The 72,089-nt window shown below is 45.3% G+C and overlaps 1 protein-coding gene across 2 annotated transcripts; it reads left to right on the top strand.

Annotated features, from left to right (window-relative positions):
* The first annotated feature begins 35,266 nt into the window (after positions 1 to 35,266).
* SALL2 (spalt like transcription factor 2) lies at positions 35,267 to 60,620 on the top strand. Of its 2 annotated transcripts, none has more exons than XM_066603937.1 (3): positions 35,267 to 35,376; positions 54,460 to 57,005; positions 57,975 to 60,620. In XM_066603937.1, the coding sequence occupies exons 1-3, from the start codon at positions 35,304 to 35,306 to the stop codon at positions 58,350 to 58,352; spliced, it is 2,997 nt and encodes a 998-aa protein (XP_066460034.1). In that variant the 5' UTR covers positions 35,267 to 35,303; the 3' UTR covers positions 58,353 to 60,620. The 2 variants fall into 2 exon arrangements, with proteins under 2 accessions (XP_066460034.1, XP_066460033.1); XM_066603936.1 differs by having other exon boundaries at positions 54,460 to 57,341.
* Positions 60,621 to 72,089: the final 11,469 nt, after the last annotated feature.

Below are 72,089 nucleotides of genomic sequence, written 5' to 3'. Positions count from 1 at the left end.
CCTAAACCAACCAGGGAAAATATTTTGAACTGCCTCCCACCACACATACCGGCTCAGGAGACCCTTTTTTCTGACAACACGCCCCCTGCCTCAAACCAACCAGCTCGGGAGACCCACACTCACCAAATGACCTCTAGTCGCCTATCTCACGACACCGAGGCCCACTAGCCCTACACGGGCTAGCCACTCCACCCATCTTAGCAGGGCACCGCCCTGTCAAAACCCGATCCACCAACTAACTCTTACAACGTACTGGGGGAGGAAGGTAGCTCTCAAGCCCCTACCTTCATCCCCCCAACCCAATATGCTGGCTCCCCAGCACCCCCCCTTTTAACGCCACAGCTAGCAGTGCTCGACTGCCTCAAGTCTGCGCCTCACCCCACAGAACCAGGGCACGCTTTATCCCCTCCTGAATGCCTTCTAACCATAGGTCTGTACCAATGGCATTCAAGTGCACCCCATCTGGCCTCCAATAGTTACCCTCACCAGACTCCAAATCCCTCTGCCTCCCACCGCCACCCCACCATGTTTACCCACAAGACGAGAGACCTCTCTATTTAATTTAATTCTGGCCTTATCCAACCCTTTAACGTACTTGGCAAAGCACCACATTTTTCGTGGTATAATTTCGGACCATACGACTACTAGACACCGATATGACATTAACAACCATAAAATGTCGTATTGGATGTCTCTTGAGAGGTCCCTAAATGGCCTTCTACCTAAGTCATTACCCCCAACGTGCAACACTAATATGTCCGGCACCTTGTCCAGACTTACTAGCCGTTCCACCTCACCTAACACCCTACACCATAACATACCCCTCTCCCCTATCCAACAAATAACCACTGAACTCCTCCTAAAATGCAATTGTTTCCCATCCCTTCTCACACCTGCCCTTTCTGCCCCCCAGTACACAAAGAAATGGCCTAGTATCCAGGCCAATGCTAGTCTTCACTTTGTAAAGCAAACAAAACAAGAAATAAGTCCCCTTTTTACCAACTCCCAATCCAAAAAAACCCCGCCTCCTCTACAATAAATGTGGTCTAGCGTATGACCTGTAACGTTCTGACTCCCACCTTCCTATCCACTTTACAACCCCCTCCTTCATCCCCCGTACTACCGCCTCTGTGGCTGCCCTCACCCTGAACAAGTGTGTCCCAAAACTATCGCTATCCAACCCCACCTGTACCAAAGCCCTCTTGAATAAGCCATAAGAGCAATAAAAATGCATCATCAGCATGACGTAACAACGACCCAACCCCCACACCTGCCACCGCACTATATTTCTGCCAAACCGTTACTGGGCACATAATCACCCCTTGCACGACACCTAATACGACTGGTTGACCGCGGCCCCTCTGGTCATTCTTAGATCTCCTAATCCAGAATTCCAAATGACCCTCCACCACTCTAAAATCCTCCGACTGCAATCCCCCCCCCCTATCTTCTTGCTAAGCGACACCAATGCCCCCATTCTAAGTGCCACAAAAAAGGCCAGCGAGAAAGCGGCCTTAAACAACGACCCTTTAACTTCTCCAAGAGACCGAAAGAAATTGGCCTTTGCGAATCCTTACTACCTTTTTCCCTTCTAAAACCTTTCAATGCCTGTTTATCTAGAAACTTTTTTGTAATATCGGACTGCCCCTTAACCTACAACCAAACACCACTCCATAAAATGATTTACCAGCCCTAATGTAATTTTTTTCTGAGACCCTGCACCCAACCAACTCAATAATACTCCTACGCCGTCCTCTTCTAACGTTCCGACCCCAAAAAGCCTTTTCCACTCCTCCCATTCCTGCCAAACCACTAAATATGATATCCTAGTCCTCCGAGCCAGTGAAGCTCCAATCAAATGTCCCACTGCTCGTCTTCCCTTCCACTGAAAACGAGAAAACAATTGACTTATCGACCCCAGGTACATGAGACGCAACTACCCAGCTGTTTAAAGACAATGTTTTTAGAACTAGGTAATGCACTACCAGTGGTGAGGAAGCTGTCAGCGAGTTGATGACTTGGACTACACCCATGTTGTCACACAGGAACCTGACTTTCTTGTTCCTAAAACAGTCACCCCACAAAACTACTGCCATTACTATGGTAAACAGCTCCAACAAAACCAGATTCCGCACAAAACCGTTCTCCCTCCAAGATGTTAGCCAACGTCCCATGCACCAATGGCCCTGGAAATAGGCCCCAAAACCCGAACTGCCCGCTGCATCAGTAAACAGCTCAATGTCCACGTTTTCACATGTCTCCTCCATCGCCACTGAAAGCCCATTATATTGTTTTAAGAAAGCAGCCCAGACTGACAAATCGCCTTTATGGCTCCTTCCTAATAAAATGATGCGGCGCTCGCACTCTGGCCGTAGCTGCTGCCAAACTCCTACAGAAAACTCACCCCATCTGCATTATTCACCAAGCAAAGTTAAGCTTTCCCAATAATGACTGTAAATCACGAAGCGTGATTTCTGTTGACCCCCTGGCTTTCTCCATCTCCATCTGGAAATCCTTCAGCTTCTCCTCTGGTAGGCTGCATTCCATAGACACAGTGTCTATGGTAATGCCCAAAAAACGTAGACATGTTGTTGGGCCTTCTGTCTTTTCAGGTGCCGAAGGCACCTCAAATCGACAAGCAACCCACTGTAATGTCCCAAACAGGTCTGCACACATTGGTGACCCCTCTGGGCCAACACATATGAAGTCATCCAGGTAATGAATGACCGAATGGGATCCTGCCGTATCCCTGACTACCCATTCTAAAAAAGTGCTGAAAGCCTCAAAATATGCACATGAGATGGAGCATCCCATGGGCAAACAACGATCCGCAAGATAATCCCCTTTCCAAAAACACCCCAACAGCCGAATACTTTCTGGTGCCACTGGTAGCAAATGAAAGGCTGCCTCAATGTCAGCCTTCGCCATCAAAGCCCCAACCCCATACTTCCTCATCCACCTAACCGCAGCATCAAACGATGTACGAGTGAACAAAGCTCAGAGTCTATACCATCATTAATCGACGTCCCTTTCGGGTGTGATAGGTGACGTATTAAACGAAACTTATTCGGCTCTTTTTTGGGCACTACACCTAAAGGTGATACTACAAAATTCCACAGAGGAGGTTCCTTAAAAGGTCCCGACATACGCCCTAACTTAACCTCCTTTTCCAGTTTTTCTGATACCACAGCAGGGCACAACTGTGCCAACCGCAAATTCTTTTTTGAAAATGGGACTACGTGATCTGGGGGCCAGATTCTAAAAACATCCCGGAAACCCTTCATTAGCAGCTTTGCCTTTTTCCTATCTGGGTACCTATTTTGGTAGGGCACCATCCTTTCCAGCCTCACTGGGGTCATTTCTTTTTCCACTAAAACCCTGTCCGTTTCCTTTTCCCTTCCAAAAGCACTTGGCGGCCCCATTTGGCCCTGCATTACACAGGGAGCAGATATGCTTGAATCTGCATCCCGCTCCAAACCTACATTGGCCTTCGTTGAATTGCCAACAAAGGCCAAGCCGGTTCCCTCCACGTTGTCCCGACTGGTTTCCTCCCTGCGAACTGTTTGCCGAGCCTGACAACCCGGCCCCCACATGAAAGGGCTGCCCATATCTCATCAGGGCCATTAACCTCAACCACAACGCAATGTCCTTCTGATCCTATCGGATCGAAGGATGGACTGATTTACGCTGCCTAAACTGCTTGTCATAATGCAGCCAGATCTGCCCCCTCCCCCCATACACCTGATAGGCTTCCCCAATCAAGTCCAGGTAGCAAAAAAGCCTAGAACAATTTTCAAGCGCCTATTCCCCTATCACGCTCACCAGTAGGACAAACGCTTGGAGCCAGTTGTTGAAGGTCTGCGGAATTAAACGCCACCTCCGCTTCTCCTCCTTCTCCAACTTGTACTCCGTCCTTTTTCCTTTATCTAAATTAAACTTCTCTAGCGGGAGTAGAGAAAATATCTCCACATGCTCATCCCACCAGATTTTTTCCCTCACATCCTTTTTCAGGTGTGCCTCTAACGGCCCCTCAAAGCACACATACGTCTCACCCTTAGCCTTATCATCTAACCGCACACCATCCCCATCCTTCTCTGTCTGTACCGCAACTGCTACCCCCATCGACTGCTCCGTCCCAGTCACCCTAGCCGAGCTTCCCGCTTGGACGCTCTCACAGCTGGTAGACACCCTCGACGGCTTTGTCCATGCCGACACCGTGGATGGATCCCCACCCAACTCCCGTCTCTGACACATGTCCCACAGCTGTCTGATAAAATTCCTAAAGTCTCCACCCCTAATTATGCGCGTCACCAAACGCCAACGCACCACCCGTTTAACTCCCTACACCCCCCTCGCAGGCGCAAACTGCCCCGCTAAAGTCGACAAACCAGACACAACTGATAACTCACCCGCTGCGTAGGGGCTGTGGACCCACCAGCCACTGGTCCTTCTTCCAGATGCTCGGGCTCCTCTTCCTCCATCCTGTTCCTCAGCTCCCATCCCGGCTGCTCCAGCACCGCTGTTGCCACAGCCACCACTGTCTTTCCGGGGTCTCCCACTCTTCTCCTCTCTGGGCCAGCTGCCTGCTGCCCACCAATGGCCTCTCCTGCTTCACTTTCACTGGGGCACTCACCCCCTCGAGCAGTTCTTTGCCGCAGTCTAGCTCTGCTGCTGCAGGGCTGCTCCCCACTTGTGCCTCTCCTGAGTGAGCAGCCCCCACCTCTGCCCCCTGCCACATAGTGCTGTCTCCTGCTAGGCCCTGCCCCCCCTGGCGGCACAGAGCCTAGCAGCCGATGCGGGAGTTATCCTGGGCCTGTCCTCACCTCTACCGGGTATGGGCTCCCTCTGTGGCGTTGGTGCACCGGTATCTCCTCCGGACTCAAGCGCACAGGCACGCAAGCTCTCCTGGGCCTCCGCTCTCTCCCCGTACTGACAGCTGGCACTAGTTCCTCCTCCGCCAGCGCTGCTCCCAACATCGCGTCCAGTCACTGCATCCCATGTTCTTCTGCCGCAGCTCTAATCCTCTGAAGCAGGGCCTCCATGTTGGTAAGTCTTGAGAGTTACCTGCAGCAATCTTCTCTACGCTGCCTTCTGTCTTGGGACTTCTACCCTGCTTCTTCTTCTCACCCTCTGTCTTGGGACTTTACTACTCACCCCAAATCACTTTTATTCTCTCTTGGGACTTCAGACTTCACTCTTCACTTCTTCTCTATCTTCCTCTCGGTCTTCTTCCTAAGTAAAATGGCTCCCACTGCCAGGTCACGTGATCGCTTTTCAACCATCTCCACCCAGTCACTGCCCCTTTTTCCACCACTCCTTTTTTCCAGAAAGCTCTCTGCTTTTGTAATTAACCTTTTCACTCCCCATTAACCCCGTCATGCCTGCCTCCTCTTACTGCCTTCCCGGCTCCGGCATTACTAGTGTTTCTGCACTTATGCTGATTTGAAAGTGCCCTAATGGAATCTCATGTGTACAGCAAAACCTCTCTGAAATCACACAAAATTGCATTAAAAAGTGATCTTCTAGTGGTGGCAGCATTCTGAAAGATGATGTCCTATGTGTGAGTGACACTTGTGGATCATGTGTTCTACATGTAAATCCAAAAGAGGGGTAAAGATGGCAGCAATCTGGTGCAAGTAAAAATGCTTTATTCCTCCAAATGCAGAAACAACGTTTCGACTCTTGGTGAGTCTTTTTCAAGTATAAAATACACAGCAACATTCCACACTTTAATAGTACATACATTAATGGCTTAACCTATCACAATACATGTCATAACAATTGTTACCTCCCCCAAGAAACAGGTGAGTTACATCCATGGTTGGTGTCATCATGGCGATTTGTAACCTCATATGTGTGTCGGCGCGTCCGCTGAACTCTACTGCGCATGTCTGTATCCCACAATGCCCCGCGTGCAGGGGAACTCTCGCGTTAACACACTCATAGGTGCTCCATAGCGTACCGCACACCGCGCATGAGCGGAGGGCTCCGGGAGACCACATACCATCATTGATGAGCGTTCAAGATGTCACATACTCCGGTATCGTGAGATTCATCATGTGGATATCAAGCTATATTCATGTATCTCGTGAAAATCACATAGTATCATCATATGACCGTATTGAGTGAAATTTTCAATGGTTAGTAGACATAACATGGTGTTAGCCTAAACTGTTTGCGCACGCGCCAGACTTGGCGTGTTTTTGGGTTTGAGCATGAAAGGGAAGAAGAAAGGAGAGCAGAAATGTAGAAGAAAGAGAGAAGCTGAGAAACAGAGAGAAGTGGAGGCAGAGGAAGAGAGTTAGCTGTGACAGTGAGTAGAGGGGAGTCTGCTGTCGCAGGGAGAGTGAGCTGCGGAAGTAAGGAGAGGAGGAGATGTTGAGATGCAGAGGACAGGAGAGATGAAGAGAGGGAGATAAGGAGATGCAGATATAAAGAGGGATGGAGAAAAGAAATTCAGAGGAAAGTCCCAGTATATAAACGTGTTATACACAAGTATCTTCATTGTTGCACATTGTATATAATTCACTGGTAATTCGCTGGAGATATCATTTGTTACTCACTGTGTGTTGAAGAGTACTAGCTCCTCTCCCTGTCTGACTTAATAATAACACCGTGTTTACTACAAGTTAAGCAGAATATCTGGCTCCGTGTGTTATTCAGCACCTCACAACTACAAATCATGCCCAAGGGCACTAGTGTCTCGAACAAAAAAAAACAATCGTAATTAGCCACTAATTAGCCCACCATAAGTGATCAAGTACCTCCAACAGGTCATGTTTCTAGCATCTCTTCAGTATTGCTGAGGTGATGCAATTATTTTCAATGCCTTTCAAAATGGTCACAGGTGTTCTCCCAAACCATAACCTCTGGGGGCCATTTAGGACTGAAGTTGAGAAACATCAGTATAAGTGTCATTGACACCTCTACAGGCAATTTAGACTTAATAAAAGCCTCACTCATATTTCTATGCATGAAACTAAATGCAGCAGGGGTGTAACTACCGTCGTAGCAGTCATAGCCATAGGCCTATGTCTCAGTTGAGGCCTGAGTTCCAGGCTCGCCGGAGAATGGGGTTACTAGGTGGGAGAAGACTATAAAAAACAAACTATATACTGGTCTCTTTCACTCCCTCTGATGCTCCTCTCTGGTCCTTCCTCCTTCTGGTTAGTGTGATCACATGCTAAATGACACATGATTAGAGATGAGCAAACGTACTCGTCCGAACTTGATACTCGTTCGAGTATTAGCGTGTTCGAGATGCTCGTTACTCGTGACGAGTACCACGCGATGTTCGAGTTACTTTCACTTTCATCTCTGAGACGTTAGCGCGCTTTTCTGGCCAATAGAAAGACAGGGAAGGCATTACAACTTCCCCCTGCGACGTTCAAGCCCTATACCACCCCCCTGCAGTGAGTGGCTGGCGAGATCAGGTGTCACCCGAGTATAAAAATCGGCCCCCTCCCGCGGCTCGCCACAGATGCATTCTGACATAGAGGAGGGAAAGTGCTGTCTTGGTGGAGCTGCTATAGGGAGAGCGTTAGGAGTATTTTAGGCTTCAAGAGCCCCAACGGTCCTTCTTAGGGCCACATCTAACCGTGTGCAGTACTGTGGAGGCTGCTTTTTGCAGTGTTGCACTTTTTTTTTTTTTGGTATGTCGGCCGTGCAGAGCATTGCGCCCTGCAGTAATACTCCAGGGCCAGAAGTGGTGGTTAGGCAGGGACAGAAGACATATTGATTGAATATACGCAGTGGGCCTTTGCAAAAACATTTGGGGAAAAAAATCTATTTGGGCTGCCTGTGGCTGTGCTCAGTGTTCTGGGTCTCTGCTGGGTGTAGTAGTCCTCCAAATTCATACGCAGCCAGCTAAGTGTTACAGCAGGCTTGCGCAAAATTATTTCTTCACACTGTCTGGGCTGTTAAATCACCGCTGTATTGCAGTCCACAGTGCAACACTCTGCAGTTATTTGACATACTCCAGGGCCAGTAGCGGTGAGGCAGGGACAGAAGACATATTGATTGAATATAGGCAGTGGGCCTTTGCAAAAACATTTGGGGAAAAAAATCTATTTGGGCTGCCTGTGACTGTCCTCAGTGTTCTGGGTCTCTGCTGCGTGTAGTAGTCCTCCTAATTCATACGCAGCCAGCTAAGTGTTACAGCAGGCTTGCGCAAAATTATTTCCTGGCTCTGTCTGGGCTGTTAAATCACCGCTGTATTGCAGTTCACAGTGCAACACTCTGCAGTTATTTGACATACTCCAGGGCCAGAAGTGGTGGTTAGGCAGGGACAGAAGACATATTGATTGAATATAGGCAGTGGGCCTTTGCAAAAACATTTGGGGAAAAAAATCTATTTGGGCTGCCTGTGACTGTCCTCAGTGTTCTGGGTCTCTGCTGCGTGTAGTAGTCCTCCTAATTCATACGCAGCCAGCTAAGTGTTACAGCAGGCTTGCGCAAAATTATTTCCTGGCGTTCCGTAAGCGAAGTCAGCCTCCAACCACAGGCCAATAAGCGGCACATTTAATTACAGCGTTCTGTTTCTGCATTACTGGTAATACAGCATGCTGAGGGGTAGGGTAGGCCTAGAGGACGTGGACGCGGGTGAGGACGCCGAGGCCCAAGTCAGGGTGTGGGCACAGGCTGAGCTCCTGATCCAGGTGTATCGCAGTCGACTGCTGCGGGATTAGGAGAGAGGCATGTTTCTGGCGTCCCCACATTCATCGCACAATTAATGGGTCCACGCGGTAGACCTTTATTAGAAAATGAGCAGTGTGAGCAGGTCCTGTCGTGGATGGCAGAAAGTTCATCCAGCAATCTATCGTCCACCCAGAGTTCTGCGCTGTCCACTGCTGCAACTCAGAATCCTCTGGCTGCTGCTCCTCCTTCCTCCCAGCCTCCTCACTCCATTACAATGACACATTCTGAGGAGCGGGCAGACTCCCAGGAATTCTTCTCGGGCCCCTGCTCAGATTGGGCAGCAATGGTTCCTCTCCCACCAGAGGAGTTTATCTTGACTGATGCCCAACCTTTGGAAAGTTCCCAGGGTCCGGGGGATGAGGCTGGGGACTTCCGGCAACTGTCTCAAGACCTTTCAGTGGGTGAGGAGGCCGATGACGATGAGACACAGTTGTCTATCAGTGAGGTAGTAGTAAGGGCAGTAAGTCCGAGGGAGGAGCGCACAGAGGATTCGGAGGAAGAGCAGCAGGACAATGAGGTGACTGACCCCACCTGGTTTGCTACGCCTACTGAGGACAGGTCTTCAGAGGGGGAGGCAAGGGCAGCAGCAGGGCAGGTTGCAAGAGGCAGTGCGGTGTCCAGGGGTAGAGGCAGGGCCAGACCGAATAATCCACCAACTGTTTCCCAAAGCGCCCCCTCGCGCCATGCCACCCTGCAGAGGCCGAGGTGCTGAAAGGTCTGGCAGTTTTTCACTGAGAGTGCAGACGACCGACGAACAGTGGTGTGCAACCTTTGTCGCGCCAAGATCAGCCGGGGAGCCACCACCACCAGCCTCACCACCACCAGCATACGCAGACATATGATGGCCAAGCACCCCACAAGGTGGGACGAAGGCCGTTCACCGCCTCCGGTTTGCACCGCTGCCTCTTCCCCTGTGCCCCAACCTGCCACTGAGATCCAACCCCCCTCTCAGGGCACAGGCACTACCGTCTCCTGGCCTGCACCCACACCCTCACCTCCGCTGTCCTCGGCCCCATCCACCAATGTCTGTCAGCGCACCGTCCAGCCGTCGCTAGCGCAAGTGTTGGAGCGCAAGCGCAAGTACGCCGCCACGCACCCGCACACTCAAGCATTAAACGTGCACATAGCCAAATTTATCAGCCTGGAGATGCTGCCGTATAGGGTTGTGGAAATGGAGGCTTTCAAAAGTATGATGGCGGCGGCCCCGCGCTACTCAGTTCCCAGTCGCCACTACTTTTCCCGATGTGCTGTCCCAGCCCTGCACGACCACGTCTCCCGCAACATTGTACGCGCCCTCACCAACGCGGTTACTGCCAAGGTCCACTTAACAACGGACACATGGACAAGCACAGGCGGGCAGGGCCATTATATCTCCCTGACGGCACATTGGGTGAATTTAGTGGAGGCTGAGACAGAGTCAGAGCCTGGGACCGCTCACGTCCTACCCACCCCCAGAATTGCGGGCCCCAGCTCGGTGGTGGTATCTGCGGCGGTGTATGCGTCCTCCACTAAGGCACCCTCCTCCTCCTCCTCCTCCTCCAACGCAACCTCTGTCTCGCAATCAAGATGTGTCAGCAGCAGCACGTCGCCAGCAGTCGGTGTCGCGCGGCGTGGCAGCACAGCGGTGGGCAAGCGTCAGCAGGCCGTGCTGAAACTACTCAGCTTAGGAGATAAGAGGCACACGGCCCACAAACTGCTGCAGGGTCTGACAGAGCAGACCGACCGCTGGTTTGCGCCGCTGAGCCTCCAACCAGGCATGGTCGTGTGTGACAACGGCCGTAACCTGGTGGCGGCTCTGCAGCTCGGCAGCCTCACGCACGTGCCATGCCTGGCCCACGTCTTTAATTTGGTGGTTCAGCGCTTTCTGAAAAGCTACCCACGCTTGTCAGACCTGCTCGGAAAGGTGCGCCGGCTCTGCGCACATTTCCGCAAGTCCCACACGGACGATGCCACCCTGCGCACCCTGCAACATCGGTTTCATCTGCCAGTGCACCGACTGCTGTGCGACATGCCCACACGGTGGAACTCTACGCTCCACATGTTGGCCAGGCTCTATGAGCAGCGTAGAGCTATAGTGGAATACCAACTCCAACATGGGCGGCGCAGTGGGAGTCAGCCTCCTCAATTCTTTACAGAAGAGTGGGCCTGGTTGGCAGACATCTGCCAGGTCCTTGGAAACTTTGAGGAGTCTACCCAGATGGTGAGCGGCGATGCTGCAATCATTAGCGTCACCATTCCTCTGCTATGCCTCTTGAGAAGTTCCCTGCAAAGCATAAGGGCAGACGCTTTGCACTCGGAAACAGAGCCGGGGGAAGACAGTATGTCGCTGGATAGTCAGAGCACCCTCCTGTCTATATCTCAGCGCGTTGAGGAGGAGGAGCATGAGGAGGATGAGGAGGAGGGGGAAGAGACAGCTTGGCCCACTGCTGAGGGTACACATGCTGCTTGCCTGTCATCCTTTCAGCGTGTGTGGCCTGAGGAGGAGGAGGAGGATCCTGAAAGTGATCTTCCTAGTGAGGACAGCCATGTGTTGCGTACAGGTACCCTGGCACACATGGCTGACTTCATGTTAGGATGCCTTTCTCGTGACCCTCGCGTTACACGCATTCTGGCCACTACGGATTACTGGGTGTACACACTGCTCGACCCACGGTATAAGGAGAACCTTTCCACTCTCATACCTGAAGAGGAAAGGGGTTCGAGAGTGATGCTATACCACAGGACCCTGGCGGACAAACTGATGGTAAAATTCCCATCCGACAGCGCTAGTGGCCGAAGGCGCAGTTCCGAGGGCCAGGTAGCAGGGGAGGAGCAGAGATCAGGCAGCATGTACAGCGCAGGCAGGGGAACACTCTCTAAGGCCCTTGACAGCTTTATGGCTCCCCAGCAAGACTGTGTCACCGCTCCCCAGTCAAGGCTGAGTCGGCGGGAGCACTGTAAAAGGATGGTGAGGGAGTACATAGCCGATCGCACGACCGTCCTCCGTGACACCTCTGCCCCCTACAACTACTGGGTGTCGAAGCTGGACACGTGGCCTGAACTCGCGCTGTATGCCCTGGAGGTGCTTGCTTGTCCTGCGGCTAGCGTCTTGTCAGAGAGGGTGTTTAGTGCGGCTGGGGGAATCATCACAGATAAGCGCACCCGCCTGTCAACCGACAGTGCCAACAGGCTTACACTCATCAAGATGAACAAAGCCTGGATTTCCCCAGACTTCTCTTCTCCACCAGCGGACAGCAGCGATACCTAAACAATACGTACGCTGCACCCACGGATGGAAGCATTGTTCTCTATCACCATCGAAAACGTGGACCTTTTAGCTTCATCAATCTGTGTATAATATTTATCCTCCTCCTCCTGCTCCTCCTCCTGAAACCTCACATAATCACGCCGAACGGGCAATTTTTCTTAGGCCCACAAGGCTCAGTCATATAATTTTTGTAAACAATTTTTATACGTTTCAATTCTCATTAAAGCGTTGAAACTTTCACCTGAACCAATTTTTATTTTAACTGGGCTGCCTCCAGGCCTAGTTACCAATTAAGCCACATTAACCAAAGCGATTAATGGATTTCACCTGCCCTCTTGGTTGGGCATGGGCAATTTTTCTCAGGTACATTAGTACTGTTGGTACACCAATTTTTGGGGGCCCTCGCCTACAGTGTAATCAAATTAATTTTTAGCCCACCTGCATTACAGCTGACGTTACATCAGCTGTGTTGGGCACTGCAATGGGATATATTTATGTACCGCTGGTGGGTTCCAGGGAGCCACCCATGCCGTGGGTCCACAGGGAGTTGTAACTGCATGTGTCCACTTCTAAAGAACCCCAGTCTGACTGGGGCATGCAGTGTGGGCCGAAGCCCACCTGCATTAAGCACGACATTACCTCAGCTGTGTTGGGCACTGCAATGGGATATATTTATGTACCGCCGGTGGCTTCCTGGCACCCACCCATGCTGTCGGTCCACAGGGAGTTGTAACTGCATGTGTCCACTTCTAAAGAACCCCAGTCTGACTGGGGCATGCAGTGTGGGCCGAAGCCCACCTGCATTAAGCACGACATTACCTCAGCTGTGATGGGCAATGCAATGGGATACATTTATGTACCGCCGGTGGGTTCCAGGGAGCCACCCATGCTGTGGGTGTACACGGAATTCCCATTGCGGAGTTGTACCTGCCTGTGACTATTTATAAAAAACCGCGGTCTGACTGGGGCATGCAGACACCTTGACAGAATGAATAGTGTGTGGCACATAGGTTCCCCATTGCTATGCCCACGTGTGCAGCTCCAGATGGAGGTGGCACAGGATTGGATTTCTCATTGCTTCTGTACAGCATTGTGGACTATCGCCCCGCCCCTTTTAAAGAGGGTCGCTGCCTAGCCGTGCCAACCCTCTGCAGTGTGTGCCTGCTGTTCCTCTGGCAGACGCACTTATAAATAGACATGAGGGTGGTGTGGCATGAGGGCAGCTGAAGGCTGGGCAGGGACAGTTTGGTGTGCGCTGTGGACACTGGGTCGTGCAGGGGGGTTGGGCAGCATGTAACCCAGGAGAAGGGGCAGCGGAGTGTCATGCAGGCAGTGATTGTGCTTTGTTGGAGGTAGTGTGGTGCTTAGCTAAGGTATGCATTCTTTTCAGAAGTAAAAATTGTTGAGAGGGGGGGGCCCACTCTTGCCGCTATTGTGGCTTAATAGTGGGACCTGGGAACTTGAGATGCAGCCCAACATGTAGCCCCTCGCCTGCCCTATCCGTTGCTGTGTCGTTCCCATCACTTTCTTGAATTGCCACGATTTTCACAAATGAAAACCTTAGCGAGCATCGGCGATATACAAAAATGCTCGGGTCGCCCATTGACTTCAATGGGGTTCGTTACTCGAAACGAACCCTCGAGCATCGCGATAATTTCGTCCCGAGTAACGAGCACCCGAGCATTTTGGTGCTCGCTCATCTCTACACATGATCACTGCGGCTAATCCCTGAACTCGGTGTCTGAGGCCACAGTGGTCCTGTTTCTTGACCATGCTACCCAAAGGGAACGAAGGATTGTTGCACTAGTATGAGTGAAAGAGGTGAGTATATTGTTTTTTTACAGCGTAAAAAAGGGAATTTATATTAATTGGGCATAAGAACATATTATTACTGATGGGGCTGAAAAAGCGCCATTAATACTGTGTGGAGGCAGGACAAAGGGCATTATTTTTGTGTGGAGGCAGGACAGAGGGCATTATTATTGTGTGGAGGCAGGACAGGGGGCGTTATTATTGTGTAGCCTGCTACATTGCGAGAGTCTGTTCACATAGTGGATTTTACCGCAGATCTGCAACAAATTTCACCCTTTCAATTGAAGGAGTGAGGTCTGCTGCAGATGAGTCAAAATCCATGTCATAATCTGCACCAATGCCTATGACACTTTTTTTTTGTGGCTTTTGATGTGGATTTTCCACTGCAGAAAATCAGCACTGATTGCGCTATATGTAAATATACCCTCAGGGACCTTTCACGCGAGCTGGAATAGGCCCACAGGAAACAGCACGGATGCGGATTTGGTCAACTAGTGTGGATTTTGCTGCCCCATAGGGACAATATGGTGATGCAGAAATGTCTGTGCAGATTAATTCTATCTCATGTAAAATGACCCTCGGGGACCTTTCATACGTGACGGAATAGGCCCCATGACGCACCGCAAGCCGCAATAAATTTCATACCAAAACCCAGACTACCTGCAGATTTTGATGCGGAATTGACAATGGCTTAAAACCTGCCTGGAATTCAGCTTCAAAATCCGCAGTAAGACCTGGATTTGGCTGCGCTCTGCAGCGTAATTCTGTCTCATCTGAAAGGTCTCTTAAGCTAATTCTACACGGGCGATTGCGATTTTGCCACGAGAAAGTCATGGCAAAAATCACATCTTTATTCACTGCGATTTATGAGAATAATCTCGCACAGCATTGCTGCAGCCCATGATAAGATTGTGAGATTTTTAATCACAAAAGTCAATGGGACTTTGTGATGTTAAAATCGCATCGCATTGCAACGCGCATGTGCAGCATTGCAATATGATAAAAGTAGACTTCCATAGGAATACATGGAAGATTAAAAAAAAAAAAATCGCACATCGCAGAAAGATACAGCAAGCCAAAATTTTTTATCCTCTCAACATCACATCAGTGAAAACATCGCAGATGGGAAGAAAACCATTGTAAATTATTGGTTTTATATTTTGCTTTTTTACTGACTATCGCAGCAGGCGAAAATCACGTGATTTTCTTGCCCGTGTGGAGCCAGCCTTAGACAGTTTCATACATTTGTTCCATTGTGTACTGTTAGGGCTTCTGCAGATAAGCGTAGGTGTAGATATGCTCCTGATAGCATGATATATATGCACTGTGGAGCGTTATCGCGGGCTATCACGCACGTCTCTGCGCATTCTGTTCTTTTGTGTATATATTTATATATATATATACATATATATATATATATATATATATATACAGGAAATAATATTGTACTGTATTCCAATAATTCTATTTGCTCAGTCGTGTCCGTCTCTTGGATACTCTGTAGGCCAGTCCTCTCCATGCTTCTCTATTCTCTATGGAAGCTTTCAGTTTCCTGATGTCCGTTCCCATGTCCTTCTTGATGGTATCTGGCCAACATATCTTTTGTCTTCCCTGTTTCCTTTCACCGCTGACCATTCCAAGTACCGTGTTTCCCCGAAAAGAAGGCACCCCCCGATAGTAAGGCATAGTAAAGTGTGCTTGTATGTAAACATGCCCGCCAAACAGAACACCAGAGCATGCAGCTGTGATGCTTTTTAGCCCGCCGCCGCTGTCCCCTACCTTCACCGTCCGTTGCAGAGCAGCTGCATGCAGGACATGAAGACAGTCACCTGCCGCCAATCCCGATGTTCCCTTCCGCGGCCATCGCTTGTAAATGTGCAGGCATGTCAAGAGGCCCGTCCCCTGCTGCCATCCCCGTTGTCTCCTACTGCCAGATGTATCGGTAGATCTGCAGACAGTCTGCCGTTACCTCTTCTCCTGCCGCCGTTATCCTGTCCCTGCTGTGCTGTACGAGTGTGCTGTCGTGAGCTCCCCCTGCTGGCCGGAAAATGCCATATTGTACATTCTTTTCCTGCTGTACACGTCTGCTGTGATGAGCTCCCCCTGGTGGCCGGAAGCTACAATACCATCCCTGATTACAAGTGTTCATTTTTTTGTTAAATAATAAATGTGAATTCTTCTTCATTGAAAAATAAGACACCCCCTGAAAATAAGACGTAGCGCATATTTGGGAGCAAAAATTAATATAAGACACGTCTTATTTTCGGGGAAACAGTGTAGCATCTCTTTTTCCAGCAAATTCGCCCCTATCACTTGTTCAAAGTCCATCTCTGTCTGGTGATCTTGCCTTCCAGGGACACCTCTGGGTTGATACGGTCCAAGACACCTTTGTTGGTGACCCTAGCTGTTCCGGAGGAATGGTAGAAGTTTTCTCCAACATCACAGCTCGAAAGCTTCAATTTTTCCTCTGTCTGCTATCCTCAATGTCCACGTCTCATAGTCACATGACTATGAATGAAAGAGAGAAAAAAAGGACTTATGCTGGCAAGAATTTAGTACAGTTTAACAATAAGTGAAATTCTGAGAAGAGGACTTATTATTGGGGGGGGGGGGGGTCTTTCCTTGAGGCCCCCCTAGCAGTTTCAAAATCAGAAGGAGATTTTCCTAAGTCCACAAGCTTGGATCATGGAGTTATTCATTCAGATGACTCAAGTAATTAATACAGTAAGGCCCAATGACGATGGGCGGATTTCTTTTGGTGGAATCCCCTCAGAGGACCCTTGCGGAAGATCTGCAATTCAAGCCTCCCATGGGGAAGCATGGGCGTCCGCAACTGAATTAACCCCTTGAGTGGCACGCCCGGAAATTTTCCGGGACGAGCTCCACTGCCGATAGTGATATAGCCCGGAAGATTTCCGGGCTATGTATCACTATGGGAGCTGCAGAGCACAATGCCACAAGCTGTGACATTGTGCTCTGCCTGAACAGACCCACAGAGAACAAAGCAAGGGCTTTGAAAAACCAGCAGAAGATATTGCCGAACTGCCGGCAATCTCCTGCTTCTAAGTCTCCTGCTTTGTTTACAGGTTGCCATAGAGACCATCCGCTTGTCAGAAGCAAGCCGATGGTCTCCGTGGCAGGGAGAGCTGGTGCTTGGCTGTCAGAGAACAGCTAGGCACCAGCTCTTACAGCAGAGATCAGAGAAAACCTCCAATCTCTGCTGTGTTAACCCTTTACATGCTGCAGTCTATGTGACTGCAGCATATAAAGGGCTGTCACTGCAGCATGTAAAGGGCTGTCACCATCGGACCCCCCGGAATGTGATCAGGGGGTCCTGATGGGTCCCTGTGGAAGTCCCCTAAAGGGACAAAAGTAAAAAAAAAAACAAAAGTAAAAAAATTATAAAAAAATAATAAAAACACTTGTCTCCCTTTACTTGGTAAAAAATCAAAAATAAAATCACATATGTGGTATCCCTGCGTCGTAATGACCCAGAGAAGGAAGTTAGTACATTATTTAACCCCTTAATGACATGGCCCCTTTTTTTCTTTTCTTCCTCCCCCCTGTTTAAAAAATCACAACTTGTCCCGCAAAAAACAAGCCCTTATATGGCCGTGTCAATGGAAAAATGAAAAAGTTATGGCTCTTGAGACGCAGTTGCAAAATTAGTTGAAATTCAATGATTAGACCATTTAAAAACCTGCCCTGGTGGGTCTGACAGGGTGGTAGGAAACCCGCCACTCAAGGGGTTAAAGCATGCAGATTTGATTTGCGGATCTTTTGGTCCAGAAAACAAATCGAAGCATGCTCCATTTCAATGCTGTTCCCGCACGGTCGGCTTTGGGCCACGGATTCCGCAGGAAAGCGGGAGTTTAAAAAAAAATTATACTGCGCATGTGCAACGGCCGTCACTTCCGCAGTACAGAAAAAAAAGACCCGAACAGGTATGTGCGGTCGCTGGCCACAGCAGGGTCAGATTCCGCAGTGGGCTGCCACATGCAGAATCCAATCTGCCCGTGGAAATGAGGCCTTAACGCGGCAACGTATTTCGAGGCTGCATAAGGCCTCTTTATAAAGCATCAGGTGAGTCCTCATTTTGACCCTCACCATTTAATACAAATTTTCATGACTAGGTACAACGGAGTCGTCGCTGTGACCTCTTACCCCCCACCCCTTTTTAACCCCGGCTTATCTAAAATAAACACCGACAACTTCTTTTGGATTAAATTTGGCCACAGCAGCCAATTTATTATAAATATAACAATATATCATTAATAACACTTTTTAAACCCTGATCCTAACTACTATGGAGAGATCCTTGGAGTTCCCAACAAAAACTGTCTGTCGCCTCACCAACCAAGGAAAATAGGTGTCACTGTCTCCCGTCTCCTAAAAATCCTGACTCGGGAGACCCTATTTTCCAAACCACGCCTCCCGTCTCCAATCACCTGACTCAGGAGACTCGCCATTTTACCTCGAGTCACCAACCTCCCGACCCCGAGGCTATCTAGCCATACCCCGGCTATCAACAACCACAACTTTAGCAGGTAACCCCCTGCCAAAAACAAGAGGCGACAGACCCACCTACAATTTAAAACTAACCAGAGGGGGGAGGAGGTAACTCTACTAACCCCTGCCTCCCCCCTTACCCCCTCGTATATTGACTCCAAGGACCCCTCCCTAACGGCCACAGCCAGCACGGCTTGAAACCTCAAGCCTGCGCCGCCCTCCAAAACACCAAGGCGCGCTCCACTCCCTCCTGAACTGCCTCTAACCACAAATCCAAACCTATCTCATTTAAATGAACCCCATCCTGTCTCCAATAATTCCCCCTGCCCGATTCCAGATCTATATATCGCACCGCGACCCCCCCATTCCTTCCCACAAAGCGAGACACTTCTCTATTAAGTTTTATTCTCGCCTTGTCTAAGCCTCTTGCTGTCCGCACAAACTTCCATATCTGTCTTGGTACGATCTCCGACCACACCACCACCATCTTCTTATGCGCCGCTAACAATCTCAGGATATCATACCTGATATCCCTCGATAAGTCCCTAAAAGGCCTCTTCCCCAAATCATTCCCCCCTGCATGTATTACGACTATGTCCGGGGCCCTGTCTAAACCCACCATCCTCTCAAATTCCTGCAACACTTTGCACCAAGACATCCCTCTAATTCCCATCCATCTCAAGACCACCTCTGACCTAGGAAACCTCAACTGTCTCCCGTCCTGCCTCACGCTAACCCTCTCCGCCCCCCAATAAACATATGAGTGGCCCATAATCCAAACTAACGCCGATTGTGGACCTGAAACAAAAGGGAAAAAACAATATTGACCAACTCCCCTTTTTTATTATTCGCCCCCCTCCCCCCAACACTTTTACAGCAACTGGGGGCGAACATACAATTTATATCTCCCAGATTGCCACCTACCAATTTTCCTGATCGACTCGCCCGACAAACCTTGCACCTTTGCCTCTGTAGCCGCCCCCACCCTGAACGAGTGTGTCCCAAATTGTGACTCATCTAAGCCGAGCTCCCTCAGCGCCTTCTTAAAGATCGCTGTAAACTGGAAGCATGACAAAAACTGGCCCCCCTCGTGCTGCAGTAAAGGACCTAATCTCTTGCCCGCTACCCCAGTATAGTTGACCCATGCCGTCACGGGGCACATTATTGACCCGTGAACCCTACCCAACCTAACCAACTGTCCCCGCCCAGCCTGATCTGTTTTCGATCGGCGGATGACCAACTCTAAATGGTCATCAACTTTCCTTACATCCCCCTCCTGCAGACCTCCCCCAACTGATTTACTAGGGGAAACCAACTCCCCCACCCTAAATGCGCCGAAAAAGGCCAGTGAAAATGCTAGCCTGAATAACGTTCTTTCGAACAACACGTCGCAGAGGCCTTCCAGTACCCCCCCAATCCTCTCTAACAACTCAAACGAGACTGGCCTACGTAAATCAACCCTCCCTTTTCCTTTTTTAAGACCTTTCAACGCTTGTCTTACTAAAAAATTCTTCGTTATATCCCCCACCCCCCTTATCTTACACCCAAACGCTACCCCCGCCATAAACCGATTAACTCGCGACACTGAAACATTGTCCTGTTCTACCTTCCCCAACCAACTCAACAACGCCCCCACTCTATCTTCCTCCGCCTCTCCTACCCTAAGGTGTCCTACCCAACCTTCCCACTCCTGCCACGCTGCGATATAAGCAGCTCTGGTACCCTGAGCCAGTGACCTATCGATTAGGTGCCCCACTGCTCTCTTACCACACTCCAAAAATGAGACGGGCACGTCCTCCCTCGGTCCTCCGCCTGGGGGGCAAGGGTCCTGAATCGCTCCCACTGAAACCGAGAAAGAGCATCCGCGATTGAATTCTCAATCCCCGGTACATGCACCGCCACTATCCAAATGTTCAACTTCAATGTTTCCAATACAAGGTGGCGCAACAAATTCACCACCGGGGGTGAGGAGGCAGTCAAAGCATTGATCACCTGCACCACCCCCATATTGTCGCAATGGAACCTCACCTTCCTGTTCTGAAGGCGATCGCCCCAAAGCGCCACGGCCACCACTATTGGAAACAGTTCCAACAACACCAGATTCTTTGTCCAACCTTCCTCCCTCCATGTCTCCGGCCATTCCCCGACACACCATTGCCCTTGGCAATATGCCCCGAATCCTGCACTCCCTGCCGCGTCAGTGAATAGCTCATAGTCCACGTTCTCACTTACTTCCGAGATTATCATGGACCTCCCGTTGTATTTATTTAAAAAGGACGACCAGACTGCTAGGTCCCCTTTTAAACTCCTCCCCACTCTGATGTAGTGATGCGGGGCTTGAATCCCCGCCGTGGCCGACGCCATTCTACGACAAAAAATTCGCCCCATAGGCATTATTCTGCAAGCGAAATTCAACTTGCCCAATAATGACTGAAGCCCCTTCAGCGTAACTTTCTTCAAGCTCCGTGTCCTTTCCACCTCGCATTTTAGATCCCGCAACTTATCTTCCGGTAATTGACATACCATCGCCTCCGTATCAATCCAGATACCCAAAAACTGAAGGGAAGTTGCGGGGCCCTCTGTCTTATCAGGAGCCAAAGGCACCCCAAACCGGTCCGCTACCCACTGTAAAGTTCCCAGCAAAGTCGCACACATCGGCGACTCTGCTGGACCAATACACAAAAAGTCGTCAAGGTAGTGAATTACTGACTGCAGCTCTGCAGTGTCTTTCACTACCCATTCCAAAAATGTGCTGAAGGCTTCAAAGTATGCACATGAGATTGAGCATCCCATGGGCAAACACCTATCGGCGAAATACTTACCTCCCCAAAAACAACCCAGTAAGCGAATACTTTCCGGAGCAACCGGCAAAAGGCGAAATGCCGACTCAATGTCCGCTTTCGCTAACAGCGCCCCTCTCCCGTACCTCCTCACCCATCTCAGTGCTGCGTCGAACGATGTATAAACCACCGAACAGAGCTCAGGGTCTATACCATCGTTCACTGATGCCCCTTTCGGATAAGAAAGATGGTGTATTAACCGAAACTTATTCGGTTCCCTCTTGGGGACTACTCCGAGGGGAGACACCACAAAGTTCGGGAAGGGAGGCTCCTGAAAGGGGCCTGCCATCCTCCCTAAGCTAATTTCTTTTGCGAGTTTCTCCGAAACCACTTCCGGATTTCTCATGGCCGAGAGTAAATTCTTTGTCGAGAATGGAATTTCGTGCAACGGGGGAGGAATATGAAACCCTTCCCGAAAACCCTCTAATAACAATTTAGCCTTTTCCCTGTCAGGATACCTATTTAGGAACCTGACCATCTCTTCCAGCCTCACCGGCGTCCTCCCTTTTTCCACCCCCCCCCCCCCCCCCGGGCTTTTCCTTTTCCTTTCTTGAAGCATTTGGATGCTCCGTGCGACCCGGCATTACAGTGTGAGCAGATATGCTTAAATCTACAGCCTTGCCCAAATTTGCATTGGCCCTCGTTAAATTGCCAACACAAACCGACTCTGTTACCCCCCGACTGACCCCCCTGGTTTCCCCCCTGTGAGGTCGAGGCCAGGCCTGATGGCCCGGCTCCCCCATGAAAAGGCTGCCCAAATCGACTAGGTGCCATAACCCGAAGCCATAAACCAATATCCTTTTGGTCCCAACGGATTGACGGCCTCACCGCCTTACGTTGCCTAAATTGTTCATCATATCTTAACCAGGTTTGGCCCCCGTAAACCCGATACGCTTCGCCTATTGAATCTAAATAGCAGAAGAGGCCGGAACAGTTCTCCGGCGCCTTCTCCCCTATTACGCTAGCCAAGATAGCGAACGCCTGCAACCAATTATTAAATGTTTGAGGGATTAAACGCCATCTGCGTTTCTCTTCCTCCTCCTTCTTATACTCTGTTCTTTTGCCTTTGTCCAAATTAAATTTCTCCAAAGGCAAGAGGGAGAATATTTCTACAAATTCGTCACGCCATATCTTTTTCTTAGTTTCCTTCTTAAGGTGAACCCCTAGGGGGCCCTCGAAGCACACATATACTTCCACTTTTGCCCTATCGTCCAACCGCACCGCTTCCCCATCTTTTTCCGTTTGCACGGCAACAGTCACCCCTGACGCCGACCCCTCTGCCCCCCCTGAGCTGCCCCCCAGAGTACTTACCATACTGGAGGGGGTTGGCATTGAAGTACTCCAGGCCGCCACCGGCGATGGCCCCGTGCCTGGCCCTCCCGCTCCCCTTGCCTGCTCTCCCCCAGTCGCCCCGGCGGGGGCTCCCGTTAAGGAGCCCTCCCTACCAGACAATACACTACACGACGTGTTAAACGCCGAACCAGGCAAACCGACCGACCCCATTTCCTGCCTTCGCAAGAATTCCCACATACAACCTACCAGTGCCCTCAAATCCCTATCCCCCCCATGCGCACCGGCAAAACCAACCACAACACTACCTATTCCTATATTCCCCCCGGCGGGCACAGATCTAGCAATAACATTGAAAGTGTTTTGTATGGGTAACTCACCGGGCTGCGCAGGTGCTGTGGGCCCACCAGCCGCCGCTCCGTCTTCCTGGCGTCTCGTCCTGGAATCCATCCATGTTCCGCTCGGTCCATCCGATTCCTCCGCTGACTGCCGCCTCTCAGCTGCGCGCGCAGCCGCCCCGCTGGAACTCAAAAAACCGGCATTGGTGACATCCTCCGGACCAGCCTGATGCTGTCCCCCTCTTTCCACGATCACCTGCTCCGACCCCCCCCCCTGGTCCCCCGGCTAACCCCCCCACTGAGTCCACACTGCTCACCTCCAGCAGCTCTGGACCCTCTGCTCACTCTTACCCCGGATCCTCCCGACGAACTGGGACAAAGGTGCTCCTCTCTGCTACCCTCACCGCTGGAGCGCCCCCCCCCCCCCTCTAACTGCTCCTGGAGCCGACCGTGCAGCCACAGGTCCCGGCCCCCTTCCAGCCCGGGTGCCTGAGCTGCACGCTGCGCTACGCCGCCGGTTAGGATTCCTCCCAGCCCTGGCCCCCCCGCCTGCCGTTGCAGGGGCTAACCCGGCTGGAGGTTCCACGGATGGGCTCCCTGTGCGGCACCGGCGCACAGGCACGTGCTCGGGGCTAAGCCTCTCCGGCGCACGCACCCGACGCGGCCTCCTCTCCCTCTCCGGAACTGCCGCCTCTCCCTCACTTGCCAGTCTCTCGAGCCACCCGATTCCTCGCTCAGCTGCCGCTGCCCGGATCCGCTCCATCAGCGCTTCCATTCCGCTCCCCGCTACCGTCTTCTTCAGGCTCTTCTTAATCGCTGCAACCTCCGGTCTTCTCCTGGCTATCTTCTTCCTCCGGTCTTCTCCTGAACGATCTTCTTCCTCCGGTCTTCTCCAGAACGATCTTCTTCCTCCGGTCTTCTCCTGAACGATCTTCTTCCTCCAGTCTTCTCCCGAACGATCTTCTTCCTCCGGTCTTCTCCTGAATGATCTTCTTCCTCCGGTCTTCTCCCGAACGATCTTCTTCCTCCGGTCTTCAAGGTAAGTCTTCTACTTCTTCTGTCTTCTCCCGAACGTCCTCTGCTTCAGGTCCTCACCCGCCTTTCTTCACCCACTGCGCTTCTATTCTTCTTCCCTGTCTTCCCTCTTCAGTCTTCACTCTTCTCCCCGTCCGGCTCCATGTCCGTCTTCTTCCTCTGCTGCACCCGGAATGACTCCTCCCCCCTTCCTTCCCGCTCTTTCTATCCCATAATCCTTTTGCTCCCCCTCATTACCCCCTCCCTTTTAACCTCCTCCTCACCTTATTATCTTTCAAAAACATTAACCCTTTCCTCCCCATTAACCCCGTCATGTTCGCCTTCACCTACAGCCCTGCGGGCCCCGGTTCCGGCCTCCCTTTCGGAGCGCTGTCCCTTTAACATCTGTTTTTAGTCATATGACTGTGATTAACCTTTGTTTGATGGTGGCTGAGACCTTCTTGCACTCTCATATTTGGTCCATGCTCACCATGGCCGTATGCCCAAGGGCTAATCGACGCTCTATCTCACCTCTCAAGCTCCAACTATGATTGATGAGGGACCCAAGAAATACGAAACTATTGACCACTTGGATTTCCCTGCTGTTGACCTTTATTTGGACTACCTTTTTGGCAGGGGTCATGGTCATTGTCTTCTTAAAGTTCGAGTTAAGTCTCATCTTCTCACTTTCTTTCTTTAGCTTCAGGATCAGCGTCTTCAGATGCTTCACTGTCTCTGCTGCCAGGGTGGTATCGTCTGTGTATCTTTGATTACTGATGATTCTTCCACCTATTCAACCCCTTTAAAATGCTAAAACACTGTAATAATCAAGAGTGCTCACCAGGTGGAGCCACATGCTCCGTACTGAGCCTATACAGCAGAAACTAGGAAGAAACAAAGTCTGCGTGTAATAAATATTCTCTATAAATGTAATGTAATTGACCTAAAGACAAATAATTGAAACCAATTTTTCCTATGAAAAAAATCAAAACCCCAGTAAACAATGCTGGATGAGTGTCTCATTTAACCCCTTAGTGACGAACTCTGTTTGCGCCTTAATGAGCAACTCATTTTTCAGTTTTTTTCATCATCGCAATCAAGGAGCCATAACTTTTTAATTCTTTCAATCGACATAGCCATACGAGGGCCTGTTTTTGTGGGACAAGTTGTATTTTCAATGTTATCATTTTTTTTTTTTTAGGGGGGATTGGGGAAAAAAAAGAAATTCTGCTATTTGTTTTTTGGATTTCATTTTTATAGTGTTCAGTGTGCAAAATAAATCATGAGATAACATTATTCTCTGGGTCAGCACGATTCCTGCGATACCAAGTTTATACAGTTTTTTATGTTTTGCTATTTTTGTACTCAAAAAACATTTTTTTTTAAAGATTGGCTTTTGTGTTGCGGCATTCCAAGAGCCGTAGCATTTTTTTTCCCATTAGCAGAGTCTATGGGGCTTGTTTTTTGCAGGATAAACTGGTCTTCATTTATCCAAGTTTTGGGAACATATAACATTTTGATTGTTTTTTATTTCATTTTTCATTAGGGACAAGATTAACAAAATCTGCAATTCTGGCGTGTTTTTTATTTTTTAACGGTGTTTACTGTGTCGTATAAATAATATATTAAATTAATTCTACAGCTCGGTATGATTGCACCAATACCAAATGTATATAGTTTTTGTTCTTTCTTGCAACTTCTTCAAGCTGTGCATTGGGTTTTCTTCTGTGGGATGAGTTTTACTTTTTAATGGTACCATTTGTTGATCCAACATTTGAATCATTTTCTATTCTGTTGTTTGTAAGGTGAGATAGGCAAAATTAGCTATTTTCGCCGTTTTTTGTTTTTTTTTATTTCTGATGTGCATTCTGTGGGTTAAATAATGGTCTAAATTGTTTCTCTAAGTCATTATGAACACAGCGATATCACAAATGTGATTTTTTTGTTTGTTTTTTACATGGTAAGGGGGATAGGTGGGGTTTTGACGTTTTTAATTTTTATTTTTTCTACAATTTTTTTATACTTTAACTTTTTATTTTTGCCCCACTAGGGACTTTATTATCAGCATCTTGTATCACTCTCCTAATACACTACTATGCTTCAGTATAGGATTGCATTAGAAAGCCTATGAAGTCAGCCAAAGGCTGAGCCTCATAGGCCACCATAGCTGGCAGACTCTTCTATTCAAGCCTCTTGGTGCCATGACACCCCATCAGGACCCCGCAATCCTCGCTCTGTCAGCCTTTTACATGCTGCCGTCGCACTGGCTGCGGTGTGTAAAGGGTTAAACGCCAAGGATCTGAGGTTAATTCCGACAGCCGAGCACCCGCTTACCCCCCTTCTAATTCAAAAGACAGCGCTGCAGAATAAGGCCCTTTAACAGCCACCGTGAAAAGACGTGTGAGCGGTCGTTAAGGGGTTAAAATAGGAAGACTGTCTGAAAGGGAGTTTATCAGATATCTGATATAAAAAAGCCTAAGTGCTTTTTCTTGCACCAGTCTTTGAGCACTTTGCGTGACCATACCAAAGTACTAACAACCACTTGTCCATGAGTGACTGAGTTAGTTACATGCTCCGCCACTGATCACATGACGGTGACATCATCACAGGTCCTTCATCCCAGTCACGACTTCACCTCAGGGACCAGCTAACGCACTAGAGCTCTGAGCTCCGCCCCTGATTACATGACGGTGATGTCATAACAGGTCCTTCAATATTTTGACCAACTCCGACCATCATCACAGGACCTTCAGTGAGTTAGATGCAATGATGTCATTCACTATACTATAAGTGGCGCATTGCGCCACCAGAAACACTGGTACTATAAATAATACTAATAACTAGTTTTAACGTATTCACTACATGTCTTTTTTTTTAAGAAGGGAACTTTGCAGAGAGTTCTTACTAGTAATTTTGCTTCATTTAATCATCTTCTGATTGTAGCAGTACTCACGGGTAAGTTCAGATCGTACTGTTGTATCTTATCTCCACCACAAGAAAACCCATCGGCTACAGTGAGAACCTCCTGCAGCCAATCAGGAACTGGGGGCATCACCTGGCTGTCAAGCAGCCTAACCCTTGTCTCCACCCATCACTTACGGTGGAGACAAGATACAACAGTACCGTTCGGATCTTTTTTCTAACTTCATTTTATTTAAAATATTGCAAAGTTAGTACAAGGAGCATAATTGGGCATGTGAGATCATTTTAGCTGAGCAGCCTATTATTTTCTGCATTTCTCTATATGTTTTTTCCTCTTCAATCAACATTTTAATCAAAGTACATCCTTCATCAGAACTATGTCCAATATGACCCATTTTCACTAGTATTCAAAAAGTAAATGCACTATAACTAACATGTGTAACATGTCCACCCTCCTACCTTAAATAAGGGCCAAAATGGACACCTATTATTCCACACAGTTATTGACTTCACCAATTTAACTTATCACTGCTATTATTTTGAAAACTTCCCTTTCAAGTACACAAAATGCATGTCCTAATTGTCGGCTCGTTTTTTTTCCTATTACTCTACTACACTAACAAGTAAATTACTTGCTATGTAGAAATATCACCAAAAACAGTGATTTATTAGGTCAATGATGTTGAACTGCTATTCTGTTGAACACTGCTGAATTATCATTACAATCACATATAAAGTTTTATTCAATTCCAACAACTTCTTCTGGGTGCTTTTATTTTTTGTCAATAAGTGATATATTGCTATTGCCACCTGCTTTTCTGTCTCCCTGTATTAGGCCTCCAACACACTTGTCATTTGTCCACGTTGCACCAGAGAGTCTCAGGTGCAACTCGCATTGGACACCATACGGACACCTGTCCTCGCACTGTCCAATATATAGATAGTTCACACATTGAAATGCATTTCCATGTCCTAATTCTCATCTGTGATATGGACAAGAATAGGAAATGCAATTAGTTTTTTTCTCGTAGACTATCAGTTCGCATGAAAAAAAAAGCAGTGTGCGCAACCCTATAGGCTATTATGGGTTTGTGTACTGCCTGTGAATTAACATGGACAGCACACTGTTCACTTTGATGTGCAGCCATTTATGACCCCTCTTTGAGTACGATCACTTAGCCATTTGTGAATCCACATAACAGTTGCCTTGTCAATCCCATTTTTGGTCATTTTTTCAATAAGTATAGTATGAGATACTTTGTTAACTGCTTTACTAAAGTCAAGATATACTATATCTACCGCATTTCCCTGATCAACCCAGTCGGTGATTCTGTCATAGAAGGAAATTAGTTTCGTCTGATATGACTTGTCTATTATAAACCCATGCTGGCTCTGGTTAATTACTCCATTCTAATCCAAGTACTTGCATACATGCTGTGTAGTAATGTGTTCAAAGATCTTGCTACTGATGCCTTTCCCCTTGGCATTGTCTTAACATATATCTGAATTCTTGGGACCCTAACCGATCAGCTGATTGTGCCCCCACTGACAGTGCCGCAATTACACAGGAGTCGCAGCAGAAGTTTCTGCTCCGACCTCTGTGTATTGGCTGGCGCTTGTAACTGCAAGTGTGGCTCTTATTGAAATCAACACAAGCTGCTGTAATTGCTTCTGCTCTGACCCCTGTGTAATTGCGGCACTGTCAGCAGGCGCATAATCAGCTGATCGGTCAGAGTCCCAAGCGACAGACCCCGGGCGATCAACTATTGATGACCTAGCCTTAGAATAGGTTATCAATAGTATTTTCCCCAGAAACCCCCTTTAATCTAGGGCATTTAATTAGCAGTACCTAACTGCCACTAACATTCTTAATACCTATGGAAGCCGTGTACTTAATTTTTCACACACTGCTTCTGCATTTTGACTAGTTTTTTGCTAAATAAGTAATGACACTGTGTAATTTGTCATGTGTTGCTTTGCATCTGAGGTTGTATTTACTTAACTTGAAGGCCTTCTAAAGACCTGATTTTTTACTATTATGTAAACCAATAGAATGCAAAAAAATGCAACTTAGTTTTTCTCATAACTATATTCTACAACTTTTATAACACAACAACCTAGATACAGAGGCTAAATAATAGTGCCTTCTCTGTGCTGCAACGTAGGAATAGTGCTTCCTCTGCCCCACTTAATAATAGGACACCCTCTGTGACCTCATTTTGTAATAGTAACTGCTCTGTTGCACCACTTGATAATTGTGACTTCTCTAAGCCTCAACTTAGTTATAGTGCCCCCTCCGTAGCCCTAGAATTCTGGTCAGTAGTAAAAAGTATTTTCATGATTACACTCACAGGATTATCTGAGCCACTGTCCTGTACAACATAACTTCACCCAGGTCCAGCACTCAGTACTGTTTGTGCAAGGACTGAGGGGAGCAGTGAGGTTATGCTGTGCAGGGCAGTATTGGCAACTCAGACAGCAGTCCTGTAAGTGCAATCATAAAAATAAGCTCTATTCCCAACCAGAGTTAGAGGGCCAGCAAGTAAGTCATCAGGACACTGGGTGGCCCTAAACACTTGTTGTGGGCTCAGCCTGTGGGGTTCCTGTCTCCCATTCCAACCTACCCCTCGTAACTCTCTTTCTAACTTAGTGCTCCTGAACACAGTGTGACTCTGTGCCATGCAGATCTCAGCTTCTCCCCACTCTTCTGCCTTCTGTACAGTAATACACCAGAGAGCAGGAGAGGCAAGTGGGAGTCAGTATCTGCATATCAAGAAGCCATTCAGCACCAGGCCCCCAGCCACACAAGCTCCATGGCAGCCACATGTTTTGCCATCATTCGCGGCAAACTACTGCACAGAAGGCACAAGAGAGACACTGACCTACTATATGACATTTTCTTTAAATTCAACGGGTATCTGACACAATAGCACAAAATGGAATTTGTGGCACCCGGGTGTGAGCATTAGGTGGTGAACAGGGTTTATTCCTCAACAGTTCCCAGCATTTTCACTATCCCAGTGGCACAAAGGATGTGGGTGACTCCTGGTAAGTGTTGCATGTGCATGGATGCAGTTTACAAGTGCTAAAGCATCATGCCATTGTTATGTAGAGAAAAAATAGTGACAGGTTCCCATTAAGTAGATCAAAACAGATGCTATTCAAATATCACAGTGAACCCCTTAGATACCCGGGCAACTTTCTGGGTACCACAAATTCTAATAATCCTCAGGGTGGACACCCACTTGCGATATTTTCTTTCTTGCGCTGCGAGAGCTCGGGAAAACTCTCACCTCGCAGCGCAAGAAAGACGCTGAAATAGAACCGGCATATTGCCAGTGTTTTCAATGGGGCCAGCGGCAGCAGCGCTAGCCCCATCGAAAACATAGGGAGAATACCACGGACTTCTGCCACAGCTGTGACAGCTGTGGCAGGAGTTTCCTTCATCCCCGCGGGGCCTGTGTGGATGAAAGAATCCTCTGCCACAACTGTCACAGCTGTGGCAGAAGTGCAGAATGATATCCCATTAAAAGCAGTGCTTTCTTGCAAGCCCCACAGTATGATTATCGGGGAAGGGCTTGAAATATAAGCCCTTCCCTGAAAATCATCAATAAGTGTTAAAAAAATTAAAAGAAATTTACTCACCTCTCTGCCGCTCAGACGCATCCTCCGGCTGGCTCCCCGGCACTGCTGTCTAGCACTTTCAGCAGGCGGGGATTTAAAGCTAAACACTATCTGTAATTGGCTGAGTGCTCAGCCAATAACTAAGCACTAGCTGCTATTGGCTGAGCCCTCAGCCAATCAGCACAGCCCTTTCAGGAGGTGGGGATTTTTAAATCCCCGCCTGCTGAAAGTGCTGGACAGCAGTGCCGGGGAACCAGCCGGAGGATGCATCTGAGCGGCGGAGAGGTGAGTACATTTTTTTTTACACTTATTGATGATTTTCAGGGAAGGGCTTATATTTCAAGCCCTTCCTCAATAATCATACTGTGGGGCTTGCAAGAAAGCACTGCTCTCAATGGGATCGGCAGCAGTGCCGATCCCATTGAAAGCAATGGGATATTATTCTGCACTTCTGCCACAGCTGTCACAGCTGTGGCAGAGGAGTCCTTCATCCCGCAGTCCCCGTGGGGATGAAGGAAACTCCTGCCACAGCTGTCACAGCTGTGGCAGAAGTCCGCGGCATTCTCCATTTCTTTTCAATGGGGCTAGCACTGCTGCCACTGGCTCCATTGAAAAGACTGGCGATATCCCGGCGCGATGCCGTTTTTTTTTCTCACACTGCGCTGCAAGACTTTTCCTTTACTCTCGCAGCGCAGTGGAGAAAAAAACACCAGTGCGTGTCTGCCCTTAAGGGGTGATTTGATCTTATGAAACTGCTGGCATATTACTTTCAGGTGAAATCTTCTTCTCTCACCTAAGGCCTGCAAGACACAGATAGCTGTTCATCTACTACTCCCTCGACCTCCCCATAAACACGTCCTCTTGGTTTGAATGATTGTACTTGCATATTTCAGTGGGGAAAGCAAGACAAGCTTCTGACAGACACTCCTCAAACCAGCAGGACAATCTTCATTTTCCCTAAGCTCTAAACTCACAGGACTGTCAGTAGGTCTAAATACACATTAGATAGTTGTGATCTGCTGTCATAAATCTAATGTATATAGGCAGCTTAAAAAACGTATTTCCATATTAGACATTTTTGACAAATCCACAGGATGTGCTAGAAATGTCAGCTAGATGAAGGTTCCCCCTCTTGAATTGGGGTTCATTAATCTATATCCTTCCAGTTGAAGTGACTACCACATCCAGGCGGACAATTAATGGAAAGGTGGACAACCTAGCTCTCTCTATTTACTTCTATGGGAGCAACTGGGATAGACATGAAAAGAGAGCTGGAGGACGTGGCTGGTGGCTGGCTCACCAGGAGGGACATGGGTCACGGACCACTATTCTGGAGATAGGTGTGGGTCTCGGAGGTGGGACCCACATCTATCAGACATTTATGGCATTACCTATATATTGTATAAATGTCTAAGATTGTGGGAAGCTGGGGTTACACAAGGACTCATTGCAGTGTGAAAGTTGCAGGCCATAAGAATATATTTAGTAGCAGAGTCACAAGTACCTGCATCTTTCTTTTTTGCTAGATATTAGAGATGAACAAACGTACTCGTTTAGGGCGTTTTTGCACTCGAGCACCGTTTTTTCCGAGTAACTGACTACTCGGACGAAAAGATTCGGGGGGGCGGCATGGTGGAGCGGGGGGTAGCAGTGGGGAACAGGGGGGAGCTCCCCCCCCCCCACTCCCCTCTGCAACCTCACCGCTCACCCCCGGCGCCCCCCGAATCTTTTCGCCCGAGTAGTCAGTTACTCGGAAAAAGCGGTGCTCGAGTGCAAAAACACCCTAAACGAGTACATTCGCTCATCTCTACTAGATATTCATTTCAGTGGAGAGAGGGTTAAAGTCGCTGCCTGTGACCTGTGAAATCCATCTGCTGTTGAAAGACTGCCAAGTTTGACCAACTTATATCTAACATGTATTGTTAACTTAAGTATCTGTAATCGGGGAGCTGAGCTCTATTTTTGTAACAGTCTGTGTAGATGTTGTTATGCTTTATACTTGTGGTACCTTTCCCTTTAACAGTGCAGAGGCAGAGTGTACAGGGTAGCTGTCATCTCTGGGTGCGTAATCCTGAACCGGAAAGCGGGCCAGTCTGGCACACAGAGAGCAGCAAGTAAGATAGAAGCTCCCAAGCTGAGGGAGAAGCTGACCCCTTTGAGGCCACCAGCCATAATCCCCAATGGTCAAGATATTGCCTCAGACTGCATCCAGCAAGCAATCAGTGGAAACAAACTTTGACTAACACCTCATGAGCAAACATGGAACCTGGGTATAAGGATATATATCACTGGTGGACAGGCTCAGCGAATAACAGAGACATTCTATATCCCGGTTGAGGGAACTTCACTAGAACTTGAACTCTTTACTGGTTTCTTTATAACAAACTTGTTATCGAATGTGGCCTGTATAAGGCCTCTGAGTTATATTGCTTTGAACTGCTTTGTTCTGATTCTTTATTAGATGGTTTATTATGAGCAACAAGATGAGTAAAAAATTGTCTATCCAGAAATATAACCAAAGTATCCAGTGGGCGGCCATGCCAAGGGTCCAATTCTTGGCAGAACAGCACCGGCCAAAGATGGACCTGTACTGGCCCGAGCCAGGCCATAAAAGCCTGATGAGCCTATTATCTGTATGCATGGATAAGGCCAACACGACACCCATTAAAATCTAGGTCCTAGTGCAGTCTGAAATCTCTTTTCCAGTAGTATTGGCCACCTGTCCTACAACACCGACCTGTCTTCTGATAGTAAGGAATGCAATCTCTTAAGCACCCAACTCAACAATTATTGGCATATCCTTCCTTGGGTCGATATGTACTTAATGAGCCTCGTTAACAAAGAAGAGAAGAGGAAGGAGTGTGAAATGGTTTGAGGGCAATAAAGTGATAAGTTACAATTTATTAGCATTATGTACATCTCTCTGTTCCATAACAGAATCTGTATATTCCGACATCTTCATTACTTTTAATTGTACTTGGTGGCTTATCTGCCTTTCCAAAGCCTTGCTGGTTTTGTGTTTTGTTCGAATGTATCTTGGCTACCTTTGACTCAGCTCAAGACAGTAGACTGCAATCTGCCTATTTCTACGACACACTTTTGGCCTCTCCAGTTCCAAAATACTTAAGGTCACAGGATTTCCTGCGGCACTACAAATTGGTTGAACACATATCCCTCAGCATCCTGTTGAGGCTGCGTATGTGACAACACTTTCAAATTATACATCTAGAGGACATCTGCTGTGTAGTTTCATAGTTGTTTTCATTGATTCCCCTCCCAATCCCTTCTTCCCCTCACTGTCCCTTTTTTCCCCTCATTTCTCCCCCGCCTCTATTTTCCCCTGCAGAGATATTGTTCACTGCTAGAACTTCATGATATGCTGAATGAGAAGGGATCAAAGAGACACAAAAGAATAGAAAACTCAGTGGTACATCCCAAACTTGTCTTACAGGTTTTACAATCATGCTAATGAAACAGTTCACTGTTACTCTAGTGGATATATATACATCTTCTATATATTTCCTTGCTTTTAAAGGTACACTATTTGTGTAGTAACAGTATTATAGACAAATTGTCTTATAGCAAATGTATAATGCAGAAAAAGTTTAATTGCAATATTGTAACAATTCTGTAAAATCTTACCCAAATGTACCTTCTTGCATACAATGTCACTTACAGAATCAGCTCCAAAACATTTTTACATGTAAACCTAGACTAGCATGAAATTATCAAATAGCAATTGCGCTCAAATACAATTTATCTTAACTCTATCTCCTGCAGAACCCCTGATCCAGGGTCGGCTGGGTGCACTGGTTGGGAAACACGACGTACCCTATTAGTGATTTCCCAAAACTTCTGGAAGGATCCAACTGGCCTCTCAATAACTATAGATATTAGATTGTCAAACAGATTGTCAGAGAATCCTAAAAGACAAAATCTGCTAATCCAAAGTTTACACTTAACTTTTATCTAACCTAGTAAATGTTACATTAACTTTCATCTAGTGAGGTTAAGACTCCAATGAGCAATAATGGCACCAACCTTCAGGAGAAGTGCCAGGGTTGTGCCATTTGTGACACTATCAACCTGACCTGTAAGGATTTCCTGAGCATTTGAAGCTTTCCAACATGTTTAACTTTGTTGCACGGACCAGATGTCACAGCAACCTTGATGAGATTGCAAAAGTTACATGTTAAGATTTACATTTAGTATATAGTATTTTATTTCAGGACATAGATAACTATATTAAGATAATGTTAGATATAAACGAATAGGATAAATGGAAACTGAAGCAGAAGGGGGGAGTACAATACAGCCGCCATTTACATAGAGTTTATTTGGTATATATAAGGTGTATTATAATAGTCCAATAATAGTAATATTCTGTCCGTCTTTCCCATCATGTATCAAATCATAAAGTAACTGCCACATTATCTATAACCTAACCATGAAATGGCATTAAGGGCTGTGTATTTATCATAGCGAACTTCCACAAAGCAACATTCTTCAAACTATCCTTTTTGGTAAAGGAAGGTGACTGTGGGGGAAGGACTAGGCACCCATTTCAGAGGGGCAATCAGTCAATTTCATAGAATTCTTGCCTTATTTGTCACAATAAGTGGGAGTTGGAGAAAGTAGGAGTGTCTGATTAGTAGCTGACCAACTGTGATGTGCCTGAGAGTTTGGGACAGGGGCTTCAGATAAAGCAAACACAGGGTGAGATTAAATATGCTACTGGGAGACAGACAAAGAAAGTTTCTAGCACATTTCTAAGAGGTGGACAGATGTGAGATAGATAGATAGATAGATAGATAGATAGATAGATAGATAGATAGATAGATAGATAGATAGATAGATAGATAAAAAGAGAGCTATGAAAGAGAGAGACTACATATGTTAAGTGCCATCCAGAACTAAGCAGGGAAGGGAACAAAGGAGGGTCTCATCTATTGTGAAGCAGCGGGCACAGATCAGGTTCTGCACTTGTTCTGTGGACGTGGTGTGGCTGAAATGTCACGCAGGAAACAGAGAAAACCTCAGCAGCTCATCTCTGACTGTGACAACTCGACCTCTTCAGAGAATGGTAAGGACAGACAATGTAGCTGGAGAGAATGTGATGTAAGGAGGGAACGATTCCCCGCATGTCTTACTTCTCGTATTATTAGTCTCATGGGAAAAAGTTTGTTAACTCATATTGAAAATAGTCGTACCAACTTTCTGAAGTCCCAAACTAAACTCCTCTAGTCCTCTTGGTTAGAATTTGTCACAGCAATAGATAGCAATATACACATGAAGTAAGTGTCAGTCATTGGGTACTTTGAGACATTTTGTATTGCATGTATTATATTCCAAAACTTCATCAGGATTTGTTAATTGTGGCTTTTCACAGGGCTGCGGCTAAGCAGATAGATTACGAATAACATCTACAGGAATAGGATAGTATCTTCAGAATACTGCTAAACAAATGTGAGATAACTACAAAAAATGCTGAAAAAATTGATTTTTGGGAGGTGGTTCTCTGAAACAAGGGACCAGCAATCTGGAAAAATCTGGTCTAGATAATGACTTGGTATTCTCAAAGAGGTGGTCAGCTAGTAAATATATATATATATTGTATTTACAGCTATTATATGCATTACATACAGTGGTAAGGTTACATAGTGCAATGGTGTCTATATCCATTAAGCAGTATTCTAACACTGGCTAGCTATGCAAAACATTTCAACTTGTATTATCAGGATAGATAATCTGAACTATTTTGTTATTAATTCTAATTATTACTAATCAGGATCATCATCATTTATATACAATCTACATCTTCACATATTGCATATCTATTTATCTATCTATCTACTGTATTTCCCCACCTGTCATTATATTTGTACCATCCAAAATCAGTCTTGGTTCCCTAACCTTTACACAATGTATTTACCTCTAATCTTTGTACATCGTATGTCATGACTATTCTCATACATATAGATATTGTTGACACAAATGCCAAGTTTAGATTAGAATTAGGGGCATTAATTTTCATTACAAGCTATAATTGCTTAATTTACAGTAAACCTCTTGTAGGTCTTAAACTGGTTTAATTGTCTTCAGATTTCCATTGTTATTATATGGATGGGAAAGGAGTTATGTTATGGCCTGTAACATATAAGCTAAAGTATTAATGTGAAAAAAAGTTTTCATTCAAGCAAAGAATTAAGAGACAGCTGAAATATATACATACAGATAGAAATATATATTTCTGAACTGTAAACAAAAGTAATCATCCTTTCTATGAATGGTCTATTAAGGAAATTCACCAACTTTATGAAATAATTTGTCACAGTTCTAATTATTATGTCTTCTTCTAGCAATTATTAGCCTACTCATAAAACTTGATGCGGTCCATATAGGTTTGCTGTTTACAGGTCTCAGTACCAGAGAGACAAGTATATAGGTCTCCTCTTCTCTTTGGGATCAGCTCCTGGTTTCCTTTGAAATCGCAAGTGCGAACCACAACACGACAACAGTCTGTGAACCCGGTCCTAATAAAATCATCCTGGACTATACCATATAGTAGTAGCACTATGATGTAGGTTTTCAGGGATTTTTTTCTTTTCCAGCATGGCCTCGAGTACTCGTTAAAAAGAACAAACTGTGATTTTAAAAAATGGCCAACTGCACAATGACTTTCTCAACACTTTTCGTACCATGTCTGCATTCCTATTAGCTATAAGCACAGGTTTGTTCAAATATTCTCTCCTTCGTGAAGTATTAACATGACAAAAAGGAAATGTTGTCCATTAGTGTAAGAAGTCATTAAGCGCACACCACATTACATACTGTACACTTAAACGTATGTGCTCCCACCACCTCCTTACCTACCTCCTTGTTGGAGGCACCAAGTATATGATGAAGTGGAAGCATAATGTGACTTAAACCTTATTTAAGATCTGTTCACAACCCCTTCAAAGTCTAATATAATATATATTGAATATAATATTAGCGAAGAGTATAAATAGCAAGTTCCTTATATAGTTCTAATATCAGAATCTCCCACTTTAGGCCTGAGGTTCCAGTAATAGAGATGTAGGACTATGAGGAATAAAACTTTCTCCCTGGAGATAAACAAAGCAGACAGTTTTAGTAGCAAATATTTAGTCATGGAGTCAAAAAAAACTGCGTAGTGCCTGCTATTCTCCCATCCTCTGTCACCTCTACACTGAATGCACTGCAATACCTGATCTGTTACAGGCAGGGAATGGAAAGCTAGAAATATCAGATATTAGTATTTTACAACACAACATTATGTCGCTTACCAATAAATAGAATACAGTAAAACATATGAACAATAAGTTATGGTTTGATGTGTACACTATGTTGTATCAATATGCCTAAACCAAACTAGACTTTGTATTCAATTGACCAGATTCTAGCAATTCTGAGACGCAGAACACGGCTCCAGCTCCATACTTTAAAGTTGCAGGGATCCAGTGTGATCCACCCAATTCCGTCAATTGACTTTGCACTTTATTGATACATCCCTCTGTTTACTGGATTTCTGAAATCCAAAAGTCTTGGGCCCATTTTATTTATGGATGCCAGATTATCTGTTCTTTTCTACTTTCTAGGAGCCTGTACCTCATTTATTATTTTGTGAAATTTCTCATTGTTTAAGCCTGAATATACTTTAAGCCGTAATAATAATAGTAATAGTCTTTATTTGTGTAGCGCCAACTTATTCCGCAGCGTTTTTAGAACACAGGGGAGCACCGAGGGTAAAACAGTTATACATAGTAATCAAATTAATAGGAAACAACAGTTACATATAGTGTTCAGGTTTATAAGGAACAATTGGGGTGAAGGTCCTGCACCAACAGACCTACATACAACAAGGAGGGGGTGATGCAAAAGGTACATGGAAAGGAGGTACACATGATAGGCAAAGTGGAGAGTGTGGGGTGCCGTAGGTAGACAATAGTCCGGATGTGTGGTGGGAGGGGCAGGAGGAATATTGTAGGGAGTGAGGTGGGATTTGTTTAGGGGATATGGTAAGCTTCTTTGAAGAGGTGTGTTTTTAAGGCACGTCTGAAGTTCTTTGCATCGAGGATTGTTCGGATATTTTGGGGTAGTGCATTCCAGAAGACAGGTGCAGCTCTGGAGAGGTCCTGGAGGAGAGCATAAGAGGTTTGTAATAGGGGGGCATTTAACCTGAGTGTGTTAGCAGAATGGATTGCTCGGGCTGGGTGATGTATGGACCGTAGGGAAGCGATGTACGGTGGTACGACGCCATGGAGAGCTTTGTGGGTGAGGAGTTTGAAATGAGTTTTGTGGTGGATGGGCAGCCAATGCAATGACTGGCACAATGCAGAGGCATCGGAGAAGCGGCTTCATAGGAAGATGAGTCTAGTTGCCGCATTTAATATGGATTGGAGAGGGGAGAGTCTGGTACGGGCAAGGCTGATAAGCAGGAAATTGCAGTAGTTGAGCCCAGAGTGGATGAGGGCGATGACGAGTGTCTTTAGCGTGTCCGTGGTGAGAAAGGGCCAGATTCTTGCAATGTTCCTTAGGTGCAGGTGACATGTTCGGGCCAGGGATTGGATATGGAGGGTAAAGGAAAGGTCAGAATCCAGTTTGACCCCAAGGCAGCGGGCGTGCTGTTTGGGGGTTATGATGGTGCCACACACTGAGATGGAAATGTTGGAAGGAGGTCGGCTGGTGGAGCGTGGAAAGACAAGGTGGTCAGTTTTTTAGAGTTTAAAGGGGTTTTCGAGTTATACTATTATCATCAGGCTAGGTCATTAATAGTTGATCGGCCGAGGTCCACCGCTCGGGACCCCAATCGATCAGCTGTGCGGGCGCATGCTGTCAGCGCTGTAATAACACAGAGGTCAGAGTGGAAGCCTCTGCAGCGTCCTCCCATGTAGTGGCCGGCGCTTGTAACTGCGGGCACGGTTCCCATTGATTTCAATGAGAGCCGTGCCTGCAGTTACAAGCACCGGCCACAATCACTTTTTACGCGCACATCAGTGTATTTTACTGTAATTTTTGCCACCGCAATGCATGTTCATTTGTGTTCAGCAGACAAACGCACTGACAAACGATTGAAATGGCTAATTAGTTCCAGTTGTGTTCTTTTTCCAGTGCAATTACACATCTCCTTGTGTATTGTGCAAGCATTTATACACCCCCATTGACTTCTACGAGGAACTTGTCCTATTTTTTTTGCACGACCGAAATGTGCGCGCAATATACGGAAATATGAACAAACTCATTGGAATGAATGAGTTCTATTTTCTGCATACCGTGCATGCAAATTTTGCATGCACAAATACGCCCGTGTGAAGCAAGTCTTATACATTTTTTAAGTGAGTACTTTCTATCAACCCAAAAACTTAAAAAATGACCCTCATTAGTAAATCAGAATCCGTTCGGAGTATCTGTTGCAGATCCAGCTTAAAATACCAGATGAAAGAGCGCTGCACGCAAAAGCTCCAAAAGCCAGGCAGCTGGGCGGAAAGCTAATGGATCCCATTATAGTCAATAAGGTCCATTCGACACTGTTTAGTTCCGTCCTGAGACTAAGCCATTCAGCCGTAGGGATTCCCCTTTCCTGCTTTCCAAAAGGAGCATTAAAGCTGAACCCCGGGTGCAGATGTGAAACCACCCTGACCAATATAGTGACATTTTTCTGTTCACTTGTCATTGACGCTACAATTTTAGTTACCAGAAGTTTGTGACTTTTAGATGAGCAGCTGAATAACTGATAATGAACTGCCACTTTGTTAGCTTCTAAAAAGGCAACTAATAAGAGACAATCAATATGGCTGCTCTTCCTGCTGTCGCTTTGCTAATAATGGACAACCCAACTGACTAGAAAAATATCAGTATCTCAAGTAAGTGAATAATATATAATTATCTAACTTTGGCTGCTGCTCTAACTTCAGACTTAATACGTGGCCAACTTTTACACTATGGACTGACTCTCTCTATATGTAGGTATATGAAACTTAATGGCTCATATTAAATGACCATAAAGTAAAACATTTTGGTTTTTTTAGAGAAGGTATATGGCTAAAGGCATAGAAAGAAATCGCGTAATGACACACCAAAAGATACAGTACAAACCAAGTCTCGGTGTTTTTAACATCTTCTTTACATAAAAGACAGATCCTTTAAAAGTGATCATTTTTGTGAATGATCCGGGTTCACATTAGCTCCCTTAAAGGGTACAGTCACATGAGGTAGATTTTCTGCAGCTCATTCTGCTCTAAGGTAAGGTAAAGTGCCCTAATGCAAGCACAGAGTCAGGAATGACTCCTCGGGTGATGTCACATTGTGATGTATTCTTGGCAGACTGTTTTTGCAGGGTGGTTTGCCACTGCCTTCCACAGTCATCTTTACCCATTTTACCAACCCCGGAAGGATGGAAGGCTGAGTCAACCTTGGGCTGGCTAGCTGACCCAAACGGGGATTGAACTCACAGCCGATCAACTATTGATGACCTATTCTGAGGATAGATCATCAATAGTATTTCACAGGAAAACCCCTTTAATCAATTTTCTAATAGACTTAGTACATCGATTCATAATTGTCTTCTAAATCTCTGCTTGCAGTCACTAAATAGAAACTTTCACTGTTTACTTGTAAACATTCCTTCCGATTGCGATATGGACAGGATTCGCCTTGGAAAAGAACACGTTCATTTGAATAGGTTCATGCACTCGGACCGAAGGTCTTAGGGCTCCTTCACATGAGCGTGTGTACAAATGCGCACACTTCAGTGCAACGTATTTGCGCTATGAGCAAGGTGGATTTGCGCGCATATCGGTGCACTTTAATGTACTTTTTGCGCACGCAGGGCATGTTCGTTTGTGCACAGCAGACTAATACGACCTGATTTAAATAGCTATTTAGCCTAATGAGGATCAGATGTGTTTTTTTTCTTCACGGAATTGCACACTGTGTTGCGCAGGGAAATAGAGCAGGTCTGATATTTTTTGCACACGCAAAAACGGGAAATGTGTTCGAACCCCTTAGTAGCAATGGTTTCTATCCTCTGCATATTGCGCGTGCAAATTTTGCATGCGCCATACGCTCGTGTGAAGGAGCCCTACAGTTGAAAGAATCACTGCATGTCCCATTATTGTGTGAGTCTCACACGAGAACTGGAAGTGTAAAGCGCGGGGTCCCGTACATTGGACAGTACATGGAATGGGTGACCACGAGGGCTCCTTCACACGGGCGTATACGTTTTTGATTGCAACTTAACACAATCTATTTGCGCCATGAACACATATCGGCGTATTTTACTGTACTTTGTGCGCTCGCAGGGCATGTTCATTTGCACGGCAGACAAACACGCCTCGACTTAAATAGCTATTTAGCCTAAAGAGGTCCAGATGTGTTCTTTTTCTTGCAAAATTGCGCAGTGTATCACACTATTAATAAACTCTGCGGGGGACATTTGCGAAGGACTTTATACCAGGATTGTGATGTAGAAAAGTCGTAAATTTTGGCACAAATCAAACTTGCACAAAACAAAGCGACTTTTCGTCTTTTTGCACTGTCCCTGCCACTTAAGTAAAATCTGGATGGGGCTTTAGGAAGGGGTGTAGCCAAAAGAGTTGACACATTTATGCTGCCAGTTGCTGTAGATTTCTGCGCCTCTTCATACGCCAAAGAAAATTATATGAAGGCCCGTATCACACGGATGTATTTGTGCATGAAAATTTTGAGTACACAGAAAATAGAACTCACTGATTTCAATGGGTTCGTTTACATGTGCGTATTTTGCGTCTGCATTTCGGCATTTGCGCAGGAAAAGAACACATCTTAAACTCATTAAACTGTTTTCCGTAGAAATACTATTGGACAATAACAGAGGTCGGAGCGGAATCCTCCGCACCGACCTCCCATGTGGTGGCTGGCGCTTGTAACTGCAGGCACGGCTCCCATTTTCAAGGAGAGCTGTGCCTGCACATACCAGTGCTGGCCACTCCATTGGAGGTCGGCGTTGAGGCTTCCACTCCGACCTGTGTTATTGCGGCGCTGACTGCATGCGACCGCTCAGCTGATCGGTTGGTTATTTCAATGGCATCGGTGTGTGTTTTTTTCACATGCGCTATTGTGCACGACTTGTACAGTAAAAAATGTTCTCGCACATGCAAATACTCATACGCTTGTGTGACACTGGCGTAAGACTGGTTTTCGCGAGGCCAGCCTAAATAAATTTCCCTTTATATGCTGAAACTCGCAACCTCCTTTAAATCTTGATAACCCCATTAATATTACTTTCCTAAAGAGAGGATTCATAGAAATGCATGAAATAAGTTTGTACTTGAGTTCCTATTCCATTAGCGGTCCGTTATCCATCATCCCAGAACATAAAATGCCCCGGATTGGGATGGCTTAGGCATTCTAATATACAAATAGGTCTAGAACAGTGTCCAAGGCTCCATTGTTCAGCGCCTCTAACAAGGTACTGAAGAATATGTTGGCATCCCACAAATACATAATATTAATGCAAGGCCACACACAGTGTGGATGAGATAAAGCCTTTCTGGCTTGTAGAGTCAGCGGCGGAGCTCGGATGGGAATTCAGGGGGGTTGGCTCCATTCTCAGCTCATTGGGTTGGGACACTTTCTTTGCATTGTCCCTGTGATGAGAGGGGGCTTTTGTGACTCACAACCTTAGTTCAGCCAGCTGCAAAATCTTTTTCCCAGGATCTGAATAGGAGAAAAAGTGAGAGTAAAGGAGGGGGAGAAGAGCCGGAGAGGAGGGGGGATGAAGTAAGAGCCTACTTCTACGCTCAGGGCTTCCTCAGCTCATCTTAGAAGGGTGGGCTGCCTCACCTGGGCAGCGTCTTATAAGACACAGATTTACAAAGTACAAATTCAGAGCAGTCTGCGGTCAGCTATGGTGGAAACGTATAAATGTTGTATTAACTAGTTCGTATACGGGCATCAGGAATAACCTGCTTATCCTGGGGAACACAAGAGGAGCGAGAGAAAAAGTAACCTGGCCAAACTTTGTTTCCTCCTACACCTTAGTTTATCCACGGCTGTTTCGGTAAAACCTGCGGGTCTCCCACTTAGTGTCTACACGCACATGTGCGCGGATCAATGAAAGTCGATTGACTTTCATTGACCCCATTTACCGCATATCACGCGGTCGTGTGGGGTGGAAAAACGCCTGTAGACATGTGCCCTTTGAGTGTCTACCGGCTGCCGTCATGTAATGTATGATGGTGACATTGGATATGATAAAGTGCTATTTCTCAAGACTTTGGCGGATTGGGATGAGAGTGTAGCATGTCTGTGCCGGACTACGCAGCCTACCTGAACCCGTGTAGAATATGATTAAACGGATTTTACCCTCAGAGACATTTCACCCTCAGCAGCCACTACAGGGGCATTTAGGATCACATGGCAGCCATTCAGATGAGTTGCTCAGAACGTAACTCTCTATTCTGGCTCACAGAGGCAGGTCCAGAATGGGAGACTTAGGCCGGCTCCACGTGTTTCTGCCATGAACATCGCGCTTTTCACATGTTTTTGCAGATTTTACTTTATTTTCTGCGCTGATGGTGACATCTCCCATGGGCGTGTGACACACCTGTGCTGTGATTTAAAAGGCTATGTTGCCTAATTTGTCCCAGATGTGTTCTTTTTCATGCAAAATTGTGCGGGTATGGTGTCAGCCTTTGTGCACTCCCCATAGACTCCTAAAGTAGAGCATGCTGCGATTTTTTCGCAAAAATGAGAGTGAGACTGAGCCCATTGCATTCAATAGGTTCTATTATCTATGTATTGCACGCAAATAGGCGCACAAATACGTCTATGGGAAGCCGCCATAAGGACTCCTTTAGACAAGGGTATATGTAAATACGCACACTTCAGCACAATGTATTTGCGCAGTGAACGTGGTTGATGTGCCAAGCAAAGTAGTGTACTTTTTCGCATGCAGAGCTTGTTCGCAACACATCCCCGCAGTGATTTAAAAGGATATTTTGCCTAATGAGGTCCAAATATGTTCCCTTTTTACAGAATTGCGCAGCATATTGCACATTTGCGTGCCTCTTATAGATCAAGTCCTATTTTTTTGCACGCACTCAAAAAACATTAATGAGAACAAATCCATCAATGGGTTCTATTCTCTGCACATAAATACGTCCATCTGAAGAAGCCCTCACCGACAGGGCATATGGACATGGGTTGTCACTATGAAACCGCAGCGAGCAGTCATGGAATACTGTACGGCGCGTAATTGTATTGCGTTTGACCGCGTACTCATGGAGGCGATCATGCGCAGTACAGCTTTTTTTCTATGGTATTTCCCGCGCCGTCGCTTAGCGATTACGCGGGTACCTGCAGCCCATATGTAATGTAATTGCGTATTGGCTGCTGGTATATCCACAACCATAGAGCACAATGAGCTCTATGGTCACGGAATCTGTGGTAAAATAGAACATGCCGCAAGCTAATGCCAGCAGAATTGTGTGATACAATGTATTTGATTTGTAATTTAGCGCCCAACAGTCGTCCCATGTAAAATGGACTCAGCTTAGTCTCAGATGACCATACGGGCAATTGCGTACGCGTATTTGCGCAGGAAACACGGTTTGATGAGTTAGATTTGCGTGTATATCGGCACATAGTATGCCATTTTTGGCACTCACAGGGTTCACATGCACGCTTGACACACCCCTTCTGTAATTTAAAAGGCAGTTTAGCCTATTGAGTTCTGCAGTGTATTGCGCATTTACACACTTATTGAGTGCGCATTTCTATGGGGACCTATGCAAAAGCAAATACGCAGGAAGATAGAGAAGGTCCTACTTGTTTTTCTTGCACGCGCTCGAAAAACATTAATGTGAATGAAACCATAGACTTCTATGAAGCCCGTTCTAATCACTGCGTATTGTGTGTAAACTGTGCCTGCGAAATACGCAGTGCAAATGCGTTTGTGTGAATAAGCCCTTTGGCCAGATTCACACGAGTGTGAACGTATTTTCACACGTTTTTGCAGTGCATTTTTTTGTGGAATGGGCGTTGCAAATGCTCAGAAAAATAGAGCATAATGTGTATGCTTGTACACAAATAAAATGCGCGGGAAAATACGCTTATGTGAACGAACCTATTGAAGTCAATGGGGTCTAATCACTGCGCATAGTCATACGCAAATATGCTTGTGTGAATAACACATCGCTGACTTGCTGCGGATTTTGGTGCTGAGTCTGGTGCAGATCTGCATCACATTTCACACATAGAGGGCTTATTCTGATGTGCATATATATGGGTTTTCACGCCCGGCCGATATACGCTGTCCCTCTCTGCAGGGGGAGGAAGCGGGCCAGGAGCAGTGCACTGAGCTCCCGCCCTCTCTCCGCTATTTGCAGTGGGACGGGGCGGGACAGGGTGGAACTTAGCTCCGATCCCGTCCCACTCCTCCCATTGCAAACAGTGACGAGGGGCGGAGAGGGGGTGGGAGCTCAGTGCACTGCTCCGGGCCCGCCTCCTACCCCTGCAGAGAGAGACAGCGTATATCGGCCAGGCGAGAAAACCCATGATATACGCACGTCGGATTAAACCCTCAAGATGTGAAATCTGCTGCAGATCTGCAACCAAATCGGTAACAAAATCTGTAGCAAATTAGCAACGTGCGAACACACCCTGAGGGGGCTGGGCGTGTTTTAGTACCGCTACGTGGCCGTGAAAATCATGCCCGCATAACGGGACGAAACAAAACCATTAATTTCAATGGTTTTGTTTCCACTAGTGGGATTCTCGTGTATTCATACTACGCAGGACCGATCTTCCCTTTTTTTTACATGCTCGTACGCACTAGCACGGAGTTTGAATAGTCACAAAAAATCCGGATCCTGCGCTAATACGCTCTGCAGCGGTGAGTGTATTAGCCCATGCGCCCGTATATTCTTTCCCTTAGGCCAGACTCACATGAGTGTGTGCGTATTTACACAAACATATGCTCAGCATTTTTGTGCATGTGGAGTTGCGTATTCACGCATGCAACTGTTTTTACTGTACTATTTGTGCCCAGAAAAAAACTCCGCAACCGCAAGCCCGTACTTTAAAATGACTAATTAGCCTAATTAGTTTTATATGTCATATTTTCCTACACAAATGCGCAGGAAAATAGAGCAGGCTGTTTATTTTATTGCACGATTGAAATACGCGCTTCTGAATGAAATCAATGCATTCTATTCTCTGCATATGGCACGCGCAAATAGGTTTGTATGAATAACTCCCTAGTCTTATTGTTCTCTATGGATTAGTTCACAGGTGCAGATTTTGCGTGCACATTTTGGTTGCGCAAAAGAAATACACAGCATGCTCTACTTTCCTGTGCATCTGTACAGGTAGAGAATGCAAATGGAACTCATTAAACTCGGGGCTCCTTCATATGAATGTATGCGCAATTGCGTGCAACTCAGCACAACATATTTTCACCATAGACTAGTCTTTTTTCGCGCTGCAAAGACGCACGCCCGATTTAGATAGCTATTTAGATAAATGAGTTCCAGATGTGTTACCTTTGTTACGGAATTGCGCAGTGTATTGTGCATCTCATTGTGCGTGCGAAAAAAACTGGAATGAAGTCAGTGGAAGCCGTCAGATCTGCGCCACTTCCGCAATGTAATTGCAGAAAGGTCGCGGATTCCGCGGAAAAAGCAGGAGTATCAAAACAACAAAATCTGTACTTTGCCTGTCCGACGACTCGCTGTGTAGACCATCCGCAGTACAGAGCGAAGACTGAAAGAACAGGTACGCGCGGACACCGCTGCTAGCAGGGACGGATTCCGCTGCAAGACTCTGCATGCTAAATCTGGCCCTGCAATATGCAGCTGGCCATAGGTGCATGTGGGGGGGGGGGGGCACAAATGCGCACCCAATCCCCGCATAATTGCGCAATGAAATGCACAATTTTGTGTGGAAATCAATAACACCGGGGACTAATTAGGCTGAGCAGCCTTATTTATTATGGCGCAGGTGTGTCCCGCGCCGATGTGAACTGTACTTTCTGGCAGCCCAGAAAGTACAGTAAAATGTGCGCAATAACGTGAGCTTCATAGCGAAAAAAGTCAAGCAACTGTGAGCGTTTATGCGGTTTCACTTGTCCGGGGCCAGCCAAAGATGCAGCATAATCTACTAAGCTATTTTCATCTGCATTTGCGCACCAAAATCCCAATGGGGATGCACTAACACATGCGTAATATGCTAGGGAAACACTGCGGAATTGCGCAGGAAAAAGAATGTACCTGGCACTCATTAGACTTAATATGGCTGGGAGCATAAGTGTGTATTTTTTTGCCTTTCTTCCGAACTTATCACCCAAGAGTCACATTACCCTGACTCACAACAAAACACGTTGGACTTCACTTACTGCTGATTCCACGTCTGCTGGAAGTTTCTTCCAAACATCTACTACTTTTCCAGTTAGGGCTCTTTCACACAGCAGTTGTCTTCGCGAAGAATGGCGCGTCAAAAAATCGCGTCTATTAGATTAACCGGTTTCCTATCGAAACGTTCAGATGAAGGAATTTTAGACGTGCAAAAGAACTTGCACCTTCAAAAGATAGGACATGCGTGACTGCAAGGACCGCATCTAAGGTCCGTGCTGCGTGAAAAGATAGGACCTGACCTACTTTTGGTGCAAGCTGCGCAGGAGTGTCCATAGACTCCTATGGAAGCTGGAAAAAAGGGAGGTGGGAGGGAGTGTAGCTGTGTCCAACGCTTGGAAAAACAGACAGGTGTCTGTAGTTTACACATTAGAAGTCCTTATGAGCGAATTCCGAAGAGCAGCGCATTTTTCCTGCAACACGCAGCCTCTGATCGTGTGAATGGGTATTTCACCGCTATTTAAACTTGTGACTTAATTACGGAAAATTGTCAATTCACAATATTTTTCGCGCAGTTAGTTGCATTTTTCTGTGCAGCTATTAGAGCGCGAAAACAACGCCTCTGTGCAAGAGCCCTAAAATAGTATTTCCTGCCATTGCTTCCAACTAATCTCAGATTGCGCCGCTTGTTCTCGTGCTTTTAGAAACTACTAGTAATTATTAGGAAATTATAGCACCAGTGTTTCTGGTGGCACAATGCGCCAAACAGCTGTGCTACATGCACATCACAAACTCACGCACGGACAGGTTGTCAGTAGTTTGACAAAAGCATAAGCTCTCAATCACATCTCCACGTGTGAACACACAGCTCCAGGGCTATGCCATGTAATAAGTGTGCTGTAACTAATGCCAGGTTGGAGAGATGCCAGGGCCCACTGGGTTAGAGTTGGTCACTGGAAACATGGGTAAACATTTCTCATACTGGGGGCTTATTCAGATAACCATATGCACAAAAATGCCTGCTGCGACGTAGCATATTTGTACATGAACAAGGTTGGATAAAGCACATTTGCACGCGTGCACAACATACTACTTCTGTAGATTAAAAGGCTAATTAGCTTAATGAGGCCCAGATATGTTCTTTTCCCTACATTTTGCAGTGTTTCATGCTTCTTGTGTATTTGTGCATCTGCCATAGACTTCTATGAGAGCCTTTACTGCGCAAAAGGCAGGAAAATTGAGCAGGTCCTACTTTTTTCCACGCGCAAAACATGCTCATGGGGACGGATCCATTAAAATCAATGGGTTCTATTCTCAATGTTTAGCGCATACATATTCTGCGTGCACAAATACCTGCGCTAACACGGTCTGGGGAAGAAGCCCTGAGGACGGGTTTAGAGCTTAAACAAATGACCGTGATCTTGTCCCATTTTGCGGGAGTGAAAATCACACCCACAAAACGGGACGTAATGAAACCAGTGATTTCAATGCAGCAGCGGAATTCTCATGTGATATTTCTACATGCAAGAAAAGATAGGACTTGCCCAATCTTTTTCAAATGTAGTTTTTCTATGTGCAAGAAAGGATAGGTCAGGATCTCTCTTTCTGCTTTTTTTTTTTAAATGCGCACACAATAGCGCAGATTTTAAATACTTAAAAACAAATTAAAAATCACTGGTTCATGCACAAATACGTTCCGTAGCGGCAAGCAGATTTGCGCGTACACCCATATGCTGAAGCCCACACACACACAGAGCCTGCTCTTTCAAACCTTGTTCTTGGGCTACTTGCACACAGGCGTTTTAAAAGTTGCGTCCAAGATTCTGGGGTGCAACTCGCATCAGATAGCAGATTGACATGTGCTATTCTCATCCAAAAATCGAACAAAAATAGGACATGCAGCCATTTTTTATACTCTGACTATGAGTCCAAGTAAAAGCCAGCCTCGAACGAATGGGTTCTACCTCTGTCTGGTTTTCGGACCAATCCTTTGGTCCGAAAATCAGACAAAAAATCGTCAGTAGCCTTAGATCATATTTCAGTTGTGAATATTTAATACATAAAAATGGCTTATCCAACTATTTCCTTGCTGGTATATCTGCACGGTTCTGCTACAATCCCGAGTCAGCACAATATTTTGCTCCTTACAGTGAAATCAGTGATTTGCTCTAATTAGCTGGTGCTGTAGTCGGTAGTTCGCAGGTGGCATCAGCTGGGAATTTCTGACTTCTGGTTCACACTGAGATTTTTGGTTCACACAGTTTTTCTTCAATGCTTTCCTGTCAATCATTACACAATTGTGTGGTGCGCCGAGCAGCAATAAATGGCTCGTAGACAAAAACTTGCATATGATGTCATCACAATGGACAGCGGGTTTAATAACATAATGGGGGATGCTGGGAGGCACTGTGCGTCCTACTGTAGTGGATGCAGGCTTTGTGCACAGATTTGGAGCAGTTGTTATTGGGATGGATTGTCTTAGCCTCATCCCGGAGTAGAACATAATCCTTGAAGAGGCATCTAAGAAACTGACACTTCTTTTGGATCCAGTCCATGCAGTAACTGGAAAAGAAGCCATTAAAACTGCAGTGTGTGAACCGGACTGACAGCGGTTCTTGTGCTGAACTGTCCCCCACTGAACGTAGCGGGCAAACATTACATAAAATAAAGAAGACAGAACATGTTGTGGTCTAAAGAAATCACAGCAAGCCCTAAAATACTTGTGTATACTGTATATGTTTCCTGTAGGTCTAATTGATCAAAGGGATAAGTTCTCGGCATAAGGTAGAGGGCAATCATTCGCTAACATTAAGGCCAGTTTCAGACGAGTCTGCATTTCTGCGACCGTAACAGAGACATGTGTCTAAGCGTGACTGCGAGTTTACTGGTCTTAATTCAGAGCATCGTAGGTACCTAAGATGCTTTGAGTTTGGGTCAGTAGACCCCGCGGTCACACTGGGACACACGTCCGTATTATGGATACAGAAGTGGCGGTGGTAATACACTCATCTGAAACTGGCTCAACCCTAAATTAAAGTGTCACTATACTTTTGATCTTCTACCCTATTTTACACCAGGCCAGGAGAAACCAGGTAGCATGTCGGATGATATAGTAGCTAAGGCAACTATATAATGAGTGATATTTCTCATGCATGGCTCCAGGGGCGTAACTATAGGGGATGTGGTTGCACCCGGGTCCAGGAGTCTTAGGGGGCCCATTAGGCCTCTCTTCTCCATTTAGGGAGCCCAGTACTATGAATAAAGCATTATAGCTGGGGGCCCTGTTACAGGTTTTGCATTAGGGCCCAGAAGCTTCAACTTCATGGCTACTATAAGTCACAACCTGTACACAAGACTCCTCAGGTGTCATATGGTACCACTAAGTGTGCTACCTGTGTCACTGTACACCCAATGGAAGATTAGGTGGAAGATAAAAAGTAAAGTGGCACATTGAAGAAACTTTTACTTCTTCCTTGTGTCATCATTTATCCCTTTCTATTAACAAAAAAGATGCATCCGGCGCCAACCAAATATCACATGAAATGAGCCTTAAAAGGGTTTTATGGACACTGACATTGATGGCGGATTTGAGATGACAAAACATCCAACATCCAGAAAAGCACAAATGCATGAAACAGCGTGTAGACATAAAATTTCATGCCCTGCTGTGGAATATTCCACTCCAAAATCTGCACTGCTACTATGTTTACCCAAAAATAAGACTTACCCCGATAATAAGCCAAACCCTGATTTTCAGGGGAAAGGGGGGCTTGAAATATAAGCCCCACCCTGAAAATAAGCCCTAGCTAGACTACATGGGAAAAAAAGCAATACTCACCTAGTAGACGCCATTTGGGTCCCTCCTGCTGGGCTGTGGCGTTCCAGAAGGCTTCCGTGTAGTCCTCAATGTCGATGGAGCATCTCTTACTGGTGATGGGGCTTGAATACCCCACCTCCAGCAAGCGATTGCTCTGATTGGTTCAGAAGCGCCACCTGAGCCGGCACTTGATGAACCAATCACAGATGGCTGTGATTGGATTATCGAGAGCCGGCTTTGATTGGCCTATGCGGTGTTTCTTAACCAATCACAGCAATCTTTTGCTAGAGGCGGGGTATTCAAGCCCTGTTACCAGGAAGAGAATGCTCTCTCAGTACTGAGGACTACACAGAAGACTGCCAGAGCACCTCAGCCCAGCGTGAGGGAGCCGGATGCCGCCTGTTGGGTGAGTATAAGACACCCTCCTGAAAATAAGACCCTGAGCCTCTTTTAGGGCAAAAATTAATATAAGGCAGGGTCTTTTTTTTAGGGAAACACATAACATGCAGAATTGAAAACAGCAGAATCTTGACGGCAATTCTGCATCAAACTCTGCAGTTAGTAATGTGCAATTTAGAGATGTCCTATTCTGCAACGCTGTTGGGGAATACTCTGTCTCGTGTGAAAGGTCCCTTTCAATTCATTGCTAACCTGTAGAAGTATATAACATAAGAAGTAGAACAAGATGAGCAAACAGACATAGACTGGGACACCAGAGTAAAGTTACGACCTTACTACTCCAAGGAGTGTGCTGCTTCCTCAACTCAGAGGAAGTACATCCCAAACTAACAAAAATCTGTATGCTTCACGCACAACCTGCACAAAAACAAGAATTAAAAACTTGTTAGTCCCATGTTGGTAAATCAATGTACAGTTAGTTTAGGGCTTTGTTTGCTCAGTCTCTGTCCATGAGAATTGTACACAAGGCAGGCATTCAAAAACCAGTTCTATGCCAGAATTCTGGTGTGAAAAAGTTGCTAATATTTGCACAAATGAAGATTTGCTAAAAAATTTCTGACTTTTTGCTGTTTTACACTTTTTACTCCACTTTTCCTAAGTGAAGAGATAAGGGCATGAGGTTTGAGCTGCAAGAGCTTTTTAGACAGATTTAAGAAATTTGCTGCAATTCCACTGGAGTAGGTGGTCGGGGTAAAAAGGGAGTCCACATCTCCAGACATAGTTATATATGCGACTAATTTATCATTAGCATTTTTGTGGTCAGTGGAACTCTTCAGAACACACCACACTTGTTATTTTGGTGACATTTTTCTCCATAGACTTCAATACAATTAATAATAAAAAGAAAAAAACATTAAAAAGCTTGTCCTATAATGTACATTTATCATCTAAGGCTAGGTGATAAATGTCTGATTGTTGAGGACCTTGCCTCTGAAACCCACAAGATCACTAGTACAAGGGTCCCCGAACCCCCTGTTCCTCTTCACTACATGACAACGATGAATAGCGTTTTTAAGGGAGCGGTGGTCATGCATGCGCTTTGCTATTCCATTCAATACCTATAGGACTAACAGAAACAGCATGGCCAAGGTGGGCGGGAATGGAGATGGAGATCTTAGGACCCCTATTGTAGTGATTGTGGGCATCCCACCTGTGGGTCTCCCTATGATCAGACTTTTGTCACCTATCCTGGCGAGGAGGGAGAAATGACCTTTGTGGACAACCCATTATGACTGAAATCTCATTTTTCTGTGGCATTTTTGATGCATTTTGGGTTCCAAAACCAGGAATGGATACAAAACAGAGATGTATGAGTCTTTTCTTGAAACTTTTCCTTCCTTCTGAAACAACTCTTAACTTTAGGTAAAAAGTGGCCTTAAAAAATTGCATTAAAACTGTATGTGTGAGTCAAGGTAAAGCGGTATTAAACACAAAAAAAATATTTATTTTTGGGCTAAAACATTATGTCCAAATTTTTAGTTATAAGTCTATAGTAAGATACAAGAATGTCTATATACACAGCATTTTGACTTGTGGCATTTCAGTAGCATTTCTGGGGCCAATGCAGAGTGTAGAACAGTATACCCAAAATTCAAGTAGCCTAGAAAAACGGTTGTATAAAGTGACACAGAATAAAAAATACCACCAAAAACTCATAAAGAAAAAACACAATTAAAAAAATGCTATTAACTGCAGATTTTTGCAATGACTGTTTTCAGCCAAAATCATGTAGCCACTTAACAATCAATTTAAAAACTGTAGCAAGAGCACTCCAATGTGGTTTTCGGCTGTATTTTGGCCACATCAGAGTAGTTCCATGTGTTTTTACCCTATGAGGGCCTATCTTATTTAACTAGAAACACATAAACACAGGTACAGCATGTATAATGTACATTATTTAGCCTATAGAAGATGAAAGCAAATTCCAAGGAGCAGTTACTTGGTGCCGTGTACTTTCGCTTCCCAAGCTGTATCTCAAAGACCTGGTACCCCCAGCCAATTCAACAAGTTTAATTAAGCTCGAAGAACCCGGGAGTAAATTAGCCAGAACAAGGGACAGTTACCATGAAAGGATTACCATATCAATGCTTGGAAGTCGGTCCCCTTGGCTCTTGTGTGAATACAAATCAATTACCAGGAGCTGTGAAGCTGGCTTTTCTCTCCAGAGTATTAATGCTTGACAAAAGCTGGGATACAAAGAGAGCCCTGTTAAATGAAGAGAGAGTGTGTGTGTTTATGTGGGGGCGGAGGAAAATGGAAATGGGGGTTTCATGAAAAATAAAGGGCACTAATGTTCTAAGTTAGACTTTATTTTATTAATTTTATTGTCTGAAACTGAAAATGTATAATGTTCAGTATTATGCAACCATCAATGAACATCAGGATAACAATGGTGTGCTTCTTGTCACACAGGTGCACATAGCCAGCAAGAGCATTAACTTTTTGGGTAGAAAAAAAAGCCAATATTTGAGAAATCATACACTGTGCTCTTGGATTTCACTCTTTGCCAAATTTAATTTTTAATGTACTCTCTTCACAGGGGACACAGGTGAAGAAGTTCAAGTATGCCGGAAATGTTGTGCCCAGTTTGATGAACCTTCAGAATTTACCCGGCACAGGGAATGCTGCCCACTTAACAACCATGTTGTGGTAATTGTAGAGAACCAGGGAGAATCCAACAGGAAAAACCAGCAAATCATTATTAATGAGGAGTCTTCGCGACCAAGCTCTCCAGAAAGCGTTGGGTCAGGAAAACAAACAATGGTGACTGAACAAGATGAAAGAGAAGCATGTTCTCAAATGATGGATTCTATGAAACCAGAAATGGACAAAAAAGGTGTAGGCCCATCTCAACGATTTCTTATTCCTAATGGAGGATTGGTTATGGAAGGTCTCTCAGGACCCAAAGCAGGCCTAGCACCAATGAGTCAAGAAGCTGTCCCTGGAGGTCAGACTGCTGCAGCTCCCATTAACATTCCTATGATCCTCGAAGAATTAAGAGTTCTACAGCAGAGACAGATACATCAAATGCAAATAACAGAACAAATATGCCAACAGGTGCTTATGCTTGGCTCTCTTTCCATGACTCCATCAAATCAACCAACATCTCCACCAGAAAAAAACACTACTAATAAATCTTTGCCTATTTTTAGCCCAATGAAACAATCTGAATCTGTGCCCGATTCAGCTAAACTATTTTGCAGAGATGAAACGTCTAAACAGTCCTTTATTCACCTCTACAATCCCATAGGACAGTCATTTGGAGCCAGGAGTATTGCCAATTTGAAAGACAAGTTTATGGATGGGTTCTGTGACAAACCTTCTGCAGGGCAGGCAACTATTTCAAACTCCCCACCAAGCCAACTCATTGCGCCACATGCAATTTTTCCACCAGGTTTACCAAATTTAACAACTGGATTATTTTTGGGGGCAAGAGTACTAGAGAATGCCCCAAGCCTCTTAAAACAGAAAAACAATGAAACACTACGTGGTGAAAGTCAACAAGAAAGAGCATCCGGAAAGCATAAGTGCCGTTTTTGTGCAAAGGTTTTTGGCAGTGATAGTGCCCTTCAAATTCATCTGCGGTCTCATACTGGTGAAAGACCGTATAAATGCAACATATGTGGAAACCGCTTTACTACTAGAGGCAATCTGAAAGTCCATTTCCATCGGCATAAGGAAAAGTACCCTCATATACAAATGAACCCACATCCAGTTCCTGAGCATCTGGATTATGTTTTGACTAGTAATGGACTCCCATATGGAATGTCAGTACCTCCAGAGAAAGCAGAAGAGGAGACAATAGAAAAGAAGCCAATAATACCTCCAATAATGACCACCGAGGGCTTAAATCTGTTTTCTAGCTCAGGTACCCAAGGACTGCCGCCAGTTAACAAACTGGTGCTCATGAAATCTGGAGATGTTTCTTCGGCATTAAAGGGTCCCAATGTTTGTCCAAAGGCAAAGTCTGATGAAAACACACCACCAGCAGAAAGGACAGTGACTGGAGTGACTGACGCCACGGGAAGGATGCAAATTAGCAAATTGGTTACCTCCCTTCCTAGTTGGGCATTGCTTGCTAGTCACTTTAAATCTGGAAGCTTTCCATTTTCATATGCAGTAGATCCATTAGGATACTCAGAGACTTCAAAGTTGCAACAACTGGTAGAAAAAATTGATAAACAAGTAACAGCACCAAATCAGTGTGTCATCTGCTTGAGAGTATTAAGTTGTCCCAGGGCACTTAGACTTCATTATAATCAACATGGAGGAGAAAGGCCATTCAAATGCAAGATATGTGGCCGAGCTTTCTCAACCAAGGGAAATTTAAAAGCCCATTATGTAGGTCATAAATCAAGTTTATCATCAAAACTCCAAAATTCATGTCCAATTTGCCAGAAAAAGTTTACTAATGCAGTCACTCTCCAACAACATATACGGATGCACCTTGATGGGCAGATTCCGAATGGTGACATTACCCATGGGGATGGTAGCAAGACCGAATCAATAGAAGACAAGAGTACACCAGACTTTTCAGATGAAATGAGTACAGATGAAGACTCTTTGGATGCCAGTGAATCAGAAAGTGAAAAAGCAGCATTGGTAGAGTCAGAAATATCAAGTATGGATGATGATGCTTCAGCCTCTGTTACGAAGAAGAATGAGGAGAATGATGTATCCACTAACAACAATGCTGAAACTGTTACTGAATCAGAACAAAGTCCAACCACAGAAACAAGTTCTGAAGAAATTAAGGAAAACACAAATTGTGAACAGCTAGACAATGATGTAGAAGATAAAAATGAGGTAGACAAAACAGCGAAAGATGTCAATGAGAAACCTGAAGCTGATAAAAGTAACATTGAAAAGAAACCAGAGGCAGATATGAGCAACATATCAGAGCAAAGTCCAAAAAAGGATGACATACACATATGTAATCTCTGTTCCGAAAAACTGTCCAGCAAGGAGTCACTGGAGGACCATATGAAATGCCACACCAAAGATGGGCTGTTCCATTGCTTAGTTTGCAAGCAGAGCTTTCTGGAAGCATCCATACTGACGAAGCATATGCTCCAAGCACACCAGGTGAGCCAAAACTTCCCTCCTCAGCCAATCGGCAGCCCCAAACACCCAAGTGCAGATTTGTCAACTCCAGCCCAAACATTTCTGGTGAGCGCAGTGAAGAGTGAAGTATTAAGCCCAACCCAGACATTGGCATTGGTCCAGCTTCCACGGCTGACGGTGCCCTCTTCCCTGTCCCCTCCTTTGAGACGCAGCCCTAAGCAGCATCTGTGCATAGTATGTAAGAAGACGTTCTCCTCGGCCAGTGCTTTGCAGATACATGAGAGGATACACACAGGAGAGAAGCCTTTTTCCTGCAATATGTGTGGAAGGGCGTTCACCACACGGGGGAACCTAAAGGTAGGCTCTCCATCTAAATTAACTATTCAGTGAAATTCAAACTTGTATCAATCACTGAATTACACAAAGCAACACTAAAATATGCTGTAAAAAATGTTCACATAATATGCAATATTTTCAACATATTTCATATTAGGAGAAATACTTGTAGAAGCACACAATATAACCAGTATGAAATGTAACATCTGTATTGAATGTTGTATATTTTAAACCACCAAACACCATATTAGATATCAGTAGGGACTTCAGCAAAGTATTAAGAATTGCGTGTAATAAATTTGTCAGAAGTCTCTTCTCCTAACCACAAGCAATATATACACTATATCTAGATGGCTTACATTGAGCATTATCCCTAAGGTAGCTACAATTCGTTGGTTCAGTGGTGGTAGCCGTCTTTGCCCAACCACTCGAGTAATTCCACACTACAGACTTCTACATAAACTTAATGTAAATAAACTATTAGCTTTCTCGATGTGTAGTGCCAGATCTATAAGTATATGTAACATTCAAAATGTGAAAGCCCACATTACTAAAACTTGTATTTGAGATGTGCTTCAATATTGGTGCCTCAAAATGTTCTACATGTTTGTCATTGCTGTTGTCATATTTTCTAACCTTTCTTTTAATCTGCAGGTCCATATGAGTACACATGTATGGAATAGTAGCTCATCCAGAAGAGGAAGGCGTCTTTCTCTGGATAATCTTGGCCCCTTGCTCTCAGGAACCCCAGTGAAGCTACAAGACTTCCTGTCCAGAGATATTCCTACACAATTGGTTGGAGTTAGCCCATTATCCTTCTGGAACCAGTATACCACATATCTTACAAGTGGCCCTCCATCATCAAATGGCAGCATTACCTCTCCAACCGCTGTCATCGCACCACCAGCTTTGATTGGCTTGCGAGCAGCTAAAATTGGGCACATTACTGCTGGAGGGCTAATGGAAGTAAAGGAAAAAAATCCAGGAGGCTCCGAGGTTTCATATGAGAGTTCAGGAAAAGAGGAGAAATAGAAGGCTGATCTGATAATGGATGGTTTAGGGCTGTTGTATATGTACATAGTGACCCAACAATCAAGAATGCGTTCAAGGATTCACAAGGGATCTATTAATGCAGTGACATTGTTTGACTAAAATGGTTGTACTGATATCTATAAGCTTCCCAGTTGGAAGACACAATGAAGACATCCCAGTGATTTGCTAATAGAGGAGTCTAATGATTTCTATCCCCAATTATTTCCAACCTACTAAACCCAGTGATGGGTTGTGACCTAATATGAATTTTAAAAAATTTACTTTATCAAAAATTTCAAAGCTCAGTTAAGACACAAATAGTTGTATTAGTGGGAGAAAATGGCTATTGAGGATAAGCTATTGAACTAGAATCACCAGGAAACATTCAAGGATAGAATCATAGGATGAAACAAATGGCTGCCGGTAATTTTTTACATTTTATAAAGACATGGAAACGGCAATTATAGGGGAAAATAATTCAATATGTAAAACTATCCACTGGTGAATCTTCCACCTGGACTGCAGACATGGTCTACAAAGACAAGTAAAAGTATATGATGAAAATCATCCATTTAATAGATGACCAGTAGAATTAGCCATAGCTTCCCTGTTATCTCACTCTACAACATGCCTTTTTTCATAAGTCTTTATCACAAAGGAGGTTCCATCCACAAGAATATGTTCTAAATGTTTTCCCAAAACTGGCAGTAAATTTAATAACAGAAGCATTCAGTACAAATATAATGGACTCTATGGGGCGATGGTGTGGAGGATGCAGAGGTTGTGGTCATACCTGGGCTTGGCAGCCGGTGGAGGCCCAAGAGGTCCCGTTGCTCCATATGAAGAGACCACTACTGTAGAGGAGGCATCGTAGTCGATGACCGTGATTTTGCATTAGGGTCCAAAGGCTTCACATTACCCCTCTGATGGATTCTGTGTATATCTGTATGATTGAACAGATGCCATAAAGAAAGCTAATTAGTACAACAATAGGTATATATCCATGCTCAGAAAAAAAAGATTTACGGATAAAAAAACAGATTTACGAATAATACCGTGGGGACAGTTTGGACATTATGTTACGCAATTTCTAATAAGCATCACTAATACTACACACTGTAACAAAAGAGGCGCAAGCTCTAAATCATGTCTTACCTGTTGTACATCTATCTCATTTCTCAAGTGTTGGCAGACTTCTATGAGTATATCTCCGAAGCCGCAGCCAAACATCTGTCATGTTCTCAGAGCTTAGAATAATCCGAATAATACTTAAATATCAGAGGCAGGCTCAAGAAATGTCTCAGCTGGTTGGTAAACCTGCAACAATTTTCAGGACCAACTCTTGCCAGTTTTAAAGCTGGGGCAAATTCACCCTTATACCCCACAGTCTCTTTCTCTACATCGGTTTACAGTCTTGAGTATATCACAACTTATTCTCTACCACAAAACCAGACTACAAAGACAGTAATTTCCTTCTTGTCAGATTGCATAAATTAAATGACTTTCTTAGAGATGATGTCCTGCTCCTCTTTAGCACCTTCGTAAACTCTCAACTGCCATTAATGACTATGCCGATTTGCTTCTAAACTACAAAGGGGGGGTTCCAATTTATGTAAAAAAAAAAGTTTTATTGTTATAAAATGAAATGTTATCCATCTTCTAATGCACTGTACTTAGAAGAATGAGTGCTTGCCGTTAGTGAATGCAAACTTCTTTCTTTACGTCCAGAGGTTGAAAATCTGTCTTGGTCGTCTTCAACTGATACAGCTGCAGGGCTTGTTCTAGAATGCAATCTGATGAGGATGGGCTTGACAGTAAGCAATGATCTCAGAGAAACTCAACCCTATGAAAGTTGCAGGTTTTACATTATTCAATGAAGAAGCTACTTTGATATAAAACTAGAAAACCTCTTTAAAATGATGTCTGTCAGTGCCTTTCTCACCATTAAACTTATAATAATGCCAGGTTGTGGCCTGAAACACATTTGTAAGCAGACCTTTAGGGGCCTTTCCTTTGGATGGAACTAGTCTGCAGGACGCACCGCAAGCCACGGTAAATTCTGCACCAAAACCCACGGGCTACCTGCAGATTTTTATGCGGAACTGAAAATGGTTTAAATCTGCCTGCAATTCCACATCAAAGTCTACAGTTAGACCTGCGGACTTTGGCGTTGAATTCTGTAGTTCTGAGTCTTATGGTTTGCTATGGAGGAATCTCCTTCACATGGAAAATTTCTGCTATGAATCCGAGTCGTTTTTGAAAAATGCTACAGATGCCCACTTAGGGCTCAGTCAGATGGGCGTTTTTTGCTGCGCATGTTTTTTGCGTTTGCGATTCGCATCTATATAGAACCAATGCTTTTCAATGGCAGCGGTCACATAAAATTCGCACCTACAGAAGATAGAACATATGGGTGTCAATGGACATGGTCATGCGTTTTTTTTCACGCGCAGATATACGCATGTAAAAAACGCCCGTCTGACTAAGCCCTTATACTGCAGATTTATGCTGCAGACTTCAACCCTTGAAATACAAGGGTTAAAATCTGCAGCAGATACAATACAATAATGTAGCTAATTCAGCCCCATTTAGGTTGCGGATTTTGCCACCGTGCTTTTCGAACATATTTGCTGTGGGTTTTCCACTGTGGAAAGCCAGCAGTGAATATCACCAATGTGAAGGCAGCCTCAGGGCTTATTCACACGTCCATATATCGGCCGGGTTTTCACACCCGGCCGATATACAGTGTCCCTTTCTGCAGGGGGAAGAGATGGGTTGAGCCGGGAGCAGTGCACTGAGCTCCTACCCCCTCTCCACTGTTTGCAATGTGAGAGCGGGGCAGAGCTAAGTTCCACCCACTCCCATTGCAAATAGTGGCGAGGGGCGGAGAGGGGGCAGAGAGAGGGCAGGGAGGGGGCGGGAGCTGAGTGCAATGCTCCCGTCCCGGCCTGCCTCCTCCACCTGCAGAAAGGTACAACGTATATTGGCCGAGGTTGAAAAGCGGCCGATACATGGACGTGTGAATAAGCCCTTAGGGTGCTATTACACGAGCATTTCTTCCCTGCAAAATGCAGGTGGAGTTATTCTGAATACAGCTGGCACCTGGACATATCAATTCAGTCACTATGTTGAGTCCAGGTGCCAGCCATAGTCAGCGCTTCTCCACCTGTGTTTTGCATACTTCCATGTAATGGTTACCCTTCTGAAGCAATGTCCAATTACAAAGAAAAAAATTTTTTAGGATATGCAACTTTGCGATTGCCTAGCGGGTGGTCCTGATCAGAACAAGTGTTCAGACTCTCTTCCGTAAACTTTGCTTCACGCCTCCCGCTTTGTTTCGACTGACAACTCCAGCAGTGACTTCAGTGTAGGAGACAGTGACGTCTGACAGCGGTGGAAGACAAAGGAGGAGACACAGTTCCAAGTTTATGGAGGAGAGCCGGAGCACGTGCCGTGATCTGAACCATCAGCTGAGCGCTGGCAACATCATTCTCACATGCAGTATGATTGCAATTGGTAATTAGACCTCGCTCCATCTCCATAAAGGTATATTTCCAGGTGTGTTTCAGACCACAATTCTGCGTTCTCTAGTAAGAAAAACACTGTCATTGTTTCCAGCTGTGCATTAATAACTGTACCTGCTTTACTTTGCTTTGTACCCCTGTTGAAAGCAGATGTCTACTTTTTGACACCATGTTACAGTTTATATACGGTATATAAAAATAATCATTGTAAAAAGTTAAGAAACTGTAAATACATTTAGTTATTCATCTCTTCACGAACGTACCGACAACTTGACAACAAATTTCTGGGTTCCTATAATGTAACGCTCACTTCAGCAATGCATTCTGGGAGAGTTTCTTTTCCGTTGACTACATTACTTCATATTCCACAGTGTTGGGCCACTTTCACATGGCAATAATATGGTCAGTATTTTACCTATGTGTAAGCCAAAACCAGACATGGAGTGTCCAGAAAACATTTGCACCTCTTCCATGTTTTGCACACTCCTGTTTAGGCTTTCTGGTGCAAAATACTGACCAAAGTATTGCTGTGTGGAAGCGGCCTAAGGACTACAGCGCAAATCACCACAGCAAGCAATGTGCAGATATTGAGCCAGCAGGGGCTGCAAGAATGTTTTAGCTCAGTTGTGAATTGTGAATGTAGCTGTGGATGAGAATGGACAGTAATGAGGTTGTATTCATAAGGGGCAGTTTGGATATGGCAGGAACCGCATTGACAAAACCACATGTTTTTGGTGCAATTTATATGCATTCAAATTACCCCGTTTGAATGCAGCCTAAGGCCACTTTCAGATGAGCGTATTTTAGCTCCGTGTTTGCCCCATCTTTTGTGGACCCTAAAACGGAGCCAATGTAAATCTATGTATGTATTCACGTAGCCGTATTTTTCACAGCCATTTTTTAAAAAACGCAGAATGGCCTATTTTCCGTATTTGTCTTTGTATTGCTAATCTTTTCTATTGGATAAATGCTGATCAGTATTTGCCCAGTAGGAAATAAAATACACAGAGGCAAACACTGATGACATATGGTTGTAATGTTATCTGTAACACATCTGTAATACGGATCCATATTAAATAAATAAAAAGAATCTTATTTGTATAGCGCCAATTTATTCTGCAGCGCTTTCAGGCAATTTATTTATGTTTACTCATTTTACCGACCTCAGAAGAATGGGAGGCTGAGTCAACCTTGAGCCGGCAACCTGAACCATGCGGGGATTGAACTTGCAATCTTCAGATCGTGAGTGGCATTTCTGTTGCCTTAACACTCTGCGCTACACAAGGCTATTACGGACATGTTACAATACGCTCCTCTTAAACAGGCCTAAAGGTAGTAACTGAGGACATGAACAAGAAAAGTAAAGCAATGTATTTGCATTCTGTGTAGATTAATCTATATGTACACTTTTACATGGTGTTCGAAGGAGGATATATACTGTAAACTGTAGAAAATCCATAGCAAACGGTTGTTTTTGTTAGGACAAATTATGAGAACATAGTTTTTTTCGCTAGAGTTGCCTTATGAAGTGTGTTTGTTTAATAAAGGTCATCTTTTCGATAAAAATATTCTTTTTTATTTTATAAGGATACATTTGAACACAGAACACAAGATAAAGGGCCACAATTCTGGACACCGGTACTCAGGAAAGACGTTGCAGTGCTTGGGGGGTTCAAAGAAGGGCAATTTAATTAATAAACTGGAATACCTAGAGAGGCTAACAAAATTGGGACTGTTCACCCTGGGAAAAGGATGGTTAAAAGGCGACCAAATAACTATATGTAAATACATGAGGGGACAATACAAGGATCTCTCCCATGATCTGTTTATACCCAGGACTGGGACGGTAACAAGAGGGCATATAGAAGAAAGCTGGTTTCATCACCAACACAGAAGGGGGTTCTTTACTGTAAGAGCAGTGAGACTGTGGAACTCTCCGCCTGAGGACGTGGTGATGGTAAAAGCCATAAAGGAGTTTAAGAGGGGACTACATGTCTTTCTAGAGCGCTATGATATTACAGGATATAGGCACTAAATAACCAGTGTGGTTGTTGATCCGGGTCTTGCAGTAAGGTAGGAATTTTCATACGTTGATCCAGGGATTATTCTGACTGCTATTATGGAGTTGGGAAGGATTTTTTTTCCCCCAAAAGGGGATAATTGGCTTCTGCCTTATTGTTTTGTTTTGTTTTTGCCTTCCTCTGGATCAACAAAGGGGGGTGGAAACCAGCTGAACTAGATGGACCTTGTCTCCCTTCAGCCTAACATACTATGTTCCTAAGTTATCCAGTAGTTCAGAAATAATTGAAAACTTTATTAGATACGGGTAAAATTGCACCAAATCAGCAAACCGTATCAGACACTCTGCTATATAGAAACTGGTGTATAAGCATGTTCTCAAAATCCATTATAACCCATTGGATTCAGTCTAGAAATGAAGGACAATTGTAGTGGTGAAGCCGCATGATATGGTGGCATTCCGCACATGACCAAACCACCCCACCCACAGTGACCGATTGCCTAATGATTTTGCAGTAAAATTGTGGACCCATGCACACCCGTGCAGCAAAGGACTGTGTGTCCTTACCCATAGGCTATGTAAGCGGCCAAGCGCAATATTGGGCTGTGAAACTGAGCCTGATATTGCGCTTGCCAACGTGCAATTCACCCACAGATGCAAGGCATTTTCTTTCCAAAACGCCTCCCATTACTGCTATAAAGTAGCGACTCTTCAGTGCAGATTTCAGGTGTGTTAGAGCAGTGTTCCCCAACTCCAGTCCTCGGGGACCGCCAACAGGTCGTTTTTTTTATTTCCTCAGTGTTGCACAGGTGATGTAGTTATTGCAGATGCCTCAGACATTGCCACAGGTGTTCTTACTACAGGATATCCTGAAAACATGACCTGTTGGTGGTCCCTGAGGACTGGAGTTGGGGACCCCTGTGTTAGAGGATCAGCAAGTGTTTCCCTTTGCTTCCAATGGGAAACATTGCATCACACTCATGATGCGATGCAGGAATAAAAAATCGCTCATAATTATCACTCTGTTTAAAAGAATGGGGTTTATATTCGTGCAAGATTTGTGTGTCTCGCAATGCACAAATCACACACGATTTTCTTGGCTGTGTGAAAGCACCCTTAAGGCTGAGAGCTGTGCCGGAGGATCGCAACCTCAGAGAAGTGATGAGAGGCATCCGCAGGTACATCACACGTTCACGAGCACCATATCGGGCTGCGTTATACAGTCCGACATTGCGCTCAGCCGTGTGTAGGTAGCCTTACTCTCATATGCTTGAGAAAGTGGAAACGTTGCATGGTGGAGGAATAAAGCTGATTTTTTTAATGGATGTTCGTCCAAGTAAAAAAATAAGCCCAGGCTTGTATAAAGAGTCTAACATTGACTTGCAGGAATGCTGCCCTTTTAATAGGTGGCGCGGCAGAGGTATTGTTCCATCACCCTTGTTTGCATATTACCCAGGGGAGCATAAACGGTTTTATAAGTCTCCTCACTCACTCACCTTCTAGGTGCTCTCCCTAAGGAGAAAAGATAGCGTTCCTGACCCAATGTTCATTTTAAAACGAATGTGTTATTATTTCCATCCGATTGTAAAGCGATTTTTCGGTTCGTAAATCAGACAAAATACCCGCCCGTGTGAAGATACCTTTGCAGTGATTGCTAGTCACTACCTTCCGAACAAGACCCCTTATTCTGAAGAGCAGATGTGCTTCTTCTCACTTTGAACAAAACTTTTTATGTTGACCAATGCCTTACTTTATTGGAGACGGGCTTTTCATAATGTTACCATTCTTCCTATATGAGGAGCAGCTGTGACTTTAATAAATCCCAATTGAACAATACAGGGTTTTAAATAAGTGACAAGGTAGCTGAGCTCTGCAATATAACATCAGAATATTGTAGCTTTGTACTGCTATTACGCTGCCCTTCTGTAAGTATTTACATCTTAATGTCATCAAACAAGACAGAGCGGAGAATCTGTGGCCAATGCTGCATATTAAAAGGTACTGTGTTTCCATGGCTCCTGTCTTCTTAATTTTCAGCCACTGAAGCAGCTGAACATAGGCCTAACGTTCATTCTTCTCACGAATTGCAAGAAGAAGGGATCAAGAGGTCCTGGTTACAGATAATATTATTTAAGCGATTATGTTTGACTTGCCAGGCTCACGGTGCAGATATCCCCCACTGTTAGACCAGCTGGCCTTCTCTTCTCTATTCAACCAAACTTCCTGCCAACTGAGCCCAGCTTTAATCCCTTTAAAGCACTTGGGTGAACATTTCCTATTTATCTCTGGGTTTATTTTACCCCCTTTCTTGCCTGGCATTTTTCCATATTTTTTTTCTTTGTACAACATACATAAATACATTTTCTGCAGGAGGGGTGAATGAAAGGGGTGTATTTGTCTCACATTATATAATATATATGATCAGCGTTCCCCTAAGGGACATATACACAGTAGACCTATGTCAGGATATGTCTTGCAGATGTGGCTAGAACAACCCAACCGAAAGCAAGCCAATAAGTGCTGAATCAACATGATGGTACTATTGGGTCACCAAGGGATGGCCACTACCATATGTTCAGCAGAGAGCATACCTCTCCTGTTGCCATGGACTAGTCATTATACCAGAACGTCACCATAAATTAGGCTTAATGCCATTTGGCAAAGATAAATGCAACTTAATCACCATTAAATGAACAGAGAATATAGCATAGCGCAAAGTACCGGGCACCAAGTGTAGCATGGCCCCTGGGTACTGTATATAACTGCCGGAGAATAGTTTGTGGAGGATCTGTATGGTATGTGGAGATAATAGTTATGCTGCCACATAGTAACTATGGAGTAGAGGAGTACATTTAGGGTCTGTTCACACCTAGCGGACATGCTGTGGATTCTCCGCAGCTGAATATTCTGCTGCAAAATCAGCAGCATTTCCACAAAATAAAATGCGGTGCGGATTTCGACTAGAAATAAGTTGTGCATCCACAGCTGATTTCAGCAGCCACAGTGCTCCCCCTCACCTCAAAGTCTGCACGTTGTCAGCACAACCCTTCACCCGGTGGCTGCACGCTGCCGGTCAGGTGATGCGGAAGCGGATACGCAGCTGATTTCAATTCATGATCCGCACTAATGGTGTGGATTTTGACTTTGTTTCTTTTACGGCAATGTTGTGTTTTTTGCAGAAGAATTTTCTGCTCCAGAAATTCTCCAGCATTTCTGCTACATGTGAACATACCCTGAGGGCGGCTTTACACAGGGATATGTGCAATTGTGTGCAACAATGGATTTGCTCCATGAACAATGCTTTTTTGCACGTGTATCAACATATTTTACTATACATTTTGCGCTCCCAAAGCATGTTTTTTTGTGCACTGGACACAACCACACCCTTTAAATGGCTACTTAGCTTAATGAGTTCCAGATATGTTCTATTTCCCCCGGAATTGTGCAGCATATTGCATATCTCCTGTTGCATTGCACACCCCCATAGATTTCTATGGGGGTCTTTGGTGCACAAATGCACAGTAAAAGTAGAGCATGTTGTTTTTCGCGCATGTATAACATGTTCGCAAAAAACAAAGTGTGAGCGCATCTGATAATGGCCTTACAAGTTCTAGCTGAAAAACTAAAACAGCTTGGAGCTGCATCTAGAGCGGTGAAACAGTAAAGCGTACCCCTGGGCTTTTTCTAGAAATTTTAGAAGACTACAACTATGGCTCATACTTATTAAAAAAGGAGTTTCATATATAAAAAGACATAGCTGGTTGGAGTGAATTGCGCCATATTTTTTAAAAAGCCATGCTGTTGAATACACAATTATGCCGTGCAGGACAAACCTCCAGGATGGAGAATTACCGACTGCCCAAGATTGTGCTGTATGGCGAGCTCAGAACTAGTCACCAAAACTGAAGAGCACCAAAGAAGAGCGATAGGGATTCCTTGAAAAAGTCCCTTGGAGCTGGTCACATGGATCACAAGGTGTGGTCTACTCTAGCCTGCGATCGCATCACGTACCAAGCTGCCTCCTCTTTCGGGAACACGCTTTGGGCTGCTCTCCGGGAGAAGAGAAGACAGAGAAAGAACCAGGACACTACAGCACTGAACTCAGGACTAACTGCCCCCTGCAATCACTGTGGCCAAATGTTCCTATCCTGAATTAGACTTGTCAACTACCAGCAAGCCGGTAGTAGTAGATGTGGACAGCCCCTACTTAAATATTTGTTCATGAAGCCAAGCCATGTATGTATGTGTTAAAAAGTCCACAACTCTGAATAAAGTGGTTACACTTTGGAACTTCCTAAAAACAGAAAACAAAATTTACACCTGACAGGCATAGGTTAGCACTAAAGTTTGCACATTTTATGACTAAAGTATTAGTAAATCTGTTGAAAATGCAGAGACCATGCCCACTCCAAGAAAATCCAACCTATTTGTCATAGCACTTTACAAAACTGGAGAAAAGTGTGGCGTGCACGGATTCGCAACTACCGTATTTAAAGACAAACCTGGCGCAAAGCTATTGATAACCCCCCACCTCCACCCCCACCCGTGTGTTTTTCTTCCACAGCTTGTTAGTAGTCTGTACCATAGACTATGCATCATAGCTCCCCAAGGCATCAGCCATGGTAACAGGTATGACTTGTTCTAAGAAATATAGGAAATAACTGAACGAGTGGTTTCACACCTGTGCTGGGAATTCTGCTTTCCTGCTCTGTTCAGGGAGTAGGAAAGGGGAATCTGCGCGGCCTATCGGCTCTGTCTCTGGATGGAACTGAACAGCACCAGGCAGACCCCATTGACTATAATGGGATCCACCCGCCTTCCGTCCAGCTGGTTGGCTTTTGGACGGATTAAAAAGTGCGTTTCTTCTGATATTTTGAGCCAGATCTGTGATGGAACCGCCGGCTGGAGGTCCTAACCCAGATGTGAGCCCACCATAACTTCCTTAAGGCTGAACTTTTAAACATACATGATAGCATGTACAAAGGTAGGCAATGAAATAAAGAATTCACTGCTCATGGTAAGTCCTAAATTCATACCACAGCAATGGTATTGAAAAGATAGCCTACGTCGTATGAACAGAATTGTTTGGAGTAGCAGTCAATCCCTGCTGCAACTTTGTCGTAAAAAAAGAAAAGAAAAACAGAAATTTTTGAGTCAATAGATTCAACATAAATATGGCCAAATATCCACTGGTTAGACGGCTTGTCTGGGATTAGGAAAAATTGCCTGCCTTCTTTTTCCAGAAACAGCACCCCTCTTGTTCATCTCCATAGCCCACAGACGGATGCACTGTTGTTTCTGGAAAAGAGCAGACATTTAACTCTAATCCTGGAAACCCCTTTAAGACTACCTTCACATGGGCCAGAAATGCTGCAGAATTTCTGCTAGCGGAATCACTGCAGAAATTCCACAGCAATTACAGTACAAGCCATGTGAAGGGGATTTTTATGCTGTGGAATTCAAGCCTTGAAATAAAAGGGTTAAATTCCACAATTAAAAACACGGCCAAATCCGCACCATTTAGGTGTGGGTTTGGCCACAGCGGAATTACTACAGGTATTCTGTTGCAGACTGCCCGCAGTGATCTTGCCAAGTGTGAAGGTGCCCTAAGGTTGCACAATCAGAATGTCTCTACGCCCACTTTTTAAATTACTTATCACTTTTTCTGTTATATAAATATATCTAACCATTACTAACATTGTTATAAGTCGAGACATTTACAGTGCTACTGTATACAACACTGGCCATACTAATGTATCAAAGCAACATAAAATAAGATAACACCAGCCTCTGTTCTCATGGCCGGGACACAAGATCCAGTGCATTCTATTCCCCAGATTCCTTTGTCCATGAGCAATCTGAGATTAATAGAGAAGAGTTAGACATTAGCAGACAGCGGGTGCAGGGGGAATTAGTGAAGTAGAAACTGAGAGACAAAGCGAAGAAGGAAAAACATGTAAAGAAAGAAAATCCTCGGGGACTTGAACAATATAACAGTCTTGGATGACCAAGAAATGAATGCAAATTTTGTGTAAACCTCTCCAAAGGAATTCGTGGGAATGGAAAAAAGTACATTGTGAGCTGAGGGAAAGGAGGTCACCTGTTTGAAGTAAAGTGACTGACTTAAAAGGAAGCTGTAAGATACTACGTACAATGGAACTGAAGTAATTATTAATTGCTCATAGTAATATTAACATATCAGGAAAGCAGTCGCTTATTATCTCCAACAAATCCACAACTATCAGTGAAGATAAAAGACATCTCTACAGATAAATACATGGAGCTCAAATCTTTTTAAAGCTTTCCAGGGACTCAAACAATGATAGACTATACTCAGGAGAGGCCACAAATGCTTGGTCAGTGCGGATCAGAACCCAGGACCCCATCGATCAGCATAAAGAAGGTTCTACGGCACTCCAGCAGAAGGGCTGTTTCACACGAGCGTATATCGACCCGCCGTTTTCAATGCATCAGATCACATGGGCGTATTCCCGCGACGTAAAAGCACCCGGACGGCCAATAAAGCGCCGGGTGTTTTTATGTCGGGCCCAAAAGATAGTCCTGAAACTATCTTTTGGGATGGAATACGTCGGCCGCTGCATGGGAGCCAATGACAGCGGCCGAAGAAGGGAGGTAGGAGGGAGTTTAGCAGCGTGACTGCTAAACTCCCTCCCTCTTCTCTCCTCCCCTCCGGCTGATTCCAATTGGAGAGGGTGGAATGGGGGTGGAGCTAAGCACCCCCCCCCCCTTGTCCGCAGCCAGCAATGGGAGAAGGACCGGACGAGGCGGCCCCCGTGCCGAGCCCTCCAATTGCAATCAGCCAATGGGTAGGACAGAGAGGAGGTGAGCCACCAAGGGGGAGGGAAGGGGAAGGCACAAAGGCAGCCTTGGCGTATATGCGTTGGGGCCCTTGCCGCCTGAATGGGCGCACAAATATAAGATTTGTGCACCCGTTTACCAGTCTTTACTCCTCACATCGTAGCGTATATCGTCCGGCCGTGAAAACGGCGGCCGATATACGCTCGTGTGAAAGAGCCTTTAGACTGTAGCTGTGCTTGATACTGCTGCCTAGTCCATTTTTATTTGAATACAACAGAGGTGCAGAACCAGCACACTCATAAGTACTGGGCTGTGACTGTGTAGGCAATGATGCCACTTGTAAGAGTGCAGGTAGGAGGTTGTGTGATGCCACGGTGGTGACAGACAGAGGCAGGGACAATTTTAATGCTGCAAAATAAAGTTTTACTAAACAGAAATAAGAGTTACACTTCATCTCTTCACAGAAGGGCTCACTACTTACTAGAGATGAGCGAGCATACTCGTCCGAGCTTGATGCTCGTTCGAGTATTAGGGTGTTCGAGATGCTCGTTACTCGAGATGAGCAACACGCGATGTTCGGGTTACTTTCACTTTTTCCCTGAGAAATTAGCGCACTTTTCTGGCCAATAGAAAGACAGGGAAGGCATTATAACTTCCTCCTGTGACGTTCCAGCCCTATACCACCCCCCTGCAGTGAGTGGCTGGGGAGATCAGGTGACACCCGAGTATTAAAATCTGCCCTGCCCGCGGCTCGCCACAGATGCATGCTGACCGAGATCAGGGAAAGTGCTACTGATGCTGGAGCTGCTATAGGGAGAGTGTTAGGTGTTATTTTAGTCTTCAAGAACCCCAACGGTCCTTCTTCGGGCCACATCTGACCGTGTGCAGTACTGTTGAGGCTGCTGGGAGCAGTGTTGCACTTTTTTTTTTTTTGTATATCGGGCGTGCAGACCATAGCGTCCTCAGTCTGCAGTCATTTTACAGAGTATAGGGGCAGTACTGGTGAGGCAGGGACAGTGGGAAAGGTGAAAGAGATATACAGGCTATATAGGCAGTGTGGTTGTTCCCAAAAAGTTCAAAAATATACAATATTTGGCCTGCCTGTCACTGCCTTCAGTTTACTGCGTCTGTGCTGGGGGTAGTAGTTGGTGAATTAACACCCAGCCTTGCGCATAATTATTTCCTGCCTCTGCAGTGTGTTATGTACGCGAAGTCAGCCTCCAACAGGGAAATTGAAATACAGTGTATATCACAGGCAGTGTGGTTGTTCCCAAAAACTTCAAAAATATACAATATTTGGCCTGCCTGTCACTGCCTTCAGTTTACTGCGCCTCAGCTGGGGGTAGTAGTTGGTAAATTAATACCCAGCCTTGC

This window comes from Eleutherodactylus coqui, chromosome 5, assembly GCF_035609145.1.
Source record: "Eleutherodactylus coqui strain aEleCoq1 chromosome 5, aEleCoq1.hap1, whole genome shotgun sequence".
In the NCBI taxonomy this organism is placed as follows: domain Eukaryota; kingdom Metazoa; phylum Chordata; class Amphibia; order Anura; family Eleutherodactylidae; genus Eleutherodactylus; species Eleutherodactylus coqui.
This window is presented reverse-complemented; position numbering and strand designations above follow the sequence as displayed.

Excerpts from the sequence above, each read along its gene's own strand:
- SALL2 (XM_066603936.1), top strand. The coding sequence starts at position 35,304 with ATGTCACGCAGGAAACAGAGAAAACCTCAGCAGCTCATCTCTGACTGT. Across the intron at positions 35,377-54,459 it reads CTCGACCTCTTCAGAGAATG|GGGACACAGGTGAAGAAGTT; the intron begins GTAAGGACAGAC and ends CTCTCTTCACAG. Across the intron at positions 57,342-57,974 it reads CCACACGGGGGAACCTAAAG|GTCCATATGAGTACACATGT; the intron begins GTAGGCTCTCCA and ends TTTAATCTGCAG.